The sequence below is a fragment of the Nicotiana tabacum genome, chromosome 1 (assembly GCF_000715075.1).
Source record: "Nicotiana tabacum cultivar K326 chromosome 1, ASM71507v2, whole genome shotgun sequence".
In the NCBI taxonomy this organism is placed as follows: Eukaryota; Viridiplantae; Streptophyta; class Magnoliopsida; order Solanales; family Solanaceae; genus Nicotiana; species Nicotiana tabacum.
The window spans coordinates 82,904,731-82,976,819 of record NC_134080.1 but is presented as its reverse complement, the minus strand read 5'-3'; the positions used below and the strand labels follow the sequence as shown (position 1 = coordinate 82,976,819).

The following is a 72,089-nucleotide window of genomic DNA, read 5'->3' as shown; positions in this document are numbered from 1 at the left end:
AAAAATTCTCAAGTAACATAACAGAGCGGCATTCTGATTATTCTTTATGCAATTTGACAACAGATGATAAGCTTCAAGAAGCCAATTGGAAGCGTCACGATTTCTGGTCACAAGTTCTTGGGATGTCCAATGCCTTGTGGTGTCCAAATAACAAGAAAGAGCTACATCAATAACCTCTCAAGAAATGTGGAGTACATCGCTTCTGTAGATGCCACTATTTCTGGAAGTCGTAATGGTTTAACTCCAATTTTTCTATGGTATAGTCTGAGTGCCAAAGGACAAATTGGGCTACAAAACGATGTTAAAAGATGCCTCGACAATGCCAAATATTTGAAAGATCGTCTCCAGCAAGCAGGGATAAGTGTCATGCTAAATGAGCTTAGCATCATAGTTGTAATTGAGAGGCCTCGTGACCACCAATTTGTCCGTCGTTGGCAACTTTCATGCATGAAAGATATGGCACATGTTATTGTAATGCCAGGTATCACCAGGGAAACGCTGGACAATTTCGTCAATGATCTAGTGCAACAAAGAAAATTGTGGTACCAAGATGGAAGAGTTACGCCCCCTGTATCGCAGATGATATTGGTGCTCAAAATTGCTCATGCTCTTATCATAAAATTGACTACATTATTTCTTAGAAGGCCACCAAGACAACATCAACTCTAAATTTGTTGCCATCAAGTATGTCTTTCATAGACATGGCATTTTGTAATAATTCTTTATTTCCAAATTCAAATTGAACTGTAGAGTACTACTGCGCAACATGATTGAAACATTCTTTAATAAATTTTGGGTACATTCTTTTATGATCTTTGTGTAACATCAAGTTACTGTTAATTTTGTGAATGAAATAAGATCATTATTGGAATACTACTGCAACACCATCAATATCTTTTCCTTATAGCAATTTTACAATCTCTACACAAAATATATAAAGGTGAGGCTGCATGTTTCAGTATTTTATTTGTTTATTTGTAAAAGCTATTTTCACCACCGGTTATACCCTATATATGAGGCCTTTGGAATAGAACCATTTAGATTGGCTATAATCGGAAAATGTTCCAATGCATGAAAAGTAAAAGAGCTTAATTAGACGTAAATTACTGAAGAAAACATTAAAAAACTATTTGGTTAGCAGACTGAATTCCATGAACATGCATCTTAGGTTCCAACAAGGGAGATTCTAGCTTTTTTTAATTGATTCTGCCGTATAAGTGTACAACCTTATTAAAGAAAAAGGGGGGGGGGGGGGATCACATACCTCCGGTTTAATGAATTTGACTTGCCCTTTTTTTTGGTAAGTAAAGTAATGACATGCCCATTAATATGATCAAAACGAGTTTTTTTTTCTTAAGTTTTTACCCCACTTTGATTCCTTCGTGACTCAAACAGTCAAAACCTACAACCTAGCTCAGAATGGAGATAGAAGAGGGTGTTTACCTCTTGAACAATCTTCTTTTGTCACAAAATACAATTAAATTCTTCACAATAATATACTCTTTCTCCTATAATTTACAACTTATGTGTACTGATCAATTACGGTAGAATTGCCAAAAATCATATAACGAGATAAAATGCATCCCACCCAACAATGTGGGACTCTAACGACATTATTAATTTTTCTAATATAGTTATATGTTTCTTCTTCTATTTTCAATCTAAATTATTGGACCTTGTTACGAAAAAACAAATGTAATTTATGGATTAAAAGCCAAAAAGATGGTATTATACATATAATTGACCTTGTCTGCATAGAGATCTCTTAATTACCAGCTTTTCTAATAGTGAGGTTAGCATAATTGATCCTTACATGTTTCTAGGGGTGGGCGTTCGGTATTTCGGTTCGGTGTGTAAGAATTTCGGTTCGGTATTCGATTTATCAATTGTGTATACCAAATACCATACCAAAATATTTCGGTACGGTTCGGTATTTCTTATTTTGGTTCGGTACGGTTTCGGCTTAACAATCAATGAATAATCAATGCTAAGTGCTAACGCCTAACAGTGCACATGCACAATTGAAATTTTCACTCTAAAAGAATATGTTTTCCGATATATAACAATGCACAACTGTACAATGTGCACATGGCTGAAACAAGAATAACATATTATATTCTCTTAATTCTGGCTGAAACCTGAAAGTCTGAAACCCCTGTGATGTGAATCTGTGATAACCAATTCACAATTTCACATGGCTTAAGAATAATTGAAAAGCAAAAGCTGAACAAGACAACAACTTCTTTACAATCTGGCAATCTGCAGTTGCACGCCAGTGTACTCAATACTGTATGTCATATTATACAATATTACAATCTGCACAATGCACAATGAATCTGGCCAGTATACTGTAGTTGGCAAAAGCTGGCCAACTGCACAATGCACATTACACAACTACATTAAACAACTTAAACACAGTTAAACACATAACACAGTCCAACAAGTCCAACAACTTAAACACAGTTAAACACAGTCCAAGCTCGAGCCACATTGAAACGATTGAAGGAAGAAGTCCAAGCTCGAGCCACATTGAAAATACGCAGTGAAGTAGTATTTCTGCACTCAAAAACAGCTGTAACATATTGATCCTGCTAAATGGAGAAAGTGTCTTTCGAATTTTACAACAGACATCTGGAAAAATCATTTGGTATTTTGATGAAGACTTTCTACCTAAATTTACATAAGTCAAAAGGTTTGCAAAAATGTGGGGAAAAGAGGGGCTTCCCCAGATTTATTTATTTTTTGAGAATGCTTCCCCAGAATTAATACAAGATCATAAAAATTTTAATACAACCAAAATCAACGGAGCTTGTAGTTTTTCCTTTTCCTCTCCCTGGATAACCCTTTTTCCTGTGAAATCCATTGCTTTTGGCTTTTTCTTTTTAGAACCATTGCATAAGTTTCTTCTTCAGCAGTCATAATATAATTAAGAGAAGCAGAACAAATGTTGGTTGACTATGATGAGCTCTAAGGGAGGTTAATATAAATCGTACAGTACTAAAAATCAACATATCCATTTTAATGGATTGAATGCTTAAAAAGAATATTTACCATGATGAGTGTTAATCAATAATTCAAATAGCTACTGTAGCAACATCGATATCATCAGATTCATCAGCTATCATTTCATCACGAAATAGCAGTTTAAGATATGGAAGAACTCTTGGAAGCATGGGTAGGTCTGCTAAGTTAACACTCATCATATCAAAAGCAATGCAAGTGAAGAAAGGTAGATAAAGACTTCCTCCACCATGCCATCTTCAAAGGTAGCCTGCAGTAAGCACCCGAAATAATAAACTATAAATTTTCTTCAAATTGAAAGTTGCAAGTGAAGAAAAGAAGATGAAGAAACCAGATCCAACTTAAGACGAGGTCAGCCATCAGAAGGTGACTCCATAAATAGAAACAGAAGAAAACATGTAACGAGAAAAAGGCAGATTAAGTTTGTAGAATGCATAACATACAACTCGCACTGACGACATCATGAGCTATGAGGACAATTGCAGTTCAAGAAGGAAGAATATTCAGAGAAACAAGCTATCTTTGGAATGATACTCAGTGATCCAGTAACACTATTCAACATTTAGAGAGTCGCATCCATATTACAGTACAACACAGAAAATCAATATGTTAGTTTGACTTTGCATGATAGTAGGTAAAATGAAAGTTTGAGTTCTTGTATAATGCTAAAATGGGAACATGTGGCAACTAAAATTCTCGTGATAAGCGTTAAGCCCAGAGTACAGTATAGTATGTGGTAAAACCCAAAATGATGCTATAACAACTTGCCTCGTGTATGAGAACCGTTGCACCACGCGAAGCTTCAACTAGTTCTGGACACGGCCTAGTGTCGCCAGAGTATACAATTTTCCATCCTGGTATCTTCTTCCCAGTGCTATTAGTCCTATCAGCAGCCTTCAAGACAGCGCCATATGCTTGTGGACAATGAATAACAGGAAAGCTAATCAATGCCTCCAATCCTGCGTCTCTGAGAATTTCCTTTAATGTCTTCAGCAATGGGAATACAGCCGCTGAATCAACCGGACTGCCTGGCCTCTTCCAATAACTCTCCATACGGCTCCCTTTAGCAAATAAGGTAGAACCATTCTTTTGGTCACTTGGTACACATGCACTCTCACTCACATCCTTATCTTCATTTGACTCGAAAGTCTTTAATGAAGCTTCTGTAGTATGCCTACAATCAAGGAACTGCATATCCAGATCCTCGAGTTTTTGGTATGCATCGAGGAATCTCTTAAGCTGCCTTGGGCCCACAACAATTAAAGGTTCATGAGGAGTTTCATTGAGCAAATCGCGTCGGAGAGCAAGTATTCTTGCAAGACCAGTATGATGATCAGCATGAATATGAGAAATCCAAATACACCTTAAATCTTTTACGGCTTCATCAGCACCTTCAATGCCAAATCTGTTAAACAAAAAGCACGTTATCCCTCTCAATTGAGGTCAGACAAAAACCATATGTAAATAGAAAGTTGATGGTTATGAACGTATGCATTACCTTCTTTTGAGCTGTCCCAATGTTCCTTCACCACAATCTAACAGAATACTTCCCTTTGAGAAAAGATTGACAAAAATAGAACTAACATTCCGATATTTTGAAGGCTGAGATGAACCAGTTCCAAGAAGAACAATCTCCACGTCTTCTCTTGTTACACCTTCCAAACAACTAGGTAATGCAGTTTCATGCAACCAGGGATCTTCGATCATAACTTTGTTCGCCTGCATAGTCGCACTGCCTCCATTTCTGACATTGTTGCCATGCAACTCTTCTAAAAGGAAAAGCTTGGAACAGCAGTTCATTCAATCAGCAGTACAACCAAAAGAAAGCGAAACATACCTTTGAAATTGAAATTGAATCGAGCTCGGAACACTGGAACAGGACAGCAGCGTCTTCGACACTTCGTTTGCCCGGAATTTGTGAGGAGTGAGGAATCGAATCGAGCTGGAAATCGCCGCCTATAACCCTAAATTAGTTTGATGCAGAAAATCGAGCTGGGATGAGAATGAGATGAGATGAGACTTACAAAACTTACAAAAGTAGTGAAGTTAACCGGTGAAGATGAGATGAGACTCGAGCTCGACTGTCGACTGGTCGATTCTCGTCTTCTTCTTCTCGGTGATATCCTTCCTAGACTCGCAGACTGATATCCTAGACTCGCAGTGGATTCTCGTCTTCTTCTTCTCGATGATATCCTTCCTAAGCAGTAAGTCCTAATGGGTAATGGCTAATGCCCTACTTTGATGAGAATGCCTAATTTGATTCTCAACTTGGGTCATGGATATTAACTGACTTGGGTCTTGGGTAATTGATTGGGATTGGGCTTTGGAGTTGGGGGAGTTGGGCCTGGGTGGGTGGGACGCCGGGACGGTATGGGACTATGGGGCATGGGCTATTAAATAGGTAATTGGGCTTAGAACTTAGATATAGTCATATATATTATATAGGTTCACCAAATTTCGGTATTTCGGTGTACCGAAATTTTAAAATTATAATACCGAAAACCGAACCGAAAATTTAGTATCGAATTAGACCGAAATATCGAAAAAATCGAAACCGAAATACCAAATTAATTTGGTTCGGTTCGGAATTCGGTTTTTCGGATTTTATGCCCACCCCTACGTGTTTCTGTTAATAAATAAGTAATGTATTACTATAATATTTAAATCATTATTTGGTATGAACAGCGGTTAAATCATTATCTGCCGTACAAGTATATGTATTTGAAAAGTAATGTTTTTTTCTCCGCTGACCAGTTTTCTCTCTCTCTTTGCTTTTGTTCTTTTGCTAATTTCAGTGGGTTTTCCTATTGACATTTACGTAGAGTGAAATAGATTCCACTAGAGTCGCCTGTGTTATGTTTTGACTCGACAGCTAAGATCTCTTGTCAGCCCCCGCCCCCCCCCCCCCCCCAACCACCACCACACCAGTTTTGACTCGACAGCGACAATATTCTCTCATCCTCGCCCGCCTCCCTACTTCTGAAAGGTTAATGGGGTACGTTTTATGTGCGTGTAACATCTTGTTTGGACGGTTGTTACATATTGTATCGTATTATTATTTTAAATATTGTATACGGTGAAATCGGAGGGTCCAATTCCTCGTCATCGAGGCACCTCAGAAGATCATCTCGAAGCCTCGAGACTACAAGGTTATGATTGAGTTTCCTCCCTCGAGGTTCGTTGACGCCCGACCTCGGGACAATGTTGACCACGGCTATGGTAGTAATGGAGAGTTCCCAAGGTATACGGTTATGACTGACAGAGCCTAGTGGACTGCCCTAACCCTGAATCAGGATGACATCTAGTTGTCCCATCTCCGCTTCTTTGTCATTAATGTAATTTGTACTATGTTGGGATTTCTCTCCTATATAAGGGGGATCCTTGTCATTTTGTAAACTCATGTTGCTTTAGTTGCTCCATACGAAATATACAGGAACGTTTGCTCTGCTCCATAACATATTCTCTTGATATTGTTACTTCCGTTTATTATCTTCATCATTGTTCTTCATTTATTCCTTATCATTGGCCATAAAGAGCCTTTGTTGATTTTATTATAACTGTTAGTCATACCTCGACCACCTTTGATAGCTCACAGCCAAGCTCCGGAATCAACCGCAGGCCCCCGAATCGACAAGCTCGAGGCCCTGATTCTTAACCTATCGGTTTGGTTATCGCCTTATCCTTAACTCCTATTTCGTTTCTAAGTCTCACATACATAGCATCATCTACTTAACAACCAGCATAAAAATAGATCACGTATTTTTAGAGTCACATAATAAAATTTAATTGTTATTACCATTTTTACGGTAAATAGTTTGGTGCCCACCGTAGAGCTAAAAATAATAGTGATTATTTTCTTGTTGATTTTACTACATAACGCAAGTTATCTTTCACGTTTTCTCTTGTCCAAGACCTTCGATTTCAGGTCGAAATGTCTAACTCAGTGAATGGAGGTGAAAACAACAATCTTGAGGACCACGGAGAAAATGATGTGGCTGCTCCAGGTGTTGGTATGCCACCATGAAACCTTGATAACGCACCAGCACCAATTCCGGCGGACGCAGTCTCGCGCGACACCCAACATTTCGATATAAGCTCGCACACCAACAGGAGTGTGCACCAAGGAGATCAACAAGAAGCTCAGAAAACCCCAACTAGAGAAGAATGGTAGGTTAGCCTTCATGTTATTTTTGAAATGTTGCAGGCACAACAGCTGGCTATTGCTCAGCTGCAAAGTCACCAGAAAACTCCTAGCACGGTAGCACTGGGGACAGCTCCCCCAGCCAAACAGGTACCGGAGAGATCGAGCAATAACGGGTCGATGACCGATCCTATCATCGTAAAAATGCTCGAGGACCTCACTAGAAGGATCGAATCGGGCAAGAAAATAATAGAAGCCAATGACAAAAAGGCCGAGACCTACAACTCCAGGGTCGACCAAATTTTGGGCGCACCCCCAATCCGAAAAGGGGTAGATTCGAAGAAGTTCATACAAAGGCCATTCCCAGAGGAGGCAGCTCCAAAACCCATCCCAAAGAAGTTCAGAATGCCAGACCTTCCGAAATACAACGGAACCTCGGATCCCATTGAGCATGTCACCGCCTAAACTTGTGCGGTAAAGGGCAACGACCTAAGGGATGATGAGATAGAGTCTGTACTGCCAAAGAAATTCGGGGAAACACTTTCTAAAGGGGCAATGATGTGGTATCACAACCTGGCCCCAAATTCTGTAGACTCATTTCCCATGTTAGCGGATTCCTTCATAAGGGCACATGCTGGAGCCATCAAGGTGGCCACGAGGAATCCGACGTCTTCAAAATTAAGCAAAGGGAGAACGAGATGTTGCGAGAATTTGTATCTCGTTTTCAAATGGAACGAATGTAACTACCACCGGTCTCCGATGACTGGGCAGTGCAGGCCTTCACTCAAGGTTTAAATGAACGAAGCTCGGTGGCTTCAAGGAAGTTGAAACAGAATTTGGTCGAGTATCCCGTTGGGATCTAGTCGGACGTCCATAATCGATACCAGTCGAAGATCAGGGTCGAAGACGACCAGCTAGGGGGCCCCTCGGGCTCAGTATACCCAAGCAGGCTTCTGGCAGAGGAGCCAAAGCCAAACAAAGAAAGATATCAGTCGTACATCGAAGACAGAAGGAACACCCCGAGGCGTAACCCACCTTGTAACGATCGAAGGATAGATTGAGGACAGAATCCTCGGGGACTCAACAATAGAGCTAGATTAGATAGAAATGTAGGGTCAACGGAGGCACCTCGCTTATCAGAATACAACTTCAATGTCGATGTATCAGACATCATGTTCGCCATCAGTAAAATCAGAGACGCCTAGTGGCCTAGGCCTATACAATCAGATCCTTCACAAAGGAATCATAACTTAGTGTGTGAATTCCATAACACGCATGGCCACAGGACCGAGGATTGCCACTAGCTCCGAGAAGAGGTAGCTCGGCTACTTAACAAAGGTTATCTCCGGGAATTCCTCAGCGACTGAGCCAAAAATTAGTTTTGGGAAAGAGAGACGACCAAGAAGAACAAAACAAATGAGCCACAACATATCATCCACATGATCTTGGGAGGCATCGATGCCCCACAGGAACCCGTGATGAGAAGGACAAAAATATCCATCACCAGAGAAAAGCGAACTAGAGGGTACATACTCGAGGATGCCCTCACATTCAGCAAAGAGGACACTGAGACCTTGTCTCAACCTCACAATGGCGCACTGGTAATCTCTTTCCTCGTAAATATATTTCAAATAAAACGTGTACTCGTGGATCCAGATAGCTTGGCCAACATTATCAGGTCGAGGCTAATAGAGTAGCTCAGACTGCTTGACCAAATCATGCCCGCCACTCAAGTCCTCAGCAGATTTAACGTGGCAAGTGAAACAATGAAAGGAGAAATCACCCTCCCAGTCAATGTGGCCGGCACAACCCAAAACGTCAAATTCCATGTCATCGAAGGAGACATGAGGTACAATGCCTTGTTCGGACGGCCGTGGATACACTGCATGAGAGCAGTACCATCCACCCTCCACCAAATGATGAAATTTCCGACAAAGGATGGGATTAAAACCGTCTACGGGGAACAGCATGCAGCGAGAGAAATGTTCGCGGTGCACGATGTGGCGCCAGCGCCAATACCTCCACCCGCAAAGGGGCCAAAGGGTAATCAAATTACATCTTTGGTTAAGCCCAATTAAACAAAGGAAAGGACCGTACCACGTCCTCATCACATGCGAGTAGAACATATCGGACCTCGAAATATCACTGGCACATCCCACACTAAGGTATAACCCTCTCCTTTTTCATTTTATATTTCACACTAACCCTTACGCAGGCGCCAGACCAAAGCAGTCAAAGCACTAACCTAGCCCAAAGACCTTAAGGTTTCAAAGCATCTGTTGCACTCTTTTCCTTCAACCGAGTTTTTCTCCTGAAAAGATTTTACCGGCAAGGTTTTTAATGAGGCAACATTCACATGCTACCTAAGGATGACTCAACAAGTATTCAAGGATTCTTTTGCAATCAACCTCGAACACTGGGGACATCCCCCGAAAGGCCATACACTCGGAAAAGCTAAGAAACGCCAAATGGGGTCCCAACAGGAAAATGATGTACCGGGCCAAACGGTCAAACGAACTGTGTCCGTATAGCTGGGACCCCGATGGCGAAAACATGTACACTTGTACTAAGTAATCGAAGAATATCTTTTATCAAAGCATATCACACTCCAAAAGAAACTCAGCATTTCTGCAAAAATGACTCCTCCGACAAAACATCCCGAGCAGTCGGGGACTGGCGTCAATAATTCAACACCTGAATGACCTCCGAGCCGGGACTCCAAACTCATAATCCCTCAGTGAGGCAACATGAAAATCACGAAACGTCTCCAAGGCCGAAAGTGCCCCAAACACTCGGGGACTGGCGTCAAAATCTCAAAAATCGCATGATCTCAGGGTCAGAATCGCCAAAATCTTAAGCCCTCAATGAGGCAATACCAAGTTTACAAGTAATGGCTCCCAAGTCAAGAAACCCTCAACGACTCAAGGATTTCCATCAAGCGCCACCTCCATCAACTTATCAAAACCCGAGGTCGTAAGGCCACATGCGAGCAGCCTTGGTCTTGTAAGATCTACATAAGGCAACAATAATATTTGTAAGACCTCAAGCAAGGCATGAACAATACTTGTACCAAGTATCCAAAACTGTAAGACCTCAAAGGCATATAAAACTGTAAGACCTCAAAGGCATGTAAAACTTGTAAGACCTCACTAAAGGCATAAACCCGATCTCAAACTTTCGTCTATATGTCGAACTTGTAAGGCCCCTAAAAAGGCATACCCTCGATATAGATGCCAAAACTACTTCACTCGGGACTTAAAGGCTCCGGCCCAACAAAAATGACTCAGGTCACAAGGCTGTACCAGCCGAACTAACACAGCTCGGGGATGCCCAACTGTCGCTACAAAATCTCAAGCCTTCAATTACTTCGAATATACTTCGAAAAGAACCGGTTAAACATGCTACCCTTGACATAGGCAAAAGAGCTTCGACCATGTCAACTCCAAATCACAGGCTTCGAGATACTCAGCCTCTGAGTCAAACCTCCCGAGATGCTCGATTATCGCCACATAATGACTCATAATCGAGGTTTTTATCTAACCGTCGAAGAGTCAGGCAAAAATATTTCAAAAAGTCCTTAACGAAGGAAAAATAAAGCCAATAAAAGGTCGCTTCAACCCAAGGCGTAAGAGCCATTGTCACCAGCCCACACTAAAAGGTCATTTCGACCCAAGGCGTAAGAGCCATTGTTGCCAGCCCGCACAAATACAAAACTTGAGGTCGAATGAGCTTGAGTCGAAACTTGATTCAGATACTGAACCCAAAATAGTTAATTAAATATGCCTAAGAGCAAGGCGTAAGAGCCATTGTCGCCAGCCCGTATAAAAGGCCACATCGGCCCAAGGTGTAAGAGCCATTATCGCCAGCCCGCACAAATACAAAACTTGAGGGTCGAATGAGCTCGAGTCGAAACCTGATTCAGAGACTGAACCCAAAATAGTTAATTAAATATGCCTAAGAGCAAGGCATAAGAGCCATTATCTCCAGCCCACATAAAAGGTCGCATCGACCAAGCGCGTAAGAGCTTATGGGCCAGACTAATGAGCCCCAGGGCCATATCACGAATCTAAGGATTCCTACCAACTCAAAGACCAGTTCACCTGGCCAAATTCGAGACAGAAAGAGATACAGAATAAATAAAGCCGCAAGGTTTTCTTTTATACACATATACAAAAAATGCAATCTCTATCTACAAACATTCTTTGAAAATGCTATATACAGATGGCGAAATCTATGCCCCCTAGGAGCTATGGCCTGCCGGCCTTGTCTTCGCTTTCTTCGGTGTCAGACAGAAGTAACCGAGCATCACGCTCATCCGCCCTCGCTCACGCCAACTCTTTCGAGAGGGCAAAACCCCTAGCACGGATCTCCTCGAGGGTCTTTCTTCGAGACTTGCAACGAGCATACTCTTCAATCTTCTCTTTGCAGTCGAGGATCCTTCTCAGCTCAACTTGAGCATCAGTAGCATCCTTTAAATAGATATCCATCTCCTGGTCAGCCTTAGTTTGACTCATTATGGCTTCAGCCCGGGCATCAACGATCTTAGCCCTGACCTTCGAAAGCTCGGACTCGAGCTTCGTAATCATATCTATTTCAACCGAAGCATCATCACGAGCTAAGCAAAGTTGAGCCTCAAAAGCAGGAACTTTAGACAGAGCACCCTTCCCCTCTAAAGCCTGAGCCTCCGTCCGAGCTTTTAGCTCATCATGCTCACGCTTGGATCGGCCAGCTTTATCCCAAAGGCGCTCCAGGGCCTTCATCTTTTTCTGAAACTGAAATAATAAAGCGTTAGCCTCAAAAGCTAGAAGGCAGAATGCACGCTCACCCGGGATAGAATATTACCTACTCCTTCAAGTAGTTCTCGTAATTTAAGCTCCGGCTCACCTCATACCGCAAGTGTACCAACTCGATTTCCTTTTCATCGCAAAGGAGCCTAAGGGATCTCTCCTCATCCAGAACTTTCCACAGCCTGGCTTCACGATGAAGTAGACCAGACTTAAGCTTGTCGAAGACCTGCAAAAGAAAACCTAATAAGGAAGGAAAGGCGCGAAGCTCGAAAGGCCTGTGCCGAAACTCACCACGAAGTGAAGCCGCTGGGCTTCCTCGAAGGCCGAGCGCATATCTGCCAACCCCCAGTTCCCTCAGCTTTGAAAGGGCCAACTTCTGTTGAGGCATAGTCGCTCGGTGCATGCGACCCCAGGTTTCTAGTATCTCTCGAAGTATTGTTGACGGAAAAAGAAGGTGACAGCAACAGAGAAACCATCTTTCCAGAACCAGGAACCACGGACGCGGCAGGATCGGACGATGCTTCCACTCCGGAGCCCTGGTCTTGTTTTGCCTTGCTTTGAGCACCATCGCCCTGTAAAAATATTTCTCGCTTATTGTTGTTGTTTTTTATCCCAGAAGATGGAAACCCTTCCACCTCTCCAGAGGAGTGCGGCCTCACCTCGGAAGGCTCTCCGATGCCTACAACAACAAGATTAATATGCATAAAGGGAAAATGCCTCTCCAAATAAAGGAAGGGAAAGGAAAAAATAGCACAACACGCACCATGATGTTTTGCTTCCCATCTGCCCTGGGACAAAGCTCGCCACTTGCGCTCATCACAAGTCGAGTGGGTCGCCAACTTCCGAACCCAATCCGTCAAATTAGGAACGTCGCCCGAAGCCCATGAAACCGCTGCAGAAAAAGAAAAGAAGGCACGGTTACGAAACCAGCTTTCGCCATAGACAAAACTGAGAAGGCGCGGAATGCACCACTTACGTGTATAGTTCCATTCCTCAAGGAATGGCATAAGCTCCACGGGGATAATGTCAGCGGTCCGAACTCGGATGAAGCAATTCATCCACCCCCAATCTCCATCTTCCTCATCATCAACAACGAAGTGCGTGGTCAATCGACATCGCAAGGTTAGCAGACCTCGATGGTAAAAGGGCCGGTATAGCCTAATAAGATAACTGAGCGTAAGTTCAAGCCCTCCCTTCTCCGTGAAAAATCTTATCATCAACACTGTTCGCCAAAATGACGGGTGGATCTATGCCAAGGTAACCCGATACTTTAAACAGAAGTCGAGCACAACCCCATCAAGGGGGCCTAGTGTGAAAGGATACATGTACACATTCAAAAATCCATCGGCGCGATCTGTGATGCCCTCATCTGGGGAAAATGTCTGTAACACTACTTTCTCCCCCCATCCGCAGTCTTTTCTCACTAACTCAAGGTACTCTTCTCCTATCAAAGAAGTAATATTCAAGGTATACTCTCGTTGGTCCTGAATGCCAGAGGCGGAACTCTCCCCTCTCTGCCGAACAGACTCCGATGTAGCAGTCATGGTTATGGCAAAATTAGAGAACTAAAGTAGGAATCTGTGCAAATACGTTAGTACTGAAGTAATGAAAGACTTAATGCAGAAAAAGAAGGGTAACTACTTAGAATGGTGGGATCTCCAAAAAAGCAGAAACAACCATATATATGGAGAAAACAACATCATCGCAAGTCCCGGGGTGGTACCCGACCTCGAGGACCTCCACCAAAGAGAATTTAGGCTCTAAAAGGCCAACGACATCATCGCCAGTCCCGAGGTGGTACCCGACCTCGAGAACCTCCATCAAAAAAAAGTTAGGCTTTAAAAGGCCAATGGCCATCATCGCCAGTCCCGAGGTGGTACCTGACCTTGAGGACCTCCATAAAAAAGAAGTTAGGCTCTAAAAAGACAACAACATCATCGTCTGTCCCGAGGTGGTACCCGACATCGAGGACCTCCATCAAAAAGAAGTTAGGCTCTAAAAGGCCAATGACATCATCACCAGTCCTGAGGTGGTACCCGACCTCGAGGACCTCCATCAAAAAGAAGTTAGGCTCTAAAAAGCCAACGACATCATCGCAAGTTCTGAGGTGGTACCCGACCTCGAGGACCTCCATCAGAAAAAGGTTAGGCTCCAGAAAGCCAATGACATTATTACAAGACTCGAGGTGGTACCCGACCTCGGGGACTTTCATCAAAAAGGAGTTAGGCCCCAAGGAAATAAGCACTTAAACTCCACCCGTATGGGCTTGGCCTCAAGGTACCGTCTGAGTTCGGACAAACCCTCTTTTGGGATCATCTACAGCGCCTTCAGGCTATCTACGCTAAGGTCGGAGCAAGTTTCCAGGTGACCCGAGTTTGAACGAACCTCCACTCGGGGACTGCTCTCAGAAGCTCAAAGGCAATCCCTATCCTCGCACCTCCGAGCAAATTTCTCCTCAAAGACTACCGTAGGGCCTAGGTGATAAATCACGGTCTCAAGGCTCAAATCGTTACTTTCATTCAACTCGAAGTAAGGGTCCTGACGACCCGAGTTTATCGGTTTAATCCGTGCTCGATCCAAGGAACGACGAAGGGTTCCATGAGAGGTCGTATTAGTCAATCAAAGGTCAGCAAAAAAACACTCACATCTGGGTTCGATATTGGCAGTAGCCGATAGAGTCACGCATTCAGAGTCTCCATAAGTGCAAATGAGAGGAAATATAGCAAGCATCGAAGATGAAGTTGGGAAAACATCTTTGTATTCAGAAACAAAGAAGCAAAAGGGTACACATATAGTAAAAATCCTAGAGCTTAGCCTACTTTCAAAGGTGCATCCTCGGCAGCAGCATCTTCGAGCACCATCTCTTCGGGCATGCATCCCCGACAACAATATCTTCGACCGCCACCTCCTCTGGGGTTTTATCTCGGTCCTCCAGAATAATATCTCCGAGTGAGAAGATTAAGAAGAGGAAAGTGGGAAGATGAAGAAGCAGAAAAAAGAGATATAGCCCGTCGGAGCCAGAGGTTGAAGATTCGGCGGGCATCAACCCTATTTGCGTGGCTACTCCGGGTCCGCCTTCCAAGACATTGTGCCGTGTAAGTCTAATGGCCGGTTGTGCCATTTTATCCCTTGGAAAACCAAGGGGATGAAGTTCCATACCAGGCCAGGGTAGGAGAGTGAGCAGTAGTATATAGTCTGAAAGCTCTCCCGAGCAGCGGTGTAGAGTCCAAACGTCCTCCTAAGTCGGAAAAAGTCGGCCCCCTATCTCATCACCTCGAACAAACGACGACAGCAGCAACAACTATAACAACAACAACAACATCAATAAGACATTATAATCTCGCTCGGTAAAGAAAAGCTCAGGCAAAAAGCCATGGCGTGGCTGATGAGAACGTCGCCATAAGACCTTAAGGCCATAGACCCTAAACATGGTGGGTAGCAATGGAGGAGGATATGGGAAGAAAGGGATGGAAAGGTGTTAAAAGGCACTTGAATAAAAAGATAGTACCGGAAGGCCCCCATTTATAAGGGGTGATAGTATGGCCAACAACGCCATCAATTCTTTTGAAAGACAGATCGGCAGGCGCAATCAATGCATCATTGGAAACTGGATCGACGGCGATACGGTCGCTTTGAAGAATGGGAATCGGCAGCGCATTGAATGATGCTAAAAAGACAAGTACATGGGATGTCCCGGTTATCATGAAGGCTTACGTCATAAGTATGATATCATCAACGTGACATCATCGCGGGAAGTCCGAAGAGTTGGATGTCAAAATCGTTTCTTGTTGCTCCTCTCTAAGAAACGCGGGGACTATCTGTATACAATGAAATCGGAGGGTCCAATTCCTCGTCATCAAGGCACCTCAGAAGATCATCTCAAAGCCTCGAGACTAGAAGGTTATGGTCTAGTTTCCTCCCTCGAGGTTCGTTGACGCCCGACCTCGGGTCAATGGTTACCATGGTTATGGTAGTAATGGGGAGTTCCCAAGGTACACTGCTAGGACTGACAAAGCCTAGTGGACTGCCCTAACCTTGAATCAGGGTGTCATCTAGTTGCCCCATCTCCGCTTCTTTGTCATTAATGTATTTTGTACTATGTTGAGATTCCCCTCCTATATAAGGGGGATCCTTGTCATTTTGTAAACCCATGTTGCTTCAGTTGCTCCATACAAAATATACATGAATGTTTGCTCTGCTCCATAACATATTCTCTTGATATTGTTACTTCCGTTTATTATCTTCATTATTGTTCTTCATTTATTGTTTATCATTGGCCATAAAGAGCCTTCGTTGATTTTATTATAACTGTTAGTCATACCTCAACCACCTTCGATAGCTCACAGCCGAGCTCCAGAATCGACCTCGAGGCCCCCGAATCGACAAGCTTGAGGCCTCGATTGTTAACCTATCGGTTTGATTATCGCCTTATCCTTAACTCATATTTCGTTTCTAAATCTCACACACATAGCATCATCTGCTTAACAACCAACATAAGAATAGATCACGTATTTTTAGAGTCCCATAATCAAATTTAATTATTATTACCATTTTCACGGTAAACAAATATAATATTTATTTTAATTGTTATTTAAATTTTATTGTATCGTATCGTTAAATTTATTATAACGTAATGATGAAAAGTGTCACTTTATGTAACGAGCAATTCGGTGTGGTCGTGTCGTTGCCTTTTTCTTTTCTAATCTCGCCTTTCTATATTATTAAATAATTCTATTTAGTCTTTATCATACTTTTTATATAATAATTATACTCCGTACCTCTTTTTTCCGTTATAATATTATAATATTGTTCATATTGTTGGTCCATGACATTATTACGGCAAATACAATTTATCCAAATATTGTATATATCAAACGATACGATACGATACATTATTTTTGAAAGGTAAAGAATCGATTTGACAATTCACTTTTGAATATTTCTATTTGCGAAATCATTATTGTTATTGTTATTTTAGGATATACCTAGAAATAAGAAGGCGAGTTGAATTGTGTCTAACTGATTTTCGCATTTTCAAAACAGCAGGTTTTTTGAACTATCCAAACAGATACAAACAGAAAAAATTACAAAAAATTAATCAACACAGAGATTTATGTGAAAAAACTTCTTGTTTAAGGAAGTAAAAACTATGGCCTACCCAGTAGAATTTTCCTCAAATCTCGACCAAACTTCAAAGAGTAGTTTTTAGGTTATAACTCTATTACCAAAGGGAGTAATCCTAGTACGTTAGCCCCTACAATCAACTTAATTTGTAGCAACCTCTTCCCAAACTAAACTTTAGTCTAGGAAGCTTACAAAAATAAAGTTTCAGCAAAAATCCACCATTACACTTCTCAAAAAGCAAATAGGTTACAATTCAAAACACTTGACTTAACCTAACAACTAAAGAACTTGAGCAGCTTTATCTTTAGGAACTGGTTCTTCAGTTGATTAGCTTGAATCTTCAAAAATAACTTTTTGTTGTGATTGTTTGCAACGACCCGATAGATCGTTTTGAGCTTTAATATTAGGTTCAGTGATTTAAGACTTTGAGTAGCTTCATATGATGTATAATGACTTGCGTGTATGGTCGTCTTTAATTTTCGAGTGATTCAGGATTGATTTAGAAGAATGACTCTCGATTTGGAAGCTTTAAGTTGGAAGAGTTGACCAATGTTTGACTTTTGGTTAAATGGACTCGGGATCGAGTTTATATGATTCCGATAGGTTCGTCTGATAATTTTGGACTTGTGCGCATGTTCGGATTCGGTTTTGGAGGTTCCTAGAAGGATTCGACACTATTTGTCGAACGATGGTAATTTGAAGAACTAAGAGTTTATAAGTTTGACCAAGAGTCGACTTTAATGTTATTAGAATCCAATCGGTATTCCGAGACTTTGGATAGGTCTATATAGTTGAATTGAACTTGTATTCATAATTTGAAACTAATTCGAAGTGTTTAAGTGCGATTCGGACACTCTTTTGAAAGAATGAAGATTTAATAACTTAAGAGAAATTATATTCCGTTGATTCTTTGTTGTGATGTTCCCGTGTATGTTTTGAGGCTTTGGATAAGTTTGGATAATGTATTTGTATTTGTTGGTATGATTGGACGGGGTTCCGAAGGGCTCGGGTGTATTCTGCATCATTGGTTGAGAAACTAGTTAAGGATTTGGAGTTTGACCATGGTCAATCGGGTCAAGATGACCTCTTTTTGGTATTTTGAGTGCGTGAACAGGTTCGTAGCGTACTTTATGATTGAAATTCATATATGGTTTGTGTCCAGGAGGTTTCGAATGAGTTTTTCGTGCTAAAACGAAGATTCTTTTGCTGCTGATTTTCTAGTGTAAAATAATTACGAAAATGCTATTTTTATCCCTTAAATTTTTAAACTTCTCTTAAAAATTTAAAACATCATATTTCCCTTATTTTAAAGTCAAATTGGATGATTCAAAAGGCTATCTTAGGTGTAATCTTGTAAGGATTATATTGAGCTTATCACATATGAGTTTCGGGGTCATCTAGGATTTGATTCCAGCTATAGCAACTGCTGCGTTATTTACTTATTCCGGAATTTATCACTTTTTCTCACATGTTTTGGAGCTCGAATTGGGCGATTTTGGAAGGAATTTTCCCAATTTAGATTGGACTAAGTATTTTTTACTCGGATACGATTATATTACATGATTATATCTTCTATTTTGGTATTTAATTTGATGAATCTAAAAGAGAAATTGGGGGGTTTTGTCTAAACTTTCCTAAAGTAAATAATTGAGTTTTGAACATTGATTCAGAGTCGTATTTGTCGGGTTTCGATGTGCTGGCTCAGGTTGACTTTTTGGTTGACTTTGAGTGATTCGACCTTTATCGTTTGAGTTTGCTTCCTATAGTATTATTTGATGATTTTCAGTTGCTTTTGGCTAGTTTTGAGCTGTTTGGAGGTCGATTTGTGCAAGATGGTGCTTCTAACGTACTGATTTGGCTTGTTCGAGGTAAGTGTCTTTCCTAACTTTGTTGGAGAAATTTTTCCTATTAATTGATATTGTTTGCTACATGCGGGGTGATGCATATATGAGGTGACGAGCGTATATGCATGTGACAGGGTTAATCATGCTTGGGGGTAGATTATACGATTATTTGTGCCTTGTAGGATAAAGTGACCTTCTTGTTTTGCGTTTTACTTGACTTCTAGATTAATATGAATATGAAGTTAAATGCTCGAAATCATGATTTAAATTATTATAACTTGATTAAACTTTGACGGACTTTTTGTAAAATTATTGATGTGCTAAATTTGGTCGTCATTATACTTAATCACAAATACATCGCTACGACCATTATTCTTGAGAAATTGAATTCTATTCTTGAGTTGAAGATCATGTTTTTGAGATTGGTTGAGATTCTTGAGGTTTGTTGAATTTGTTATTGGCTTGAAAGCTGTGATTTATATTCATTTGGAATATTAGCTTAATCACTCTCCTTGATGTTATTCATGACTCTTACCTTGCTTGTTATTGATATACATGTGCTTGGTGAGGAAGAGTGTAAAGCACGAAGGGTGATGTCGTGCCATTTCATGTACATTACCATGAGAGGAAGAGTGTAAAGCACGATGGGTGATGCCGTGCCATGTAAGTTAAGTGCGAAGGGTGATGTCGTGCCATTTTATTTATATTACCATGTGAGGATGAGAGAAAAGTACGAAGGGTGATGTTGTGCCATTGTTTTTGTATTATCATGTGTTCATGGCACGAAGGATGTTTTCGTGCAGGCAAGGAAGAGAGACATGTATTATATTGTGATATTGTAAAGCCTCAAAAACGTTTTGCTAAGTATTATGTTCTCGCTCAAGATCTAAGTTGGACAGATGTGTGAAAAGTTATGAAAGTACGAAATACATAAATCTTATGTTTAGAAGGTTGAATGGATGGTTATAAGAGGAGAGGAGTAAATTGGAATCCATTGGAGTTGTTTAAGAGATGAAAATCACCTTAGTTGCACATGACCTAAATTTCAATGAGCATATATATCAATATATAATGAACTAAGATTTGAGCTATATATCAAAAGAAAGACCTTGAAGTCTAGTTTGTAGCACTTCAAACCGTTTGTCATTTCGATACTTTGATAAAACGTTATAGGCGTTTTACTAAAAACTATCCTGTCAGAAAAATGGGCTGTGTTTTTGGGTGTCCAGGGGTGCGTTGAGCGCGAGTCAGAACTCCAAAGTCAGAAATAATTTATTTGAGCATCATGGGTAGCGTTGGGCGTGGATGGTGGTGCCAAAGGCGTGAAATTGAAATAAAAGGGATGGGGAGAGAGAAAATAGCCTCATTCTTTAAAGATTAAACCTCCCCTCTCATCCTCAAGTCATCCACGAGTTCTCATACTACCTAAGATGAGTTTTTAATGCAATTAAAGTTTGAATACTACTTCCAAACATCAATTCTAATAATATTCCATCTCAAAAATACTAGATTCTCAACAAGAACAAGGTATCTCCACTAACCTAGGGTTTCGCGATTCAAGGTAAGTTTCGTTACCTCTTTCAACTACAATTGTTAGAGAGGTTTATGGTTGATATTTGTTGTTAGAAACTACTTCAGAAACTTAGAGTAACGATAAACCCTCGAAGGAGAGAAAAATCAAAACTAGAGTTTCTATATTTTGGAAATCTTGGAACTTCTAGTATAGATTCTTAAATTAACTATGTATAGATTTGTTTGGTGAGTTGAACCCATTAGATTGGATCAAATGAAGGTATTCAACAGTAAAAAATCAAGGTGAGTAGAGACAATATTTTTACTAAAGTTGTCTTCTCACAAAGATCATACCATAAGTATTTATTGGAATGTAATGGAGAAATGGAGGAGAAATGTAAAAAATGGAGAAAAAAGTTGAAATATAAAGAAAATAAGGAAAAAATATAATTTTTTTTTAAAAAATAAGCGCTAATTAGCAGTTAGACTTTGCCATGCGAGTTATTTTGATGGTTTTCCAGCCTTCACGCGCTCTTTCATGAGTTATTACACATAATACGCCACATAAACAGCGGATGAGTTTTAATACGAAGGTGGATATAGTTCAGGGGGGTTTTTGGGGACAGACAATAGTTTAGGTAGGGAAATGGCAATAAGGTGATAGTTTAGGTAGGTTTTACGGTATTAGTATTTTTTTTCCGAGGGGAAAATGACTCCCACTTGGATTTGGCCAAAGTACGACCAAATATAAAAGAGTTAATGCCCTAAAACCCCTTTAAACTATCACATTTTTATTAGTTTCCTACTTAAACTAGTCGGTGTCCCTAAAATCTCCCTGAACTATGCCCTTCATATTTAAACCCCCTCATTACTTACCTGACATAACGTGTGTAATAACTCGCTTGGAGCGCGTGACAACTGAAAAAAACCATTAAAATGACCCACCTGACAGTACGTAATGGCTAATTAGCCTAACCCCCTTTCAACTTTATCTTTTTATAAATATTTTCTTTATTTTTTTATATCCACCTTTCTTCCTCATTTTTAACCATTTTTCCTTATTTTTTCACCTTTATTTTTATTTTTTCACCTTCGTCTTCATCTTTTTTTTACCTTTAAATTTTTTCTCCCTATCTTGTTTTCTCTAAAATAATTTATTATCTTTCTTGTTTTAGTCTTCTTTCATGTGTTGTACATATTGTTGAAAGAACACCCATATAAATATTCTTATTAAATTCATCACCTTGTAGATAATAAAGTTGAATCTCTTGAACCTTGTTTGTGTAATCCAAAATTAGAGAATGTAGTTCCTGGCCGATTAGTTTATTATTTGCGAAATTTTATTTTATGTAATCTTGTTTATGTAATATAAGATGATTTTTAATAAATGCAATACTATATGCCTCCATTTTTTTTATTGTGCTACAAAGTGAATATAAATAAGGACTTATTTAACTAGAGTCTAGCATAAAGCACAATCACAATTAAACTTAAAATTAACACATTACATTAGATACTATTTTGGCTAAAACTCCTAGAATTAATCAGTCATCCGAGAGTAATACATGATGAATAAACTAAAAAAAATTAGTACAAACCATAAGTTAATATAGTTAGACATACCGCTAAGAATTAAATATGGGGTTTTAATATATAGGACAATATACTTCGGGGGGTTTTGGGGATACCAGATAGTTTAAGTAGGTAACTAACAAAAAAGTTATAATTTAGGAGGATTTTAGGCTGAGTTAAATAGCCATGTGTAGTGCCACATGACACGTTTTTTTTAGATGATTAGGAGCGTGTACTAGATGGACCTCTAAGAATATAACGAGGAGGTTTTAATATGAAGGGCAATATAGTTAAGGGGAATTTTGAGGAAATCGAATAGTTTAAGTAGTAAACTAAAGAAAACGTAATAGTTTAGGGGGCTTAGGGTATTAACTCAATATAAAAAGACAATTGATAACTATGAAGTGGCATAAATGTGATTTCACATTTTGGATGAGACCACCATCAACCAGGCACTTTTGCTGCAGAAAACTTCCACTATTCTTTGGCTCTACATATTGAATATTTACTTCTAACTTAAGCATTCTGAGAATCTCAACTTTCTGGGTAATCCTTCATGCCTCATTTGATATTTTAATCGCTACCAAATGATTTCAGGTAATTTCAAATTTTCTTTTTATAATTCCATATACTTTATTACAAACTTGCTATTTGCTCTCTTCCATTTCGAAGATTTAAGTAACGTATCGAGATTTTTCTGCTGCAACTTCTAGTGATGGTAGCTGTGACAACATTTCAGTGTGGAAATGTGTCAAGTGCGTAGAATGATACAGAAAACTCGTAAGAAATTTATCGTTTGGTTGATGTAGTGGAATTATTAATCCCAGTGTAAATTTTTATATAAGATGATATAGTGTTTTGTTGGTCCCATAAGGAAAAATAATTGCCGCATAACTCTAATGCAGCATTTGGTTTGCGGTATTAAATAAAAACCGCATTAAGTTTCGCTAGAATCTATTAGAATGTGGAATTAGAATACATGTATTAGCAATGGGGGACTCTTTAAAGACAAAAATGCCCTTTTAAGGAAAGTAATCACAGTATAACAATCTTTTCATTATTAATCACCGCACAACAATCTCTTCATTGTCAGAGGCAGAGCTAGTATTTCAAGCTTATGGGTTCGGAATACTAAGCATTTTAAGTTACTGAGTTCTAAATTATTAAAATTGTAAATAATCAATGAATTGTTCAAGACAAATACAGGGTTTGGACCAAAGCTACTCGGTTCTCCGAACCCGTAGCCAGAACGCTGGCTCCGCCCTGTTCATTGTTAATCACTGCATAAACACTACCTGCATAATGTACTTGTATCTGGTCCATGTCATATAGGACCATAATGTTAGTAATGCCTTTGTATATTAACACTACAACAACAACAACAACAACGACCCAGTATAATCCCACAAGTGGGGTCTGGGGAGGGTAATATGTACGCAGACCTTACCCCTACCCCGAAGGGTAGAGATGCTGTTTCCAGGAGACCCTCGGCTCAAAAAAAGCAACAGGAGCCGATATATTAGTACCATAAAAATGCATAATAAAATAACAACATAATAAGAGATATGAAATACAGAATACGAAATACGAAATAGATGACTGGTATAGTAAAACTAGCAGGTAAAGCCCTGCATCAATAGACGACCAATGACATTCTCAGTCTAACTCCTAACTGGCTAGTCTCACTCTATTGTGCTGTAGAAATATTCATAATTCTCCCCTAACCCACAACCTTAATGCTCGACCTCCATAATTCCCTGTCAAGGGTCATGTCCTCAGTAATCCTAAGTCGCGCCATGTCATGTCTGATCACCTCTCCCCAATACTTCTTAGGTCGTCCTCTACCTCTCCGCATGCCCACTACAGTCAGTCGCTCACATCTCCTCACCGGTGCATCAGTGCTCCTCCTTTGAATGTGCCCGAACCATCTGAGTCTTACTTCTCGCATTTTGTCCTCCATGGGGGCCACGCCCACCTTCTCTCGAATATCTTCATTCCTAATCTTATCCATCCTTGTATGCCTGCACATCCACCTCAACATCCTCATCTCTGCTACTTTCATCTTCTGGATGTGTGAGTTCTTTACCGACCAACATTCAGTTCCATATAACATGGCAGGCCTAACCACTGCTCTATAAAACTTACCTTTTAGTAACGGTGGCACTTTCTTGTCACACAAGACTCCCGACGCTAACCGCCACTTCATCCACCCCACCCCTATACGGTGTGTGACATCCTCGTCAATCTCCCCGATCCCCTGAATAACCGATCCAAGGTACTTGAAACTACACCTCTTGGGAATGACTTGAGAGTCAAGCCTCACTTCAACTCCCGCTTCCGTCGGCTCAACTCCAAATTTGCACTCGAGGTATTCCGTCTTCGTCCTGCTCAACTTGAAACCTTTAGACTCAAGAGCATGTCTCCAAATCTCTAGCCTCTCGTTGACGCCGCCTCGTGTCTCGTCAATTAGAATAATGTCATCAGCAAATAGCATGCACCATGACACCTCCCTTGAATATGATGAGTCAGTGCATCCATCACCAGGGCAAATAGGAATGGGCTGAGCGCAGACCCTTGGTGCAACCCCGTAATAACTGGAAAGTGTTCAGAGTCGCCTCCTACTGTCCTAACCCGAGTCTTAGATCCCTCATACATGTCTTTAATCACCCTAATATAGTCAATCGGGACCCCTTTATCCTCTAAGCAGCTCCATAAGACCTCCCTAGGAACCCTATCGTACGCTTTTTCCAGATCAATAAACACCATGTGGAGATCCTTCTTCCTATCCCTGTACTGTTCCACCATCCTCCTAATAAGGTGGATAGCTTCTGTGGTAGATCGCCCCGGCATGAACCCGAACTGGTTGTCTGAAATAGACACCGTCCTTTGCACTCTCATTTCTACCACTCTCTCCCAAACTTTCATGGTATGACTTAGTAATTTGATGCCCCTATAGTTGTTACAGCTCTGGACATCACCTTTGTTCTTATACAACGGGACCATTGTACTCCACCTCCACTCTTCAGGCATCCTATTAGTCTTGAATATAACACTAAACAATGCAGTAAGCCATTCCAAGTCTGCTCTACCCACACACCTCCACAGTTCAACCGGAATTTCGTCTGGCCCGGTAGCTCTGCCCCTTCTCATCTTACGCATTGCCTCCATGACTTCATCGATCTCAATGTCCCTACAATTACTTAATTCATGGTGACTGTCGGCATTCCTCGATTCCCCAAGTATAATATCTTGATCCCCTTCTTCACTTAGAAGTTTATGAAAGTAGGTCTGCCACCTCCTCTTAATCTGGTCATCTCCCATCAGAACTTTGCCGTTATCATCTTTTATGCACCTCACTTGGTCCAGATCCCGAGTTGTCCTCTCTCTCGCCTTAGCGAGTCGGAATAACTTCTTCTCCCCACCTTTGTTCCTTAGTTCCTCATACAGACGAGCAAAAGCTGTCGTCTTAGCCTCCGTCACTGCCATCTTCGCCTCCTTCCTAGCTACCTTATACCTTTGACCGTTCTCTCTCTTCTCCTCCTCGTTATTGCTCCCTACTAACCGCAGGTAAGCCGCCTTCTTTGCTTCCACTTTACCTTGGACAACTGCATTCCACCACCAATCTCCTTTGTGGCCACCATTGTGGCCCGTAGATATCCCTAACACCTCTCTCGCCGCCTTTCTTATACAGTCCGTCGTCGTCGACCACATTGTGTTTGCGTCCCCACTACTTCTCCAAGCTCCCATTGCCGATAACCTTCCTTCCAACTCTTTAGCTTTATCCTTAGTTAAGGCGCCCCACCTAATCCTGGGGCGTCCTTGTACTGACCTCTTCTTCCTCCTTATCCTAATACAAATGTCCATCACCAAAAGCCTATGCTGCGTTGAGAGGGTCTCGCCTGGGATAACCTTGCAGTCCTCGCACAACCTTCTGTCGCATCTCCTGAGGAGGAGATAGTCAATCTGAGTCTTCGCCACCGAACTTTGGTAAGTAACCAAATGTTCATCCCGCTTCGTAAAACTCGAGTTCGCAATGACTAGATCGAAAGCCTTGGCAAAGTCCAACAGCGCAATGCCCCCTCCGTTCCGCTCTCCGAAACCAAAGCCGCCATGCACCTCAGTGTACCCACCTGCAGATGACCCAATATGACCATTGAAATCTCCTCCTATGAATAACCTCTCAGAAGGCGGTATACTACGAACAATCTCATCCAACCCCTCCCAAAAGCGCCTCTTAATATCCTCATCCAAGCCTGCTTGCGGTGCGTACGCGCTAACGACATTTAAAGTACCCTCGCCCACCACCAACTTAATAGTCATTAGTCTATCATTCACTCGCCTGACCTCTACCACGGACTCTCTAAGATGGCTATCTACCAGGATACCCACTCCATTCTTACCCCTCAGGACACCAGAGTACCACAACTTATACCCATCCACGTTTTTCGCCCTCGATCCGACCCACATAGTCTCCTAGACACACGCTATATTAATCTTCCTCTTCTGCATGATTTTCGCCAACTCTATGGATTTACTCGTTAGTGAACCTATGTTCCATGACCCGATTCTCAACCTATAGGCTCCCTTGCCCCCTCTACCTCCCCTGCTACCCGACCCACCCCCTGACCCCAGCCCCACACTCTGCCCCACCCGAGGACATGCCCTTATTCTATCATCCCAGACTGCAGCCACTACACCTACAACAATCTAGAGAAGACTCGCTAGTGCACAACGTACACAAATCAAACTAGAAGGAAACAAGTGGTAACTAGTATCCTAGTTGAAAGGTTTAACTATTGCGAAGTAAAGTAACCGTAATTTAGCTAACACCAAAAGGGAAACAGTAAAACAGGAGGTACCAACTCCCGATAACAAAACCTGTGGCTGATTTGTTGTGCTCGATGTAGTTGTACGCTCACGCACCACTTCCTACCGCCCTTTGCTGACACTCGCCCAGGTTGCTCTCCTTTGCCTGTGCTCGTGCGCCCAACTTGTCTCCAATACTCCGAGAATTCCTGAAAATACAGAAAATACCAAGACCCAAAAACCAGAAGGAGCTATCACCGCTACCACTTATACTAGGATGAACAAATTAGGGATTTCTAGCTTCTCTACTTCTCGGTGTTCTTGCTGAGACGGAGTTGTCCAGATCTTGGAGGTGCGACCTACAAGCTTAGACCAATTTCTTGACGAGAATGCACAGCAAGAAGACCAAATCGTATAAGCTAGAAATAAAGCTCCGCAAATCAATAGTACAGCAGCAAAAATCAGCAGAAATCGAACAACAATTTAAATATGGATTCTTTTAAAACCAGAAATAAATAGAGAGCCTCTTATTTCAAATCTCAGTTCCTTTTTTAAGTGAGAGTTCCGTGTGTGTCGAGTGAAGAAGAAGAAAGCACAGCAGCTGATTCTAATTTGCTATAAAGAATCGTGATAACCACTGTGAGGAGCTTCTAGTTTTCATGTAAAAAATCAAAAATCAAATCTTGTTAGGAGCTTCTAGTTTTCACATCTAGCTGAAACAAAATGACTTAACACTAAATGACTTAAAGCATAAAAATTGGATTTATGTTCTTGTTGTATGCACTGATATCAATAGTTTGTCATGAGTGTCTTTATCTTTACAAAGCTCAGTGTATATAACTGTGATGCATTCACTATTTTTCCTGCAACCTATGTTGCGCGGAGTCTCCAAAACAATTGCCGCACCGGTGTCGGATTCTTCAAAAATACACTATTTTTGGAGGATCCGACACAACACCCATCGATATTTTCGGAGAGTCCTAGCAGCATAGCCTACTACTGTAAGCTGGTAATAAATTCCGGTAAACTCAAAGAAGTTCAGCACAAACAATTTTAAGGTGACCGTGAAATGCAGGTAGAATAAGTTCTTTGGAATGAGCTTTCCACACAAGTTTGATTCTTGGGAGCACACAATCATATTTGCAAATCATTCAAAGTGCAATTAGAGCTGACTATGTTAATTCATTTAACAATGTTTGTGGGACTAAACAATAGGCATAACAGTCTATACTCCTTTTATAAACTGATTCTTGGAAGAAACATATTGATATTATTGGGATGTGAAGCAAAACTGTGAACTCACTAGTTGGTGTATTGCACAGTAGCATGATCTCCATTACTTTGAAGATGGACAATAATTGATTACAGAAAAGAATCTCCCCAAACAAATTGCAATTGTAGTCTGAAGTGTGGACTGCGGATGAGCTCTTAAATCCTATAAATGGCTCTTTTGTTGATTTAGGCATCATTCCTTTGCCCATATAATCCCTTTCCTTGTAATATTGCAGGTTTATTCAGCACAATAAGTGATATGGATCTAAATGCTACTATTCCTACTTGCCAGCAGGTTTCAGTTCTGCCATATGCACGAGACCTATTGTCTCCTTTTCAAACACCATAAGAGGAGTGCACAACCATGGAAGAGTTGCATGTTTGGCCACCTCCATGTCATCTACCTCCATGACTGCCGCAAGAGTATGTCCAATATTTCACTGTTTTCGTATCCCATGTTCTCAATTTCCTCTCTGTTTGTGTTGAACATCTCCTGTTCTAGGTTCTTTGTTTTTAACACGAGAACAATTTTAAGATATTGCCTTGCGTTGTTCACAGCACTTCTTACATCCAATTTGGATTTGCTCAGGATGTTGGGAATGAACTGGAAAGCCAAAAATACGAATTGCTTAAAATCATCCAAGATACCCAACGAGGCCTGGTGACAACTGCTGATCAACGATCCATCATTGAGGAGGCTATGGTCTGCTGCTTGTGCTTAAAATAAAGTTCCACTTTATCCTAGTGTATTGACTAGATTTGAGATATCATCAGGTAGTGGTTGAAAGTTTTGATGCTGGCAAAGAAATTGACTTGAATAAGTTGGACGGAACATGGCGGTTGCAGTATACATCTGCATCGGACGTGGTCATTCTTTTTGAATCTGCTGCTAGGCTTCCATTCTTTCAGGTTCAATTTGGTGTATACTAGATTAATAATCAACTTCTAATGCAGTAGTAGGTTAACTGAACAATATAGTATGCAAATTGACCACATATTTTAGTAGTTCAAATAAACTTCTAATCAGTAATAAGGTCTAACTTTTCAATTCACAGATCTTATGAGCTTCGAAAAGAAAAACAGCTTTATTTCCTCAAACCTTTCTTGACTATTTTCATTCATGTGTTACTGAAATCAAATATTTGTAGTATATTTTATCATATGTCTGTACCACTACCATCTAATAATATTACAACGTGAACAAGAAACAAAGAGAACAAAATACTCTATTTTCTTTTCAATGAAAAGTCTAAAGTTCCTCAACCTGCAGTGCATGCCAGATTTGTCAACTCCTATCATTTCATTTACTAGTTACATGCATACTCTGCTGAACCGATCTTTCTGGGTTATGTAATAGGTGGGTCAAATTTTCCAGAAATTTGAGTGCAAGAGTGGATCCCGTGGAGGACTAGTACGCAATGTCATCAAATGGAGTGTTCCACGCTTATTAGAGGTGCAATACTGCCTTCTTACCCATTACTTGCTTGCTGGTGTAAAGTTCTTTTTTTAATTGCCTTCTCTGAAAATATTTTAACTTTAGGATTATAAACAGAAATAATCCTACTTGGTGTGAGATTCCAGCATCGTTAATTGATATATATTATAAACAGATATAGACATTTGGACACAGCTTTTCAGATTGGCAACTTCAGTATAGTAGAACTGATGTTAACTCAACATTTTCTCAGCTCCTATGCTAATTTTTCCAGCTCTTCTTTACTGCCCACCTCTCTTTTCATGATACCCTATCCTACAGTAATTCTTCAGGTGCTTCAGAATAGTTATACCTGTAAAAAAGCCTTATGCTCGAGTTCAGAGTTATGCATTGTGCTTCTCCTTGTAGAATTTTGACAGCATCATTTACTTTTTATAAACATCAACTCTATGAGCATAAAACAACTAGCAATGATGTCCTTGCTGAAGCATGAAAGATTGGAAGGGAATTTGACAAAATAGTATGAAGGGATGCCTCTTGCTGAAGCATGGAAGATTGGAAGGGAATTTGACAAAATAGTATGAAGGGACGCCTCTTGCAGAAATGCAGGGTAAGGCTGCACCGGGCTGCCCTTTTAGTAAGAAGGGATGAAGTGAAGTGCCAGAAGGCTCATCTACGTAGTTGCTTCCATTTAAAAAATTGAGAAGGGAAGTAGTTAAATGCTCATGGATTCTGGAAATAAAAGCACTTCAAAAAGGAACCAAAAAATTATTCTTTTGTTAACGATGGTGTCTGGTTCAGTTTGAGCACTTCGACTAATCCACCTGATATCTACTACCTCTCACCACTACATGTATGGGATAATTCTTCCTGGGAAGGAGTAGACAAAAGATTCATCTAATGTTCCTTCCCTCTGCTCGAATTTCAACTTTGGTTTCAAGGGCTTTACTTCATCTCTTCAACCACTATTTTGTCTGACACGTAGTGGGTAATGTCTAAATTTAAACCTTTTGGGACTACTCTTTTGATTTCCTCATGGCAGCTGTAGTTGTACCAAGTTAAACTTCCCTCAATCTGCAGATATATTTTGCATACGTTATAAAACATTTCTAATGGCTGATAAATCCAGAATCACTCCACACCTTTAGTAAAGTGAAAAGAAAGCATGTGCCTGATGTTCTTAGAATCCAATAAGATTTGGATTCCAAGCATCTTTCTGTTTGTACTCTCGTATATTATCAGTCTACTTTGCTTAGAAATGACTGCCGCTGCTTGTTAACTGTGGTCTGTCCTCCTCTGAATGCATCCCATAAAAAAAGGGTAGGTGTAAATCAGAAATGGAGCGGGATGGATGAAATGGAGGCTCGCATCCGGTGTTCTATGTGATAGGAATGTGCCGCCAAGACTTAAGAGTAAATTTTACAGAGTGGTGGTTCGACTAGCCACCAGCTATGTTGTATGGGGCTGGGTGTTGGCCAGTCAAGAACTCCCATATGCAGAAAATGAAAGTAACAGAAATGAGGATATTGAGATGGCGGAGTGGGTATACCAGGAGAGATAAGATAAGTAATGAAGTTATTCGAAACAAAGCGGGAGTGGCCTCCGTGGAGGACAAGATGCGGGAGTTGAGGCTGAGATAGTTCGGGTACGTCAAGAGGAGAAGCATTGATGCTCCTGTTAGGAGGTGGGAGAGGTTGGTGATGGCGGGTTTGAGAAGAGGTCGAGGTAGGCCAAAGAAGTACTGGGGAGAGGTGATTAGGCAAGATATGTTACTGCTTCAGCTTAATGGGGACATGACGTTTGATAGGAAAGTGTCGAGGATTAGGGTAGAAGGTTAGTAGGTAGTTGAAAGTTTCTTCATATTCTTTGATCTATATTACATCATGTTGTGTAGTTCGCTTCAATTATCGTATTTCCCTGCTGTTACTATTTGATTTACTACTTATTCGTTTGTCCCTCTTTTTCTTCTCTCCCTTTTTTTTCTTTTCTCCCTCTTTTTCTTCTCTCTCCCTTTTCTTTCTTTTTCTCCCTCTTGTTCTTCTCTGAGCAGAGGGTCTATTAGAAATAAGCTCTCTACCTTCACTAGGTAGGGATAAAGTCTGTGCACACACTATCCTTCCAGACCCACCTGTGGGAATATACTGGGTTTGTTATTGTTGTTGTTGTTGTTGTCACCCCCTCTATTACCCTTCCGTTCTGATTATTCTCTACTTTTTCTTATAAGGATTCTGCTTATTCCCTATCTAGTTATCTTATTTTACGAGTGTAACTTCAGTGTTTCATGAAATCCTATCTGCATGGACTATTGTATCCCATAAAAAAGAGCAGAGTGCCTTTGATTTCCTATCAGTGCTTTCACTTCTAAGTGTTGAAATCAGAACTACCTGAATTAAGCTTCAAAGTGTCGCATTTCTAACCTTTAAAACTTTCAAAGTTCTGGTTGATACCAAAGTTCGTAAGAAATTCTCCAAAAGAATACGTGCCATAGTCTATGTCTCTCTCCTGGAATGTACAGGTAGCTTAATGAATACTGAGTGTCTCACAATCCATTTTGGAATGGAGTGATATATTTACTCTTCTTCTTGTTTGTCATTTTATCCTTGTGATAGTTTGTAAAACTGTTCAACTTATGACCTTTAATATACACTAGAAGAATGAGAGGTTGACAGGAGTAATAGAGAGAGAGGAAAGGGTAGATTACATACTAAGAAGGAAAAGGATAAAGCATGTTTAATTCAAATGATTTGATAATGATCTTCTTATACCTACAGGAGAATGAAGGTGCTACTCTGATAGTTTCTGCCAGATTTTCTTGCGTTTCAGCTCGTAACATTTACCTCAAGTTTGAGGAGGTAATTTTTCTGATTACTACTCAAGTATACTATTTATCTGGGCTTTTTATGGCTGTGTCCTCATCCTTCTCCTTAAAATATTCTACCTAATCATTGGTTCCGGTGCTTGAGCAGAAGTCCATATCGTGTCCTTCTGAAGTAGTGTTTTGGGACTCCATATGTTGCAGGCCATGTCTAGGTAATAGACATCAACGGCTTCACTGCAAATTTGTCGGGCTTTTATTTCCTGTCTTGTGCTTCGGTCTCCTTAGTAGTTAAATTAACTATTTTGTGCTGCTTTACTTAGTTTCTGATGCTTTCTGATTGGAAAGATGAATTTTGTTTTTGAAATTCTACATGGATAGTGATTATCAAATTCTGTCCTGTGTCTATGCGAGTGTTCTTTGCCTCTTCTGCTTTTTTCCCCTTTAAACTGTGTTTCTCAGAAAACTTTTCATCCTCCTCAAGTTGACATGATCAGTAACATATGAAGTTGAGAAGTCTTCCAGTTGTACTCTAAGAGAAGCTAATGTTAGAAATACTGTCCTTTAGTGATGAGAAAGTAGATACATAATCAAATATTGAGAATCTAGAGTCAACACCGTCCAGTACTGGTTTTGAAAGTAAAACACACTCATGATCCACAACTCATAATTCTGTTCAACCTGTTGCACTAAAGTTATCTGGGTTAGATTTAGTCATACATCTTCATCTGAGCTGAGATAGAAATTCTATAACAGGGTGGTTATGTCTTCTACATCTTTTACTAGTTCCTGATAGTCAAATTGAACTTCCACAGGCCAAAGTGAACTAGTCTATTTACCTTACTGTTCAAATAGTCGAATGGTGTCTGCATCATTATGATAATGTGCCAAAGACGCACTTCATCTTCATGTGTTATCTTCTTTTTTAGGTTCTGCATTCAGTGTTCACTGATTCCTCAAAAGTTGCGTTTTGGTACATACAGATGACCTGAAGCTTGATGAGATGGCAAATAAACACGGAAAACATACTTTGTTATAGATATCACCTACTTGATAACTAGATGTTCTCGGCGGCGTCGGCGTTGGAAGCCCGACGCCTACTTTAAGTATCTTCTTTAGTATCATGCATGTATTTTTCTTCTTCTTCTTTTGCAGATAGGTCTTCAAAATATTAACATCAGTGAAGATCTGCAAGCGGTAATAGCTCCAGCAATTCTGCCAAGGTCTTTTTTAAGTTTACAGGTACTTGTGCTGTGGTGTTGAGATTTTCTTTAATTTTCTGTATGTTTACGCAATAGCTGTGCAGAATCATTTTGAGCCCCTCCTCCCTCATGGAGGGTCCAGGTACAATTAAAGGGATAAAACAAAAGAGACTTAGTTCGTGATCCAGTAGATTAAAACAAGTGCAGCAAGCTTTTGTGACTGGAAAAATACATATCTCTAGTTCATATAAGTATATGTCCAAAATGAATTTTCCTGGTTTGCAGATACTGCAGTTTATTCGGAGTTTCAAAGCTCAAGTTGCAGTTACCAGCCCAGAGAGGTATTAACTTGATGTAACCATAATCACAGTTGAGTTTTTACTGGTGTGTCTATTGTATTCACGTGAACATGGACCATGTGCAGGCGATCCGTAGGGGGCCTATATTACCTTTCTTATCTTGATAACAATATGCTCTTAGGTCGCGCTGTTGGAGGTGGAGTATTTGTATTCACTAGAGCACAGGCTCTTACCTTCTAACCAGCCTGCTCAGATGCAAATAGTTCCATTTGTGAGAATGTGGTCAATCCCGTTTGCGTTTGTGAAATGGAAATTTGTCTAAGCAAGGAAAGAGTACATATTCCAGTTTCTGTGCAGCCATAGGAGCAAATCCTATTGTTTTAAGGACTATATGTAAATTTTAAGGCTTCGAAAGCTAAGTGACACGGAATTGCAGATTTATGCGAATGTATACATGTAAATTGCTTGTGGATGAGCTTTGAAAGAATATGTGCAGTGATGTCAGTGACCTAAATCTAGGTCACGGCTGACTCTAATGGGTTCATTCTGCTAAATAAACCATCTCAATTTATTCTTAAATGAACTGTTTCATCATATTCCCTTAATTAACTATTTGAATCATAAACCAGAAAGAAAGTGTACAACACGCTATATGTTTGGATCTTTTGAAATACTTATCTAATACGAAACTTTACACAATATTTACGAAGACTAAACTTTAACTTCAATTTATGTTCAATATAGAATTGCATAAAGTCTTTTAGATATAAAAATATGTCCATAATGTGCAATTATTTCTGGTATCAAATAATTTAGAAAATTTGAATAAAACTGAGTACATCTACCATATCAATTTGTTAGTCCACTTTAGCTTATTGAGGAATACCAATCTTGAATTTAAGATTAGACAAACATATGAAGTGTTTTATAAGTCCGTTTAAATAAAAAATTTAATTCATCAATACATTTAGAGAAGAGATCCCAAGTGTGGGCGAACATAGACTAATGTAATCAACTAGTTGCGTTTGGAGAGATGTAGTAGAGGCCTAAACAAAACCTTACGTCTAACATAAATTTAGCATTACCGAATTGAGCGGCTCGGACTGTAATTAAAGCGCCAAGGAGTAGAGGGTAAACATGGAAAAAGTCAACAGAGAGATAAAACGTTGGGATTTGAAAATTCCAGCTTATATACATTAATACTGCTTCAAATCCAGAAAAAAATTAAGTGCCGAAGATGAGAGCCATTATCGCATTTCTCCTCTTCCTTTTCCTTACAACAACTACTAGTATTACAGCAACAGCTCATGAGTCTTCCAAATGCAAAGCGTGGCTGGTTCAATCCATTCCCACTGATATGCCCCAACTTCCTCCTGTTCCCGGCCTTCTTTCAACCGGTAATTTTACTGACACAATAGAATTGATGTGAAAATCGTGTTGTCAGAATTACTTTAATGGCTTCCTTTTCTATGTTTCTTAGTGCCTTAATCCTTTGATAGTGAGTACTGACTACTTCCTATTAATGTTCAGATTCCTAAAATTGGCAACTTATTATGTCCACTCTTCTTCTACTTCTTATCTTATACATTTCTTATCTGATATCACTTGTTTAAGATTAAAACATAGTATTGGACTGGTACGTTTTGATTAGAAAACAGAATTTAAGTGACACCAATTTTTTTTTTATTTTTTTTTTTAAAAGCTGCTTGCATTAGGCCTTGACTAGTCAGCTTAGAATCAAAGTGCTCAAGTCATAATATCTGTTGGATGTATACACGGTGATATTTTTTGTGAATGACTTCATATACTCCCTCCCGTTTTATGTGATCCACTTTGATTGGGCACATAGTTTAGAAAGAAAGTCTTTTGAAACTTGGGGTTTAAAACAAACCATACATATTTTTCTGTAGCTATAAATCATCTCATTATGGCTAAAATGAAAAGTTTAAAGCTAAATTATTTCTAAATATAGAAAGGTATCATTCTTTTGGGGACAGATTATAAAGGAAAAAGCATCACCTAAATTGGGATAGAGGGAGTATTTCTTTTTTGTTTGAGTGTAACAAAGTGTGCACCTATCTTTTGTTGGAATCTGTTAGCAAGGTTATAGTTAACTCCCATTTCAGTGTGCTGCAAAATCTCTATTCCATGTTTCATGAATTTGTTGGCCTCAGGCTCGGAAACCTCATTGTTTGTCTATATATTGTACACTGAGTGCATAGTTCATTAGCTCAAAGTCTCAAGCTGGAGCTCACAAAGTCAGATGGAAGCTAGTTAAGTGTGTTTCTTTCTCTTTGTAACTTCGTGTTGATGATTATTTCAGCGGATGTCCTTCAATGGCTGGCTGGAAACTCTTCAAAGAGTTTGGACATAATTGCACAATATTGGCAATTAGTACCAAGTCTCTCTGATCCTCGTTCAGGGGATTATGGATACTCAGATGAGAAGTTGCAGCAATTTGGGGCTAACGAAGGATTGAAAGTCTACAAAGCATTAGAAAGTGCTGCAAATCGCAAACTTCCAATTAGGTAAATCTGTAGGTATAGCTAAAGCCTAAAAAACATGAGTTAATTTTATGAAATATCTGCTTGTTGCTGCTATTTGTTAAACATATATCATTAGCATAGGAGGATCGGTGTGAAACAATTCCTGTGGTCAAGGGGTGTTGGGGATTTTGGTACAACCACAGGGGGTAAACTATGTATTAAGCCTTTTACTTGAAATAGCAATATTTATGTTCTTTACCAATGTAAATGCTCCAACTTCTTTTGTGCATGCTTCAGCGTCCGAAGGAAAACATGAGGTGTTAGTTTGGCCTGTATGTGCATATGCTGATTTATCCTATTCCCTTGGAACTAATCACAATTCAGACTTTTACAGCATTCTGGAGTTTATCCCGATTACACGGAAGAACCATCCAACTTAGCATCAGGGAGGCCAAATGTGAAGAATGTTACCTTGCTGCTTAGCGACTGGTGGGGATCAGGTGTAGTTCATGCTAAAGTTTGGATCTCAGACAGTAGAGATGTTTATATTGGATCTGCAAACAATGACTGGAAATCTCTTACTCAGGTAAAACTGATCCAAATTAACAAGAATAACTTTCTCCAAATGTTCCTGATCTAGCAAAAGCAGCTGAAGAACTCTGATAATTTCTAAACTTCAAGAAGAATCGTCATCATAAGTCTAGTGAAGTATGAGTGTTTTGAATGTCTGGTTAATTAGCCTATTTGGGCCCAGCATATAAGATCATGTTGCTGAATAAAACATTGTTAGACATCAAATTCCATCAGAATAAAATGAACTGCTACTTTCAAACATAGAACAAGAAAAACTAGGATTATGGTAGTCTAAGTAGGCTCTCGAGGAAGAGACCATATGCCATGTAGGAAGATTTTCTTTCTGATATTTGAAATACTTTACAAAGTTGGAAATAAGTCGGATATCTTCTCATTGTTGTCCATCAACCACTGCTGTCCATCTCTCTTACACCTGATTCTTAAGTAATCATCTCTCTGTCAATTATTGACTTTTTGCTTCAAACTCCTTTGGAGTATCCGATTTTCGTTAACAGTGAAGAGTAGTTTCATAATCACATTCGTACCACAAAAATGGGTACATTGTATCTTTATAATTTTAATTAAAAGTCTACCTTGCGATGGTAGCAGGTTAGGGAAATCCCTATCTGTACAGTAAGAACTAAAAGCTAAATGAATGGGGGAGGGGGCAATTTCCTTTCCAGCTATGTTTGATGAACATTTTTACCCTTCGTCAATACTTTTAATGCACAAGAAAAGATCCGTTATTTGTTCCTAAGTTGGATGGTTAGATACAAAGATCACGACAACCGGACGAGATCAGTTTGAAATATCTCACTTGTACTCTACTGTGTTCAGGTAAAGGAGGTAGGAATATATCTCGCTGGTTGCTCAGATATAGCAAAAAAGGTTGAAATCTACTATGACAACCTTTGGAAACTTGCCCACCTTGATGTTTCAGCTTACACAAGATCAGTTTGGGATTCACAGTGGCAGATTAATCGCAAGGTTCCATGTTGGTCCCATTATGTAAATCCTAAAGACAGGTGCAGGTAAGCATAAAATAAATATGCAAATACTCTTTTTAAGTTGCTGGCTTCTCCCCTTGTTCTCCGCATCTTGCAGCAGCCTTATAAGAGTGTGGGGAATTCTTTTATTTTTCTTGCACATAATAATTGCACAAAAAAATAGCAAAAGGGAAATGGAAAAATAGAAGTCATATGCAAGTGCAAAGGTCACTGCTTTTGGCTGTTACCACTTATATACAGGGGCGGATGTAGAGAATGGAATACGGGTTCCTGGGAACCCAGTAACTCTTGCGTAAACCCTGTATTTATATTAAAAATTTACTAAATATTTGTAAATATCTAAATGTGAACCCAGTTATTATTGCATATTAATTTAAAATTATGGTAGGAACCCATAAGCCTCAAATCCTGGATCCGCCTCTGCTTATATAGGTTGAAATTTTTTGCCTTTATGCAATTCAAGTTCATATAACCAAAACAGACTTCTGAAATTAGAACCCAAACACAAACTAAGACCTGTCTGCGAAAAATTCATTTGGGAAACTGCTAAATGCTTTGCTATAATTTCTCCCTTACTCTGCTGAAAGCCCTCCTTCCCAATGTTTAATGGAACAGAACTAGGACTGCACTTCAAACATTGGGTGTTCAAGTTTGGGAAATAAACTCGAGATTAAAAATTTTAACATGATAAAATTTCCTTGAAGTTATCGAGAAAACCTCTTGATGCGGGCCTTACTATTATTAATAGGGTATTATATTGTGTCTTGACAGATCACCACTTCCCAAATGTATGGAGGTTGCTCACATCTCTGGCTACCCTGTATTATCAGACCCTTTCATGTTTCACATTCCCATAGAGACACCTGGAGTCAATGATTTGTTTTTCCATCCTCAACCCAGCTACCTTTCGTTTGCTCCTCCAGAGGTATATGGTTACTGGAATAAGTGTATTAGCAACTAATCTGCATTTTCATCTACTGTGGTGATATGACATTTATCTCCTAGAGGGTGCTTTTTCTTTTTCTCTTCACATTTTTGTTTCCTTATGTGCACTGTGGTAAGTCAATGAGTATGTACATCCCGTCATGTTTATATAACCCTTTATTCATGTAATGAACTCTGCTGAAATGAATGATAAAAATTTCTGAGCAGATTACATTTTCTTGGAATGCCTGAAAATGTGGATCTGGTAGCTAATTTCATTGGTCTGAAGCAGAAGTCAAATACCATGCTTGTTCCTCTAGATATCATATAAATAGTGTTCTTTTTCACGCTTTCATAGGAGGACACTATTTAAACAAAATCTTACATTTCCCACTTAGTCCAAATATATCCTAAACTGCTAATGTGCCTTGCTTGGTAGAAGAATTAATTGTCTAGTTGCAGCTTTATGATTAAAATCAAGTCCCTTTCTTTGTATACATCATACTTATGCTGTCCATAAACTGCAGCTCTTGTTTGGTAAGTACTATACAGATGAACAGGCTTGGGTGGACACCATTAAATCAGTAGGAAATGGAGGAACAGTCAGAATCAACACCATGGACTGGCTTGGTCAGTCAGGATACACAAAAGAAACAGTTTATTGGCCATCACTTTCTTCAGCTATTTCAGAGGTAACTTGTGCTTCTTCTATCTTTTGCATGTTAATCTTTGATGTGCAGCATATAAACATATATCTCTTTTGACTTCTGATTGAAGGTCTCATACTATTTGCATGATTTATTCGACTGCTTGTTCTCTCTGTAATTTTAAATGGCTTTAAGTTAAACTTTACAATTAGGTATTTCCTGATGCTTGATTAAAAGTACTGCTTGTAAAGCTCAAATGCATGATGCATTTTTCTCCTTGAAATGCATGATGCAGTAAAGCACTATCTACTGAGAAGTAAATGCAGTCTACTGATTAAATTTTTTCTTTTCACACTGCACAAATTTGCTAGTTAGTTCATAAGGTCTCCTTTTTTGTATCGTTTGACAAATATCTATGTTGCAATATCAGGTTAAGTATGCTGGTAATGTATTGCCAGGTTTGGAATCAAATATTGTGATAGACCATGTGAAAGTTCATCTATGGAAGCTGATCACGTTTTGCTCGTTTTTCTTAGTGAATGTTGCTTCCTAGTTTGGTCTTCAGTTTTATATGCTTTTGACATCTGAGAACTCTTGTGGATGCTTAAGCGTGTATAACAAATAAAAGGAGAGGGCCTGTGCAAAAGACAAACTGCTTGAAAATGAAGTCACTTAAAAGAATAGTTTAATAGGGGACATGCAGAAGACCAAAGGATATGTAGGGAATTGTTAAAATTGCAGTCTACTCATCCAGGTCTATTAATGCTTGTCATCTTTAAGTGAGTGATTGTTTTCCTTGGCGGCTACATAGTGGCAGCACATGGGAGAAACTGGGAGCTATGAGCTGGAGATTAGCTAGGTTTCTTGCTTCCTACATTACTGTCCATTTAGATGGTTTCAATAGGAAAAAGCATCTGGTGGCCCCAGTTCACTCTACAACAACAGTAAAGGTCCATATAGAGCCTTATCGAATGCTGAAAGCCAATATGTTGTTAAGCATAAGCAGTACCGATTCCCGGGTTTATAATATCACTAGTTTTTCAGGACAGGATGCGTATGTCCTTGTTTGGAGATTCAAGCTTTACCTTCATCCCGCGTGTAAAATTGGTTATAACCTAATCTTGCTGTAATTTTCTAAATGCAGGTTGTCTTCTCCAAGAGCGCGAAGATTCAAATACTGGTCGCAAAGTGGGCTCACTTTATAAACAACACAGATCAGTATCTAAAGTCATTGCTTTACTCCAACACCCTGTGCTCTTCTTCAAAGTACAACCATTGTTCTGGTAAAGTTGAGATCAAGTATTACATTGTTCCAGGATACAATTCAACTGGACCTGCAGCACTTAATGGTACTGCCACCGGGAATATGTATCCTGGCTATACACGGGTTAATCATGGTAAATATGCAGTTAGTGATACGCGTGCACACATAAGCACCAGCAACCTGGTGTGGGACTACTTTTACACGACAGCAGGCGTTAGCTTTGGGACATATCAACCTGCTATTGTTTCGCAACTTCAAGAAATCTTCAATGCTGACTGGAATTCGCCATATGCAGTGCCAGTTGAACCGATGGAGGAAGGTCATGCATGTTCAAGCTGATGAAAAAAGAAAAAGAAAAAAAAAGAAAGATTGGCTCAGAGTTCTTCTCTGACACAGTTTGACACAAGTGGAAGTTAAAGGCATAGGAGAATGATTAAAGTTATTGAATCCAGATACTGCAGGAGTTTAGGTTCTTACTCCATACCATTCATTTCTGTGGACATTATCGCTTGTAGAAAACCTTTTACAATTTATTCATCAAATAAATCTGGTTATGATTATGCAGCACAACTTATCAATTTTAAAACCTTAAACTACATAATAAATGAGATGTAAATGACAGAGACGCTCTTCAAATCTATATATATATTAAAGGAATAAAGTTACCATATATAGTTGGCATTATAGCTAAGCCAAGTGGCAAGCTAATAAATGTCAATAATATATGGTAACTTTATTCTATATTTGACTATGTTAGTTAAATACAAATATATATATATATATATATATATATATATATATATATATATATAGAGAGAGAGAGAGAGAGAGAGAGAGAGAGAGAGAGTTTGAATTAAAAAATAATTTTGAATTTATAGATAAAGTTTTAAAATTTGAATTTAAATTCAAAATAAAAATTTATCTTTTTTAAATTATTTTATCATATTTAATTCGGTTAATGATCATATGCAATCATGTTAGGAACTTTTGTTATATTTTCTAATTATTTAAATACTACTTCGCCTCTGGCAAAAAAAAAAAAAATTACTTCATATAACTATAAAACTCTTTCACATTTAAAACCCTGGAATTATAGTTGTTTAAAACACTGTAGCTAGATTTGAATAAAGTAAATTTATTTTAAAATAAATGTAATATATAGGGTACACGTCTATGTTTATCCAAATAACAAAAAAGAGTTTAAAAAATCGAATAAAAGTTTACTTACATAATGAAGTAAACATACATGCCAGAGAAAATACATCACAAAAATTAGTTAATATTTAAAAGAAGTTGTTTTTTTTCTTTTTCTTTATGAAGAATATTTGTTTGAAGAGTCAATTTGTATAAATGAACATCAAACAATTAACAAAACTTTGGTTATACAATTGCTATTATTAATTCAATTTAGAACATTTTAGGAATTGAAGAGTATAAGTTGGAACCCCTTCATTTAGCTGTAGTCAAGCCAATATTGCAAGGGTATAATATTTTTTTCGTTGAAGAATATTAGTTTTGAATCATTAGATTATGTGATTTTTTTTTTCAAAAACTCAACAAGAAAGATATTGGTTTCTAATTGATACTTTCTATAGCGATTTTCAAGTGTAACAAAAAATATATTTTATAAAAAAAAATTGGTATGATGTGAAAGATTTTTTTTAAAATGTAAACAAAATTATTTCGAAAAAACTCTTTACTTTTTTCTACTTTAAAGATAATAAGAATATAGATATTTTCAACATTAGTAGAGATATTTTAAAATTATTATAATAGAATTTGTATCATGGATAAACTCAAAAAACCAAAATATTATGGAATATTTACATAAATATCCAGCCAGATTTATTGTTTACTTTTTATAGCTAATATAAGTAGATGATATGCCGACAACACACGATTGTACACATTATATATGGATTGTATAAAAATTACACATCCTTCAATTGTTTAATTTAAGTGGTTGGGTGAACACCTATTTAGGCTGATTAAACAAAGCCAGAAGAAAAATATGGAAGAATTTCAATCAAAGACTAGAAATATAAATAAAATTCTTATGTAGACAATTTCATTAAATCTCGTCATTTTATAGTGAAATAAATTAATTTTTTGTAACAAAAGAAAGAATGATATAAAAGAAAAAAAATATTAAAAAAATATATGAAAGATCTAAAAACCAGAAATAAGAGATGTCAACGAATTTCTTCTGATGGTTCATCTTTGTTGAGTATAAAAAATTTGAAAGCTAATCTCATCGATTTCAAATATTTTTTTTAACTCAAGTACACAAACTTTAAGGTTATTTACATATAAATCAAATAACTTAGTTATTTAATATGGTTAACGTCAAATATCAAAATGGGGTCATACTGAAAAATAAATTCACTGGCTAAAGAATTTTTTAAAATTTTTAGATAGCCAACTAAAATGAACTTTGAATAAGGATAATATTTTAACTAACATTATTATAAAAATAATTATTATTGAAAAATAAAATTTTAGAAACTAAAATCATAAAAAAGAAATATTTTTTAAGAGATATCGACACACCAAATAAGAGTTCAAGTAGTAGTAAAAGAGTCAAGTCGTATCCAAAGAATCATTCATAGTCTCAACATTTGATTGTTTTGCCATAATCATGAGTTATTATTTCGCTTCATGATTATTTTTAGGATCCAATGACATCAGCGAGAATTGTATCGAAAAAGAAAAATAGAGGAAATGGTTATTTTTTTTCATGTAATGTTTTTTATTAATATCTAATGATTATTTATATTTACCGAAAAAGTTTAAATTGTAAGATTATTTACATATAATCCAAATAACTTAAATAATTAACATGATTAGTGTCCCGCGGGTGCTAATACTAGTTGTCAATTACAGACATACGTATCTGGTTTGAAATAACCTCCACACTGCTATAAACTTTTCCAATAAGATTTTGACAGATGAAATATGCAATCACTTTTAGAGAAAAAGACCTAAACAGTCCCTTATGTATGAGGTAGGTATATTTGATCCCTTAGACATATACCAGTGAACATAAATAGTCCTTTAACTTTGTCAAAAGGGTCACTTTTGGTCCTCATCAAGTGACACTCTTCCTGTTAAGTGTTAACTTTGTAAAAAGAGGGTCACGTTTTGGTGGTCCTGAAGCGACACGCTTCAACTAACAGAACTATAGAACATGTAACGGACGCAGATGACAATTGCTGAACTCAGTTTCATAGTATAATTAATGTTTCAGTTTATCCATTGACATAAATTAAACAAAATTAAAAAACCGGAACAAGATCAAATTAATTAAATCTCAACAAAAGGCATTTGAGAGTTTTGCATGTTAAGTATCTGCGTGAAAAGTTCACAATCTAGGTACTTAGACTTTCACTCTTATGTATGTTTGCTATTTACTTTTAACGAGCTTTCTCAAGAACACAATCCAAAAGTAAAAACGCTTTATTAAGAGTATGAAAATTAAAAACAACAAGAATCCTAGAGTAGAATGTATATGAGGTAATATTTTGGTAAATTTATATGAGGTTCCACCAAAGGATATGGTGCAGTGGATGTGACTGCTCCTCTCTTAACCATAGGTTTCGATTCGAGCCCTAGATATGGAAAAATCCTTGGTAGAGAGCGCTTCCCCCCGAATGGGGCCCTACGCGGTGCGAATTCAAATATAGTCGGGCTCCAATGCGGATACCGGACACCGAGTGGAAAACAAAAAAAAGTTTATATGAGGTAAATTAGTAAATAACTTTGTTGAATCACACAAGTACAGCTGGCCGCTATCAAAGAAACAAGAAATGATGAAAGAAGCATAAAAATTATACGGAAAGACAAATACGGAACAATGTTTTGTAGCAGAATTCACAGTAATTGGACATTGATGTACCATTTGCACATGGTCAAAAGGTACACCTACTACCAGGGAAGCCTGTATAGGGTGCGATAAGGCATCTACAATAGACCCAACAATCACTCCAATTACTATCGGAGATGCAACTGCTTTCACATGTTATAAAATCATTAAGTTGAGGGAGTAGTTTTCTCTCGAGCGGTAAGAAATCATAATGATTAACTTCTCGTGTTGCCAATATTTATGTCTTTGGGAACCATGGCGCGTTAACTGAAATATTTCACAATTATAATTATCAAAAACAAAAATCAAATAATTGATGGTTTAACATGAGAAGACATACATTCAAACGATAGACATACAAACACACTAACACCTGTTAATGCATATGAAATATTCATGCAATAACATTTGTAGCTACATACGTATTGACAAGCAGAGAATAATGTAAAATTAATGTAATTTAAAAGTTAAGAGAGACGTCTACTGACTAGTTGTTGCCAGGAGAAGAATACAGAACACAAAACTAAAGTTGAGCAATACCATGTTAGGAACAATATAAGATGTATTATGAGATTTTGTGTGAGCATTGCATCCTAAAGTGAACAATTTATAGATCCCTCGTGAATGAATTGGAACTCTCGCATGGACTACAGTTATTTTTTTATATTATTTTTTAGTCAAGTCTTTTTTTGTTCAGCTAGCTTGCACTTTTAAATAATCTACCGAGTATAATTTAGTGTTACTTAGAGTTGTTTGGAAAGTCACCTTAGAAATGAATTTGGGTGTAATTATACAGTTTGGCATGTTTGTTCGGCCAGGTAATTACTTGGTCAACATAAAATTGGGTGTAATTGGAGGGGTGTAATTACACTCTCCAATTCTCAAAGAGGAGGTGAGAATTGGTGGTAATTACACTGTGTAATTACAAGGTTGCCTTTTAGTTTCTTTCCTTTTTGTTTTTATTTTAATTTATTTTTTATAACTTTTTATTTCTATTTTTTTTATTTTGTAATTTCATTTTTACTTTTTAATTTCTTTTGAAATTTTAAAATATTTTTTTTTGTACATTATTTATCTTTTATTTCTCTACCTTTACTTCTTGTGATTCCATGTAATTGCTTGTATTTTATTTTTTATTTATTTTATTATTCTATTTTTTGAAACTATACCTCCTAATATTAGAAATAATGAGTCATTAACAAACTTGGCATATAATGAATGATACAATTAAAGTGAAAATTCGTTGTTGAATGTGGTTATAAACTTATTATGTTTCCTAATCTTAAGTTGTAGTGGAGCTTACTACAACTTAAATTGCGTTATATTCATGGTTTCAATTTACTTGTTTTAGTAGTATTGGCTCACATTGCATGTTGTTCATTTTTTAGTTAGGATTGATAGTTTAGTTTTGTCAAAACATTTGAATAATGTTATGACATTATATTTATAAATATTAATTTATTTTATCAAACATGGATTCCATGATGTTCTTACAAAATGTATATTTTTAGTTTTTGTAAGTATCTAAACTAAATATTATTAATATATATATATATATATATATATATATATATATATATATATATATATATATATATATATATATATATATATGTATGTTATTTTTACAATATTAGTTATAAATATATGATTACTAATTAATGTATATTCACGAAAAAATATACATCTTAAATATAGGCCTATATTTATTATACTAACTTTTAAGTTTTGATAATTACTTCATTTAAAATTTAATTTAACTGTGTAATTACACTTGTGCAACCAAACAGTAAACGTGTAATTGGATTGTAATTACACTATGACAAATAAACAAGTCATCGTAATTAAACAACTGTGTAATTACTAGATTGTGTAATTAGTGCCCTAGTAATTACACCAATTCCAATTATATGGTGGCTTTTCAAACAGGCTCTTACTCTCTCACATATTCCTGAGGAAAAAAATGCATTAGGTATATAGTTGGAATAGGCCATTTTGACTAATTAAGAAGTAATCCATATTAAATTGTGACTCTCCGTTGCCCTAATAAAAAGTATCACTTGGCCCGATATTGATTCAGAATTTTTGGAAAACGCATATTGGGAATTAAGTGAAGATACATCCATTCCATAGTATAAGATCTAAGTATATATTTATTTGCACCGGATGTTTATACCAAACTAAATAATGAATAATCAGAATCAACAAACTAAATTAAAATAAATATACATATCATTTAACAATGGTTAAGTGTTAAAAATGTATATACAAGACATATGTCTTCATTTGTTGGTTTGGTGCAAACATACTGCCTAATGACTATGAATCAAACATATTAACTTTATTAAAGGACATTGTACACACCCTCATTTAGGATTTTAGCCGATTTTCTGATTTTATAGTTAACTAGTAAATTTATTCGCGCTTCGCGCGATTATGAATACCATCACTGAATTCCTACTTCATTTCTTGTAAAAATTCTATCTTATCTATATTGCTAAAAGTATTAAATCCCAAAAAAGTAGTTATATTTAAAAAGTAAAACGTTTAGCAGCATGTATATTTTTTATTACCCTTGATCAGAATCACAGAGAGTATTTTTTGTTCATTTCTATGAACTAAAGCCCCAATTCGAATTCTTTTACGTACAGAAATATTGATATTTTAGAAAAGAGACAAATATATCTTTTGATCTAAGAGATAAATGAATATTAAAATATGTAAAATAATAATAATAATAATAAAGATCTATAGGGAAAGGATAAAAGTTTGATGATGCAAAAAGCACATAAATGAATGTTGTCTAATCAATAAATAATTATAGAGGAAATGGAAAATTTAAGTAGTCTAATAGATTCTTGAACTTTTAAAATATGATGAATGAAAAGTTGAGGCAAAAAAAAAAAAACGAAAAATTAGATTTGTTGGTTTACCCAAGAAATCTTGTGAACCGTATTGTGCAGCATTCTCTCTCCTTTCTTATCCAATGAAAAACCTCTTTCCTCATACTGTTATCACCAAATAATAAGAGTCAAATGTTAGATTAGATATTTCAAATCCAGGAAAAAAAAATGTTAGATATTTCAAATATTCATATGTAACTATGCTATAACTTCAGAGTTCAAAGAATTCTTCAAGATCTAAAAGACTCACTTTTGTAGGTCATTTTCCAAGCTAAAATACTTCTACCACACGGAATCAACAAAAAAAGCATATATGAAAAATTTTATGCAGCTGAATTGTGGGGTAATCTGCTAACTTAGCAAGGGATAAGAAGACCAGTATATGGATGGACTGAGGAACTAGCATGGGCTGAAAAATGGCTGAAGAGGCAAAATGCAAGAACTGAACTCTACAAGATGACATTGGCAGCATGTGTATACTATGTGTGACAATGACAAAATCTCGGTAGAGATTCACACTAAATCAACATTGCATGTGATTGAGAAGAAGAAGAAGACGAGTAAAAGGAGAGAATAGCTAAGAAGAAAAAGAAGTCGGTTATTTTCTCTGTAGAGGTCGGTGCAGTGTAACTGCCTTTAATACAAGACCTCTCACACGAGTCACATGTGTGATGAGGGTAAAAAGACTAAAATACCCTAACTATCTAGTAATACTACTGATTATTCAATATTCCCTCTCAAGCTGGAGGTTGGAATACATCCAACACAAGCTTGAAAACTAAGGAATGATGTTGAGCTGCAGACAATCCTTTAATGAGCAAATCTGCAAGTTGCATTGTTGAACTAACATGGTGTGGTGTGAGGAGCCCAGACTTGATCTTCTGTCTTACAAAGTGACAATCTATTTCAATGTGCTTGGTCCGTTAATGGAAAATTAGATTTTCTGCAATTTGAATGGCTGCCTTGTTGTCACAAAACAACTGGACTGGTTTAGAAATTGTCATCTTCAATTCTTCTAGGAGCCTTGATAGCCAGGCAACTTCTGTTGTCACTGCTGCCATGCTTCTATATTCTGCTTCTGCTGAACTTCTACTGACTGTTTATTGCTTTTTTTTATTTCCACGAGATTAAAGAGCTCCCTAACTTGACAATATAACCTGTCACTGATCTCCTAGTATTGGGGCAGGCTGCCCAATCTGCATCACAGTAGGCAGTCAATGTGTCAACTGGCTTTGCCTGCAAAAGAACTCCTAAACCTGGTGCTCCTTTTATGTATTTAACTACCCTCAAAGCTGCATCCATATGAGCCTGTTTTGGATTTTGCATGAATTGACTCAATGTTTGTACTGAAAAACTAATGTCAGGTCGTGTAATTGTCACATACAAGAGCTTCCCAATCAACCTCTGGTATGCAGTAATGTCCTTTAAGTCTGGATCTCCTAACCTTCCCACATGAGCATCAAATTCTACTGTGGTGAGTTTTTGATTTATCTCTAGAGGTGTTGAAACAGGTTTAGAACCACTCATGCCAACACTTGAGATCAACTCAAGTACATACTTTCTCTGATTCTGTAGAATTCCCCCTTTTGATATGAGCACCTCAATACCAAGAAAGTATCTTAGCTCACCCAAATCTTTCACCTTGAATTGACATTGCAGTGTCCTTTTAGCATCATTAACTAGCTTGGAACTGCTCCCAGTGATCAGCAGGTCATCTACATAAACAAGTATAATGGCCAAATCTGAACCCTGCCTTTTACTGAACAATGAATGGTCATAATTTCTCTGTAGATAGCCATGTGTTACTAATGCCTCTGTTAACTTAATGTTCCATTGTTTTGATGCCTGTTTCAGCCCATAAAGTGACTTCAGCAATCTACACACTTTCTTCTCCCCCTGTTTATGGAAACCTTGTGGTAGTCCCATATATACTTCTTCATATAAGTCCCCTTGTAAAAAAACATTATTCACATCCATTTGATGCAAATCCCATCATTTGGCTGCAGCAATACTAATGATGGTTATAATAGTTACCATCTTTGCTACTGGAGAAAATGTCTCATGGTAGTCCAATCCCTCTTTCTGATTGTAGCCCTTTGCTACTAACCTGGACTTGAACCTTTCTACATTTCCATTTGCTTTATGCTTTATCTTATAAACCCATTTTGACCCAATAGCCTGCTTTCCTAGAGGTAGGTCTACCAGTTCCCATATGTTATTCTCTTCTAGTGCAGCTATCTCCTGTTGCATTGCCTCAATCCACCTGTTATCCTGTGCAGCTTCCTTAAAGGAACTAGGCAGCCTTTAAGTATGACTGATATCCTGTAGTGAGGTTAGCATATGAGAGTCCTTGAGAAATAGGATATAAGCTGTTTCCTGTGAATTTCCCTGGTGCCACATAGTCCTTCATCCATATAAGTGGTCTAGAAGTTCTTGCTGATTTTCTAACATTAATTATTTCTTCTGCTGGTGAGGTTTCTTTATTTTCCTCAACTATATCTGCAGCTAAGGAATCTGAACTCATGCTAATATCTGCTTCTTCCTGATTCAGTGGTTGTAACTGATCTATACTGTCCTCATTCAATTCCTCATGCAAATGTTCTTGTGGTTCTGTGTGTGTGATATTTGGAGGTATGTTTTAAGTTTGTGTAGGAGTATTAGGAGAATGAGGTTGTGAAGAAGATTGTATAGGTATATCTATAGGTGTTAATTCAAGAGGATCTTGTGGGAATATATCTTCCAAATCTGAAGCCATTCCCTTGAAAGAAAATACTTGTTCTCTAAACACAACATCTCTGCTTACTAAAAATATTCTATTCTCCAAATCATATAGTCTATAACCCTTCTGAGTCTCTGAATAACCTATCAGAACAACTCTCCTTGCTCTTGGTGCAAACTTGTCTTCTCTAGGTAGAGTGCTTGCAAAACAAATATCCAAAAACCTTAAGATGGCCAATTCTTGCTATCTTCTTATAGAGCATCTCATAAGGTGACTTTCCTGATAAAACAGAAGTTGGCCATTTGTTTATCAAATAAACTGTTGTCTTAACACAGTCACCCTAGAATCTATTTGGCAATGAGCTTTGAAAAATGCTCTGGCTACCTCCATTATATGCTTGTGTTTACTCTCTGCCACCCCATTTTGTTAGGGTGTGTATGGACAACTGCTTTGATGTACTATCCCCAATGAACTCATTAATTCATTACATTTAGAATTAAAGAATTCAGTCCCATTGTCTAACCTTAATCTTTTTACATTCAGATTGAACTGGATGTGTACCATAGCAAAAAAATCCTTTAGCATAACAAACACCTCACATTTTGACTGCAACAAACATATCCAAGTATATCTGCTAAAATCATCAACTAGTGTTACAAAGTAATATTTCTTATCATATGTTGGTATCCTTTGAGGACCCCAAACATCTACATGCACTAATTGGAAAATTTGTTCTGTTTTATTGCTACTAGGCTGGAAAGAAAGTCTATTCTGCTTGGCCAAAGGACACACTACACAGTTGTGTTGTGTCCTGACATCTATCTTATTCTTTAGCAGAGGAATATGTTGCATTGCAACAGCTGAAGGATGACCCAGTCTGAGATGCCATAGTGCTGAATCTTCCTGCACTTGCACAATACTTCCTACTATAGCTGAAAATTTCTTACTGATCTCCTTTTTCAACAAGTATAAGCCATTGTGTCTTTACCAATCCCCAGAACCTTCCCACTGTAAAGACCCTGAAACACACAGAAATGTGAGAAAAATGCAGCACAACATGATAGCTCCTTAGTCAGTTTAGACACTGACATTAGATTGAATTTAAAATCAGGCACATGTAGAACATCTTTCAGTATCAATTCATCTAACATCTTCACATTCCCTGTATGTTCTACATGACATTTCCCCATGTAGGTACTTGTACATCACTATTATTCTGATTTTCAACCTTTTTTATATTATCTAGTACTTCCTTATGAGGTGTAACATGATGTGAAGCACCAATGTCAATTATCCAATCATAGTCAAATGCCTTGGACAAAAAAGAAGTTATACCTGTCATTAAGGTATGACATTCACCTGGTTCAGGATCTGGCTTGTTTATAAGGCTCAGCAGTTGTTTATACTAGTTTTCTGTGAAAAACTGCCCTTGCATATGAGAATTAGTGTCAGAACTTCCTCCTTCTCCTATTGATACATTAGCATATCCCTTTACTCCAGTGGTCTGAGGCTTCTTCTTACTTTTAAAATCTGGTGGATATCCTATGATCTTATAGCAATTTTCCTTCAAGTGACCTTTATACCCACAGTAATCACATATGAGACCTGGTTTCTTTGCAGCCTTGAACCCTTGTCCTCTTCCAGCTAGCATAGTTAAAGGTTCCTTATCTGAAACAGCTATACTAAGTGTACGTTGACTTTCTTCTTGAAATTCTAGTGTATAAGCTTAATTTACAGTCAATACAGGTGTTTTCAGAAGAATTTGACTTCTCACATGGCTGTAACTCTCATTCAAACCAACAAGGAATTGTAACAAATGCAGGTTTTTGAACTGATCCAAAAAAGGTCCAGTTTCCTCACAGTCACACCTTGCTCCTGGTACCATCAGATCCATTTCATCCCACAAATCTTTCATTTTAGTATAATAAGTCGTTATAGAATTTGTTCCCTGCCTTAGGGTTCCTATTGTTGTACACAAATGATAAAATCTAGTAAAGTTCGATTTGTTAAATCGTTCCTTAAAACTCATTCCATACCTTTCTCGCATCAGATGCGTAGATGATACTAGGCTGTAATTTAGCAGAAACAGTGTGACCGATCCACGAAAACACCACAGCATTGCATCGTTCCCATTGATGCCCTAATACACCGCTGTAAGAGCTTTTCAAACATGTTCCATCGATGAACCCTAGCTTATTTTTCACCAACAATGTTATCCTCATCAATCTGCTCCATAATGCATAATTCTCAGCTCCTGTGAGCTTGATGTCGATCAGTGCTATCCCGGGTGTGTCGGTTTGTTGTAAAACAACGGGTGATTGTGATCAATTTGTAAATTTTCAGTTTCCGCCATGACAGACCAGCTCAAGCTTCAACAATGGCTGCCAATTTGGAATTTTGAAATCCTTGATCTAACTTCAAATTTCCCGCTCTGGTACCATGACAAAATCTCAGTAGAGATTCACACTAAATCGACATTGCATGTGATTGATAAGAAGAAGAAGTCAAGTAGAATGAGAGAATAGCTAAGAAGAGAAAGAAGTATGTTATTTTCTCTATAGAGGTCGGTGCTGTGTAACTGCCTTTAATACAAGACCTCTCACACGAGTCACATGTGTGATGAGGGTAAAAAGACTAAAATACCCTAACTATGTAGTAATACTATTGATTATTCAACAAAAAAAAATACCAGAATCTTTCAAGATAAAGTGAGACGATGGGAGATACTTGGCAAGATGATCATATATGAAAATTATCTTGCCATATACTTGATAAACTCTTGAAATCTATATAATTATTAAAGAGCTCTTAAATGGTTAAACTTGAACTATCTTCTTCTTTCTTCTTTTTCCCCGATATAATCATGCCGAAAGCCAATATACGAAATTTAAGTTTACAAAAGAAGAACCAAAAAATTGAAGAACATATACTGCTCTTCCCCAAAAAAATACTTATTTTTGAGGATATACCAAATGATCTTCTTTTCATGATTTTTTTTTCAAATTGTTATTAAAACATTTTTACCTATAACTAAAAAGTTAGTATTTAACTTTTGCTAATAGTTTGGAAATTAAATTTGTTGGTTGAACTCATATATAACATGCTTCTTATTGGAATGAAGAATGTAAAATATAAAGCAATCTTGTTACAAAGAAGCACCTCTTACCTTGAAAATATTGAGAGACAGAGAACCTGGATGTAAAGCGCAATACTTATCACATGCGAAACTTCATTTGCCATTGGCAATGGACATTTAAACCATGAATCTCTCTTCCACTTTGATAAAAAACAAAAGTATATTTCTGAGCAGAAGAAACTTCAATTAGCAACATTATTTTTGCAGTTTTGTGGAAAACGTCTGATTAGCAACATTTAAGGAGGAGTAGTAAATGCTAATTTGTAACAATTATTTTCTAGAGTTCTTGAAACCGTCTGCAACGTTTCGGGAAAAGTTGTAAATACAAATAGTCCCTTCGCTTAACCATTATTAGTAAATGGTAATTAGTTGGGACTGTTCCTTTCGTTAATGAGGGGAGTAATGCTGTATTCTGGCCCGGGTCCGGGCCTTAGTGGGCCTAACGGGCCGGGCCTCGCGGTCCCGGGCTTCGTGGTCCTGGGCTCTGGCGGTCCCGGTCTTCGTGGGCTCAATGGGTGGAACCGGCCCGTGACGGGTCTAAGCCCACATGGTCCTATGTTTAACGGGCCGGGCTCGTGGGCTTCGCGGGCCTAGCGGGCTTTTTTTTAATATTTTTTTTAAGGCAATTTCTTGTAGTATCATGACTATATTAAAAATATATATGTAGTATATATGTATATCTAATTATTAAAGTGCTTGACGAAAAAGAAAATAACAAAACAATAGTAAAACACTAAATTGTCATGCATAATATATTTTCCTGTAGTATATTATATTGTATCTTATGTATATATATTCTCTTATATATTTTCTTGTAGTATATATATTGTATCTTATGTATATATATTCGCATAATATATTGTATCTTATGTATATATATTGTATCTTATGTATATATGTTCGCATAATATATTTTCTTGTAGTATATATATTGTATATTATGTATATATTTTCGCATAATATATTTTCTTGTAGTATATTATATTGTATCTTATGTATATATATTCTCTTATATATTTTCTTGTAGTATATATATTGTATCTTATGTATATATATTCGCATAATATATTGTATCTTATGTATATATATTGTATCTTATGTATATATATTCGCATAATATATTGTCTTGTAGTATATATATTGTATATTATGTATATATATTCGCATAATATATTGTCTTGTAGTATATTATATTGTATCTTATGTATATATATTCTCTTTTATATTTTCTTGTAGTATATATATTGTATATTATGTATATATTTTCGCATAATATATTTTCTTGTAGTATATTATATTGTATCTTATGTATATATATTCTCTTATATATTTTCTTGTAGTATATATATTGTATATTATGTATATATTGTAGCTTATAAATAATTCTAAGTATAGACAAAGAAATATTGCGAAAAGAAGCTCATGGGTAGAAGCAATAAATTTTATTACCAAAAATGGCATATCTTTCTTAGTCATCCTTCCCCCAATAGAATGAGCACAACAAGGTACTAATACCACCATTAGAAGGAAAAAAAACTAAGGAAGATGTGCCAAAATACAAGTTACATATTATTCTAAGTATTATCTCTAACAAATCTCATAAATCCTTCAAGGTTCGGAGGAGGTTGCGTTGGTGGCGGTGAAAAAGAAGCTTGTTCATCACCACTTCCGGGCGAAGCCGAATCCTCCGCAAGTTCCGCTATCATTTCTTCATAAGCTTCATCTATCGCCGGTTGTGCTTCTGCAATTCCAAAGTTTCTTCTTTCCGAGTGGATCCAATCTCTAAACAATACTGATTTTTCCAAGCTATCCCTCATAGACGCTCTATGATCACCTATTTGCAGTCTTGCTTGACTGAAAGCGCTCTCTGATGCAACAGTTGAAGCTTGAATTGATAAAATATCCCGAGCCATCCTTGCAAGAACAGGAAAATGTTTTTCCCTTGCCTTCCACCATTCCAAAAGATCAAAAGAGCCGTCTGGATTCTCTTTTTCAAGTCCCTGAGACAAATAAACTTGAAGCTCATTTAGATGTGAAGTTTCATCATAATTTTCACCTTGAGACCCCCTGAACTCCGTCCAAGATTTAAGAGCTTTTAAGCCCGCAACTCTTTTAGACGATTGTGAGCTAGACGAAGTAGGGGTTGGAATAGTTGGCCTAGCATGCTCTAAGGCAAGTTGATAAGCATTATAAACTGTTTGAGCATTAATCTTAATTGAAGCTTTTGCATCTGCAAGTGTCGCAATTTCCTCATTTGAAAGATCTAAAGCCTTATAAATATTTGAATACCAAAAATGAGGACCTCCCAATTTCATTGTAGGATTTAGCATTGCAGCAAGACCATAAATAGGAGGGATAGGAAAAAAATATTTTTTAAACTTTTGTTTCATTTTATTTATAGCAAGTTCATAAATATCCCCACCCTCACTAAATTCAACAAACAAATCAGATAGTGCTGCAATATAAACTAAACAGTTTGAAATAGTAGGATAATATTGCCCAGAAAATGCATTTGTAGCAATTTGAAAATGTTCTAAAAAATCTAAAAGAATTTTAACATTAGTCCAATCTTGAGTGGTAAGCATTTCATCATCATCCTCACCACCTACCCGAGAATTAAACGTTGCATTAATTGAGTTTCTATATTCATATGCTACTACTAAACTTTCGTACATACAATTCCATCTAGTCGGGCAAGGTTTAAGAACCTTTCTTTCTCTAAGGCCATATACATCACATTTTTTAAAATACTCTCTAAGTCTACTTCTACGGTTTGAATAAAAAAGCCAATTAAGAGCCATTCTAACCTTTTCAATTTCTATGTTTAATATTCGCATACCATCACTGTCAATTAAATGATAAATATGACAAATACATCTAACATGGAAAATATTAGTAAATGCAGGATTTAGTGTTGTTGTAAGCATGCCTATAACACTGGTGTTACTAGAAGCATTATCCATTGAAATTGCCATTATTTTATCGCTAAAGCAAAAATATCTACAAATATCTGCAACAGTGGTAGCTATAAACTTACCTGTGTGACGCGAATTAATTATTCTATATGCAATTATGCGTTTTTGCATTATCCATTCCTCATCTATCCAATGACTTGTAACAGTTAGATAATCACAATCATTACCACTTCTACCAATATCAGTAGTAATAGAAATCCGATTAGGTATATGAGTAAATAAATACCGCAAATATTGTTCATATTCATGTTTGAATTTATAAATATCCCTCTTAACTGTTGCGCGAGGCCAACCTTTATAAGTAGGATTAAAAACTTTTCTAATATAATGAACCCAATTAGGATTAGATGCAAAAGTATAAGGTAAGCACATAACAGTAATCATCTTTGCTAATTCTTCACGATCTCTATTTGGATCGTAATATAAAATACCTCTGGTGACAGTGTTAATTCCTGGTTGAACTAGATTTGAACCTGTACTAGGGTTAACCGCAGAATCTACACTTGTCCCCTCTAGTTGCGCTTTCATTTGAAAAAATCTAGTCTTATCTCTAGGGTGTGTTTTTATGTGCCTAGTCAAACTACCTGTGCCGCTACGGTCTCCAGTATATTTATGCACCATTAATTTCCCACAAGTTTTACACTTAGCCTTATTTTGTTCTCTTACTTGAGTAAAAAAATTCCAAACTAATGATGTTTCTAGGCGTTTAGCAGGTTCTCTATTAAAAGTAGGAGTTTCTACAGGTGGGTCGACCGGTGCATCAGTTGGGTTATTAAGAGGACTAGTAGGTGTATCATCTAAATCCGGTGCTTGGGTTTCATCATCATCCTCATTTTCCTCATTATTTTCTAAGATGGTTTCATTAGGATAAAGAGCATTCATAATTTCATCATCTAATCTTTCACCTGGTGCAACATTATGATAAAATTCACTATCGGTAAATTGAAAACAAGGGTGATCACTATCAAGAATTACGGAAGGAGGAAGACGTCTAGGTTGGCGACTACTTTCAACTTGCTTATCTTTTCTAGGTCGGGGAGTCGGGGGAAGGGTAGTTGGTTGGCCACTACTTTCACCGGTTTTATCTTTTCCTTTACCAAACATTTTTTTCAAAGTAAATGCCATATTAATTATAATTATGCAAACTAAACCACACAAAAATATATTCTAAAAACATAAGAGTTGAAACGAGTTTACCGGGTTGCCGAACAACTTCTTGAAAATTGAAAATCGTTGAACACTTGAAAACTTCAATTCAACAACTTCACAATTTTTCACGAAATTTCAACAATAAATTAAGTAATTGTAGTAGAGAGATTGAGAGATATTGATGAATTGGTGAATAAAAATGAAAGAATGAGGGGGTATTTATAGTTGAGAAATGAGAAAAAGTGTAATTATATAAAGTTTGGGGTTAAAATAAACTTTGGGGGCCAAATGGCCTTTTTTAAACTTAAAAACGGTCATATTTTCAGCCCAAACGGCTAGATTTTAAATATGGCCGTTGGAGAATTTTAAATTTTCTTTTTTAAAAATAGCCGTTGGGCCCGCCAGGCCCGCCTGACGGTCCCGGGCTAAACGGTCCCGGGCTCGTGGGCTCAACCATGAAGATCGGCCCGTGACGGGCTTAGGAGGACCACCAGGACCGGCCCACCCAGGACCGACCCACCAGGCCCGTTAGGACCGCGGGCCCGGTCCGGTCCGGTTCAGGCCCGACCCACCGAGCAGCCCTAGAGGGGAGATTATATTTAAGTTTTTTATGCCAGGAAAAAAAAAGGTAAAAAGCCAAAAAATTGACAAAAAAGATAAATACTAATGCTAGCCAAAGAGAGGTGTCAACTCATCTTCTATTGTCCCTACTTTATATATATATAAATTTTTATTTCATATTTTAATAACATGTCTTATTAATATTCTAAACGTTCAACCATATGAATGTACATTAATAGACATCAATGCAACATGCAACATTAATAGACAAATGCCTTAGGATATCGAGTCCATAGTTTTATATTAATGCATAACCTGAGTTTCCTGCTACTATTATATACAGGGAAAACTAAGGATCTGACGTAGCATACTTTTCATACGATCAAATGTGATGAATATTAATGAGAAATATTATTAGAAATTCAATAAAAGATTTAAACTACAAAATTTATATTCCGCCTAATTTGAACCAAACATGAAAATGTATACCATAAAAATGAAAGTCTGTACAGTTTTTTAATAAAGTAAACTATATATGTCAATTTTTTAATAAACTAAACTATGACCATCAAAATAATTTAATGGTCATGTTCAAATAACACAGAATATATGGGTCAATTATAACATGCATCAATATGAGAGAAAAGGGGATCTGAAATTACGACAAACTCATTATTTTTAATTGGGCAACCTATGCATGTGAATCATTTATTACATGACGTCTTCCATCTTTTATATCACATGCAGTACTTGAGTAAATTTGAATAAATAAAATAAAAGGTTTCCATTATGTGCCGCCATGCATCAATTTAAGAGGAAGGGAAAATCTAGAATAAGAACTTTTTTATTCTGGTTCATCATATTGTTTTCATTATCTTGTATGGTTTCATCTCATTTCTCTTTGGAAAGAGGTACTATTTCTTATAAAAACTAAAAAGAACAACTTCTTTTCTCATAACAGAGATGTTTTTCAGTTTTCGTAGAAAGTGAATTGTTTTCTAACGGCGTTAGGTTGAAATACCTCTTTCCGGAAAACTTTTCGCCATGTTTTGAAACAAACGCCTTGGTCATCTTTTTCCATATCTTTTATAATGATGATAATGCTATGTTTTAAAGGACATATGCAAGTTTGTTGCATCCACATGATTTGAAAGCTTATGGTTACAAATGGAATGTTATATGTTTCGTACATATAGGGTGTGTTTGATACGAATGAAAAGATTTTTTTGAAAAATAAATAGTTCTTTTACTCATTTTCTGGTGAGGGCGTACAAAGAAAACCGACGAACCGTACCAAACTCATAATCCGAGTCAAATCGGAAAAGAAATCCGACTGTGGTTTGATTTCATTTAGTTTGGTGTTGGAAAAAAAATCCCGATCATAATTGATTTGGTTTGCCTTTAATTAAAAAAAGTTTCAAGCCGAAACCAAACCAACCCGACATTATATGTATACAAGTTCTAAAAATATTTATACTTAAAAATATTCATTCTAATGTAATCTATAAAGATATTTTAAACTTTTTAATATTTCTCTCTTTTAACATATTCTTTCGAGCTTGGACTTAAAATTTTTGAATGGTCCAATATGTTTTATAGCCCATAAATTGTTACATCCCGTACTTTTCTACGTTGAATTTTTCATAAGATAATTGACATAAGTTCAATGGCAAGATTATTTTTTAGGTTGTAAGTGTTATAAAGTCGTGAAGGTTAGAGGGTAAGTAAGTTGAAGAAATGAGGTTGGTCGAAGTTTGACATTTGAAGATAAAATATGATTCTAGCTATAACACCCCTTATTTATGGACTAGTAATATACCACACCATGATAGTAAGGTGTATAAAGCATGTTAAAAGTACGTAGTATTTTAAGTAATTTGAGATAATTCTTAATTATGTGGATAATTGGGTAATTATTGATTTTAGTGGGAGATTAACTAATTAATTAAGATCTTTAAATCAGAACATCAACGTGGCAGCTTTTGCCTTAGGTAATTGTGACTCTTAAATTCATGAAAAAGGTGACACATTTAGAAGGTTTTTGTGGCTAAGTCATCTCCTAAGTGCGCCCCACACCCACTAATGTATAAGACCTCTCTAATTCACAAAGAGAGGTGCTTATATCTAGATATAAAGTAATGGATGGAGCTCACCATTTTAAGAAATCTCTTTACTTCATTAAGGTGTGATGCTAAGATTGCTAAGTAACAAATCTTCTACAAAAGAATTCATACGAGATTATATTACGTAATAGCAATGAGATTTGCTATTCTAAGGGAGTACAGTACAATCTTTCTCAAGAATATCATTTGAATTTTTTCCTACTTCGATCTGCCGTTATGTGTTTTTAGCAAAGATGTGTGTTCGAGGGATTGTCAAGAGAATCAGCTCAGGTATGTTAAGGCTAATCATTCCTCCTTTTGGGATGATCCAAGTAACGAAACGTAAACGTAATGTTGTTCAATAAGTGGCTCTACTCTTAGTAATTAAGGATGTCTACGTTATCCATTCATATGAAATGTAATTCAAAGCATGTCTAAGTATGTTGCTAAATCTCTATTGAGGTATATGATAAAGATATTAATGTTAATAATATAGTGATACATTCATCTTCATGCATTTAGTACCTTGCTACGCCCGGTTGGGAAGTCATGCATCTTTATTTACCACCGTACTACGGCCGGTCGGGCAGACATGCATTTACCACCGGGCTATGGCCGGTCGGGCAGTTACCACCGGTTGAGCAATTATGTATCATTATTTACCACCGGTTGGGTAGTCATATATTTACCACCGTGCGACGGCCGGTCGGGCAGTTACTACTGATCAGTTAGGCAGTCATGCATCATAAGATATGGATAATAGTCTCAAATAGAAGCATTATAAATATAAGTATAATAAGTATGCATATACGGTGGCACTTTAGAGATTCAGGTTGATTCTTATATGACGTTAATTAATGTTTACTTATTGTTATGTTTCAGTTTCGCTTTACATACTCGGTACACTATTCGTACTAATATCCTTTTGTTGGGGACATTGAATTTATGCCTACAAGTATAGATAATCAGTTTGACGAGCCCTCATAGTAGACGAGGTTAGCATTCAGCGAAGGATCGGTAAGAGGTGGAGCCGAATATATAAATTATCGTGTTAGAGTTTTTCTACAGACTTATGGGTAGGGCGGTACCCTATCCCATTTGATGTCAAGTAATCTTAGAGGCTTTGTAGACAGAAGTTCATTTTGTACAGTATGTCAGAGGCCTTGACGGCCCATATGTATTCATGTTTTAAGAACGATGGTTCATTGATACAGCGTTTGACCACTTATAGTTATACATTACAAGTTATGGCTATGTTGGCCCATGATAGTTAGAAGAAAAAAATGAGTTACAGAGTGGTTCGCTCGGGCCAGTAAGGCATCGGGTGCCAACCACGCCTCCCTAGGTTTGGGGCATGATAAAATGGTATTAGAGCAGGTTGTATTCTAGGTAGTCTACAAAGTTTTGCCTAGTAGAGTCTCACTTATGGGTGTGTTACGCACGACATTTATAATTGAAAGACTATAGGGTATTTAGGAAATGATACCCTTCTTTTGTTTCCAAATCTTGCCATAGAGCTAAGTCGTAATAATTCAGTATAAAGCTTCCACCGAATTTTGTATGCACCAGAGGTGCTATCACAATAGAGCTTTAAGGCATAGATGTAATTTTTATCTATGTGAAAGGGAGGTTATGAAAGCAACAAAAGATACAATGCGATACTGAAAGGTAAGTAAGTTAAAGGTGAAGAAAATACGAGATACTTAAGTTCAGAAGGTTGTGAATAGTCCAAACTTCAAACAGAGATTGGGTTTTAGTTTAGTTTAAAGAGAGGGCCCTAGCGAAAGTTTGGAAAAACTCTAAGAGTTAAAATTCAAGGACGGTTGTTTCTAAATGGGGGAAGGATGTTACATCCCGTACTTTTCTACGCTGGATTTGTCATAAGATTATTGATATAAGTTCAATGAAAAGACTATTTTTGAGGTTATAAGTGCTTATATATTTATAACAAGTGATAAGTAAAGTTGAGAAGGTGAGAGGGTAAACGAGTTGAAGAAAATGAGGTTGGTCGAAGTTTGACATTTGGAGATAAAATACGGTTCAAACTATAATACCCCGTATTTATGGACTAGTAATATACCACATGACAATGACAATAAGGTGTATAAAGTATATTAAAAGTAAGTAGTATATTAAGTAATTTGAGATAATTCTTAATTATTTGGATAATAGGATAATTTTAATTTTAGTGGGAGATTAACTAATTAATTAAGATCTTTGGATAAGAACATCAACGTGGCAACTTTTGCCTTAGGTAATTGTGACTCTTAAATTCATGAAAAAGGTGGAACATTTAGAAGATTTTTGTGGCTAAGTCATCTCCTAAGTGGGACCCACACCAACTAAGGTATAAGACTTCTCTAATTCACAAAGAGAGGAGCTTATATCAAGATACAAAGTAACGGATGGAGCTCACCATTTTAAGAGATCTCTTCGTTAAGGTGTGATGCTAAGGTTGCTAAGTAACAAATCTTCTACAACAAAATTCATATGAAATTATATTACGTAATAGCAACGAGATTTGCAATTCTAAGGGAGTACAGTACGACCTTTCTCAAGAATATCATACAGATATTTTCCTACTTAGATCCGCTATTACGTGTTTTTCGCAAAGACGTGTGTTAAAGGGATTGTCAAGAGAATCGAATCAGGTACGTTAAAGCTAATCCTTCCTTCTTTTGGCATGATCCAAGTAACGAAACATAAACGTCATGTTGTTCTATAAGTGGCTTTACTCTTAGTAGTTAAGGATGTCTACATTATCCATTTATATGAAATGTAATTCAAGCATGTCTAAGTATGTTCCTAAGTCTCTATTGAGGTATATGATAAAGATGTTAATGTTTATAATATAGTAATACATACATCTTCATGCATTTACCACCGTGATGCATATTCATTTACCACCGTGCTACGACCGGTCGGGCAGACATGCATTTACCACGGGCTACAGCCGGTCGGGCAGCATGCATTTACCACCAGGCTACGGCTGGTCAGACAGTTACCACCGGTTTGGCAATGTATCATTATTTACCACCGGTTGAGTAGTCATACATTTATCATCGTGCAACGGCCGGTCGAGCAGTTACCATTGATCAGTTGGGCAGTCATGCATCATAAGATATGGATAATAGTCTCAAAGAGAAGCATTATATATATATGGATAATAGTCTCAAAGTGAAGAATTATATATATAAGTATAATGAGTATGCATAAACGGTGGCACTTCAGAGATTCAGGTTGATTCTTATATGTCTTTAATTAATGTTAACTTATTGTTATGTTTCAATTTCGCCTTACATACTAGGGACATTATTCGTACTAATGTCCTTTTGTTGGGGACGCTGAATTCATGACTGCAGGTATAGATAATCAGTTTGACGAGCCCTTATAGTAGACGAGGTTAGCATTCAGCGAAGGATCGGTAAGACTCCACCTCATTCGGAGTGCAGCCGAGTCTGTAAGTCATCGTGTCAAAGTTTTGCTACAGACATATGGGTAGGCTAGTACCCTATCCCATTTGATGTCAAATAATCTTAGAAGCTTTATAGACAGAGGTTCATTTTGTACAGTATGTCAGATGCCTTAATGGTCCATATGTACTTATGTTTTAAGAACGATGGTTCATTGATACAACACTTGCCCACTTATAGTTATACATTACAAGTTGTGACCATGTTGGCCCATGATAGTTAGAAGAAAAAAATGTGTTACAGAGTTGTTCGCTCTGGCCAGTACGGCACCGGATGGCAGCCCCGCCTCCCAGGTTTGGGACGTGACATAAATATTAGTAACTCAAATAAAACTCAAACTAAAACCAAATCAATATTAATGCTAACAAAAAAAATATTCAATTTAACAATAATGTTGGATATCTATTTTTTAGTTTTGCATAATAATGAAAATGCATAAATATTATTTGTACTTATTTTAGCATGACTTGGTACTTTTTGAATATGTTAATTTTTATTATGGTTTTATGTGATTCATTATATTTATTATTGAATATTTTAGTACCACGTCACAACTCATCTTATATTATTCTGTGTTATTTGTTTGGGTAGCACCTTATATAGTTGTATCATGCTTAGTAATTTTAGATTAAATTTATTTTTATTATGGCTTTTTAATTAACAATATTTATTTCTATGCGATTTTATTATCTTTAATGTTGAATATTTTTTAGTACAATATCATGACTCATATCACATTATTTTGTATTTTTTTGGCTAATACCTTATATAATTATATCCTACTAAAACCCAAAAAATATTTTGGGCATAAGTTATATGTTTTGTGCTATGAAGATTTAACCGGGAAAAACCCCGAGAAAATTGGAAAACCCGAAATTGAAAATTTTGACTTTTGTTGGTTTGATTTGGTTTATAGATTTGAAAACCTAACACAATTGATTTGGTTCGGTAATTGAAACATCTAGACCAACCCGACCTATGCCCCTATTTTCTGGTGTTTGGTTAGGTAGTAAAAAATATTTTTGAAAAATATATAATTTAGGTAAACACTATAGGAGACAATATCGGTAAGGACGTGGGAGGGTAGTAGGTCGGGGTCAAGGTATGGGATGATAGGGATAGGGGCGGGGGTGGGGCAGAGGCGGAGCTAGAATTTCGACCTTATGGGTTCTGAATTTTGGGACCACCACTTCAATTGTTAATGACTGATTCTAGATTTAATGCTAATACATATTTCATGAATTCAAAATACCAAATGTACTGTTTGAGCAAAAGCTACTAGGTTCGGCCGAACCCGTAGGTCGGCTTGTGCCTCCACCCCTGGTGGCGGGGATAGGAGGTTTGGGGGTGGCAGGAGTGTTTTGGGGAGGGGGAGGGGGTGGGATTAGGGGTGGTGGGGTTGGGATAGAGGGGTGGGGTAGGAAATGTTGAAAAAGAGCTTTAGAAAATATTTTTTTTCCTTTTGGTAGGAAAGTCATGTTCCTCCAATTGAAAGAAAATAAATTCATGAGAAAAATATTTTTTAAAATATTGAAGCCCATCAACCATGGAAAATTTCTAATTATCAAACACACCACAGTTTTGCTCCATATGATGAAATATCAAATGATGAATTTTTCAGATACGTATACAATTTAATTCTAATTGATGATTTCATATGATTATTGTAAGCACGTGATTTTTTGCTTCACGGGAATTACTCCAAAAGTAAAAGAAAATCAAAAATATATGCATAAGTGTTTTTTGTCATTGAGTGATTTTTATTTAATGTTAAAACTGTGTGTTAATTATTGTAAGGTGTTAACCAATATGTGTGTAATTGTATTTTTAATTTTTACAATTTATTTAGGAGTTTAGTTTAATTTTGGTAATTGAAGAAAAGAAAATGGTTGTGGAAAATCGTATTGGGCCCCAAAATGAGGCCCAAAACCAAAGCAAAGACCCAGTCCAAACCAGGCCTGCCCAAGCACGGACCCAAACGACGCCGTATCGGCGCCTTGGTTTTGATCCGTTGATATGATTCAGATGAACGGTCCCGATCAGACCGCTCATTTAACCATAACGACGCCGTTCAGGGCGTTTGATCTGAGCCGTCCAATCCCATTGATCCAACGGATCCAGGCCCTCCCTTAAGACCCGTTAATCTGATCCGACCCATTTCCCTACCCGGTCTCACCCACCTTCCCACCTAAACGACGACGTCCTGCCTAAATGAATAGATCCTGGCCATAGATCTCCCTTGATCCAACGGCCAGGATCTAAAACTCTAAAGCATATATAAGGCCCAACCTTGCTACCCCGCCCCCTATCCAAACACCCCCCGGCTTCATCGTCTCCAGAGCCCAACCTTAATATCCCAAACCCTAGCCGCCTCCCTTCACCTTCACCGTGAAGCCGGCGGCAAGGACGCCGGTGACCACCCCCTTTACACCCTAGAACCACCTCAACCCCCTGAATCCAAATCCACCAACAGCTTGGCTCGAATCCTCCCCCACCTTCTCGAATCTTCATTTGAAGATTCGAGACAAAACTCGATCTACACCAAACCACCCCAAATGCATGCCAGGCACTCCCCCGACCTCCCTCGTGACCAAACCATGCTTGGTTTGGTCCGATTCTACCCACAAATCCAAAAAAATCAAATCTGGAAGAAATCGAACCCTAGAACACAAAGATTTTGTGGGGTCTGTTTAAATTTAAACAAGTTTGGGGTCTAGTAGACCCTAATCGAAGTGTTCTTGGTCGAGAACACCTCGGTTAGGATTTGTTCGACTTCAAACGGGCATATCAAGCCCGGGCCTAGGGTCAGCTATGTTTAAAGCTTTTCAGGTTTGTTCATTTGTCCCTTTTATCGTCCATTTTGTTATTTAGATTAATTTATTAGCATGTTTAGTTGTTTGTCTAGTTCTGGGATTTCTGTTATCAGTTTGTTTTCCCTGTCTCCATAAGACATTTTGCTTGGTTGTTTGTTTATTCTGTTATGTGGTAGTCTGTTTATTTCAATTCAGGATAACATCGTCAAATCAATAATGTCTGGTTTTTCTAATATTGTGCAAAAGTGTCAAAGAACAGTGTTATGCTTTGTTTTGTGTTGTTTGTTTGGTCGACTGCTTGTCCCATGTTATAATTAGTATAGTCGATTCGATAAACGTCGTCGATTAGTTTTCTATGCCTGAATGTTCAAATGTCCTGATTCCTGATAGCTTCATAGGATTTGATCAAACCAGTGTTGATTAGTTGGTTGCTTGAAAACTATCTGTGAATGGCTTGTTAGCTATAATACAATAGTTGGAATTCAGATAGGATAGTTGTTGAATTTGAACTCCCATAGGTTCAGAATTTCATTTTTGTTGAAGTTGGGATAAAACAGTAATGGTCAGAGGTGTTAAAAGGTTTGGTTTGGGGTTATAAAATCCTGAAATGCTTAAAGGCAAGATGAGCTGACAATGAGGTACTAAAACATTGATTCAACTAATGGAATTAATTAACCAATAGTGGAATTAATGACATATTAAGTGCCTTTAATGGCTGGAAATCAGAAAGGCATGGCAATTTGTATTTCTTTAATGAATTAGGGTCAATTGGACAGCATGTACTGTCAGGAATACATTCCTGCTGCCCATGCTTGGTTTTAGTTTAATAAGTGATAAGGCATTTTAATAGTTTTGTCAGGGGAATCTCATGGGAGGTTTGGTTATTTTAAATAGTTGAGTGAAAAAACAGTAGGGATGGAGGGAATCTGAATGGTTTAACAGGTTTTAAATGATCTGAGGAAAACTATAAAAGGGGGAGAGCTTCCATTAGTTAAGAGAGAGAAAAAAAAGAAGAAAAGAGGGGCTAAAAAAAGAGGCAAGTTCTGAATTAGAAAAGGGTTCTGAAAAGCAGAGAGGTCAGGGAGTATTTGAAAGATAGACTGAAAAAATTATAGAGTGCTCAGAGAAGAATAAAGCTGTTTAGTTCTAAAGGGTTGGTCTGTTACTATCTCTTTAGGGTATTCTGATTTCCTTGTGAGAGTACTACGGTAATTTGGGCCTCTGTTTGCTGTTGATCGAATTGGTCTCATTGTTATTGAGTTTGTTGTTGGTTATTGGTCAAGTTGTTGTGATTAGTGAACTGTTTGCACTATTGCATCAAACATCCTGGGTTTTCTGTTGGTCTACCACTCTGTTCTGGGTTTGTTGATTGATTCCCGACCATTTGTGGGTTTATCATTGCGGGAACTGCTGTTGGTTGTTCGTGAACTAGTGGTTGTATTGTTGCTGTTTGTTGCTGTTGTGATACTGCTGTGTTACTGCTGTCTATTCGATTGTTGCTAATATCGTTCTTCTTCTTCTCATTCTTATTGTCCAGCATCCAGGTACACATTCTAATTGCACTGGTGTAATGATGAACTTGGAGCATGATTAAGAGTCTAAAGAGAATGGTTGTTTGAACTTAGTGTAGTGATTTTCATCTTCTACTGTTACAGTTTAAAGCATTCTGTATACATGTAAAGTTTGACCCCATACCGTGTAATGGATTAGTTTTTATTCTATAAGAGTTTGGTCCAGTAATTTGACGGTGTATCATAATCAAAATTAATGGTGTATCAGTGATGTTCAATCAACAAATGGTTTCGTATAGGGTCGATTAAGAAGGGTAATGTAGTAATCACGTTTGGTTTTACCTTGGCTCACCAGTATATAACGCATATTTCAAAAGCATGCTATGCAATATGGGAAAATATATGTATAAACAACAAAATCGTGCAGGTTATATTATTGGATAAAGTTTGCCTAAAACAGGTAGTAATACCACCTAAGTTAGATAAGGTCGTTTTGGTCTTTTCGCCTTTGCGTGTAGGAATAATTAACTGAACCTCATATGTGTGTCCGTCAATGAATAAGGTTGCATACGTTTAATTTCTTCATCTAAAAATAGATAATCTGTTTCGATATTATTGTGCGTCAATCTCATGTTCTAGCATTATTGAATAATAGAATATAGAATAAAAACAGTTTTTCTTTGTACAAACTCGATCGCAATTTTCCATTCGCATTAGCCGTGAACTAATAAATAAGTTACGTCTTTCAACATGTAAATAATTAGGAAATTTTCTTTTATTCTAGAGACGAACTTAATAGAGAAATTTAGTCACTGTAGGTTTATCCTTAAAATAAAAATGAGACGAGCCTCGCCAAACAAAAATGCACAAGCTGCGGGGCCCTCTAAATGTATATATGAAAATACTTGGAGTTCGGGACAGGCCGTTTAGTGAATTTTACGGCCTTCCCCAAAAAATAAAAATACGTTAGTTGCTTTAGGAGCGTATTTAATATTGTTATCTTCCTAAACTCGGGTGCACATTTATGTGACCCAAATCCCAATCTCAACAGAGTTGAAATGTAGCTCTAACCACGGGTACATTGATTGTGACGTGGTTCGAGATGTGTTTCCACGATGTTGCAATTCTTGACAAAATAACAGTAAATGATACAAGCGGTTAAAAGATAAAATTTGCACATAAGTTCATATTTGTATAAAAAATCAGATAATCAAGCCGAATATAACAGTTGAGCGACCGTGCTAGAACCACGGAACTCGGGAATGCCTAACACCTTCTCCCGGGTTAACAGAAATCCTTATCCGGATTTCTGGTACGCAGACTATAATATGGAGTCATTCTTTTCCTCGATTCGGGATTAAAATTGGTGACTTGGGACACCCTAAATCTCCCAAGTGGCGACTCTGAAATAAATAAATAAACCCCATTTCGATTGTCCTTTAATTGGAAAAAACTCCTACGCCCCTGCGGGTGCGGAAAAAGGAGGTGTGGTAGTTCTGGCAACTCCGCTGGGGACTCCGTGACCCAGAACCACTGGTTCAGGGTTAGAAATTCGAGCTTAGAATAATTGTTCTATTTGTCTCTATTTATTATCTGATATCTTTATGTGATATGTGCTTCATGTGCAAAATGGTGTGTTACTGCTTTGATATTATTTGACTGTATATATAAACTGTGCCGAAACCTTTCTCTTCTTACCTCCGGGGAGAAGCTCACTGGTCAAGACTCCCTATTCTGTTAGTGTCATACCCAAGTAGAAAGAGGCTCGGATAAGTTACAAAGTCGGACGACCCCGCCGGTCCCCGGTACGTAGCCCCCTCCTCAACTCGAGTTGTCCACTCGTGTAAGCCAGGTCTAGAACAAAGCCCAGTTTGAAGCTTAGTAAAACATAACTTCATGCCGGATCCCTAGTAGGAAAGCGCTTATTTGCATCACGTTGCATTTGACTTAGGGGGCTCAACACAGGGGTTGGGCCCGTCTAGGAATAGCAACCTGGAACAAAAAAGACCATCATGTGGCATTTTTTCTGTTATCGCATTCAATTTGTTTCGAATTTGCATGCTGACCGGCAGGTGATAACAGAAATTTCAAATAAATAAATAAATAAATAAATAAAAAATATATAATAATTTTTCAAAAGTTTCTCACTTAAAAGCAATGTCCAAATATGCTTCATTTTTGAGAAAACCCATGATTTAGATAAATTTCTTACCCGAACTACGTCGGTTTGATTCCCACCGGATGTGGGATACGTAGGCAACCCTTATCGGGTCCAACTCCCCGATTTTGTTTTACCAATAATTATATATATATATACCCATGTATGTATATACATATATTATTTCTTTCAAATTTTTTTTTGTTTGGAGTCAAAATAAAAATCTTTTCTTTCTTGTCTAAAATCACCTTAATAAATATGCAGAATGAGCACAAGTAGGAGTTCATCTGAGGCCATTATAAACAAAGTTCCTCTGGGCTTACGCATGTGGTGGAACGACTTGGGAGGATCAGGGCAAGATACGGTCAAAATATACTTGGGAAATTTGGTTGGATTGCTAGACATCGATCCACGAGGGGATATTATCAGGGCTTTAATTTCATTTTGGGACTCTGCACACAATGTATTTCACTTCTCGGACTTCGAACTCACCCCGACGTTGGAGGAATTGGCAGGGTACACTGAATGTCCTAAAATCCCTATGAAAGAACAGTATCTCATTGCACCAAGGACCGTGACCATACACAAATTCCTGGACATCGTAAAGATCCGCAGAACGGTACATAACCCAGAGTTATCAAAAGGGTTTTGTAGTTTGGCATTTCTGTACGACAGGTACGGTCATCTAGGAGGGTTCAACAATCCCGAGAGTAAGATTTGCAATGGGGAAAGCCGTTTGAAATGGGAGTGGCATAGATGTATTGCTTTCATGATAGCCTTTCTAGGTTTTCTGGTGTTCCCTAGAAAGGATGGGAAAATTAACATACAAATCGCTGGGGTCGTCAGCACTTTGCTCAAGCAAGAAAACAACACTCTGGCACCAAAGATAATAGCAGATATTTTCCGCGTACTCACTATTTGCAAAACCGGAGGAGGTTTCTTCGAAGGATGTAACATACTACTGCAAATGTGGATGATAGAGCATCTATGTCATCGCCCTCAATTGCTGAAATATGGGTCATCACAAAGGACTTGTATAGAAGAGTTTCCCACCAGGATCGACGGGTTCGGATTGCCGGAAGGGGTCGCCGAATGGGTCACACTACTGCGCTCTGTTTCAGCAAACCAGATAGAGTGGGCATTCGAGTGGCTACCCCTAGATGAGGTCATACACATGTCGGCCACCGAATCTTATTTGCTGTTGATGGGTCTCCAAAGTATCCAGCCCTACGCACCATGCAGAGTGTTGAGACAGTTGGGACGATACCAAATAATCCCGAAGGAAGAAGATATCAGTAGCCAGGTGATCGAAATCGTACCTGGTGGGCAGTTCCCTGAAGCGTTCGTTCGGAGGATCTGGAATGAATGTCAAACCCTGAAGTTAGATACTTGTGTACGAGATCGGGCCAAGGGCGAAGCGTCGCCGAAATACCTCCCATGGTACAGAAGAGAGCTTGAACATCAGAGACCAACTAAGAGAGCTCACATCCAAGGCTTTGAGGAATCTTCACAGGCAGAGTGGGGCTGGTTAAAAGGGAAAGAAGGCTACCGGGCTGAAATCGGGAAGCTAAAGCAACAAGTTGAGAGGCTTATATTTGTGAACAACGTGCAAGTCACCTCGGAGCAGGGCGAAAAGAACAAGCTAGCCCAAGAGAACCAGACACTAAAAGCCCGCCTACGCCAAGCCAGCAAAAGTAACATTGACCGACAGAAACGTCGCTCCGACGAAAGATTGATAGAAAGTTTGAGAAATCAGGTCATCCAAGGACAAGAAGAATTAGAACAATCAGAAGCTTGCGTAGCAAGGATGAAGGTCAGATGGGAAAAATGCACAATGGCCCGGAGGCAGCGTCTGCAACAGGTCATAAGGGATTATGAAATGAGCATCGGGATATTAAGGAAAATGAACTCCACTCTTCATGATCGGATCATCAAACAAGTACGAGATGCCCAGGCCGACAAAAGACATTGTTACGATGCAATGGCCTGCATGGAA

At 37.6% G+C, this 72,089-nt stretch overlaps 3 protein-coding genes and 1 pseudogene across 6 annotated transcripts; 3 read left to right on the top strand and 1 right to left on the bottom strand.

The window, feature by feature from the left end:
* LOC107831607 (histidine decarboxylase-like) overlaps positions 1–810 on the top strand; it is a 2,363-nt pseudogene extending 1,553 nt beyond the window's left edge.
* Positions 811–2,900: 2,090 nt separating this feature from the next.
* Positions 2,901–5,835, bottom strand: LOC107832311 (tRNAse Z TRZ4, mitochondrial). Its single transcript, XM_075220144.1, is given in 7 exon segments — positions 2,901–3,235; positions 3,238–3,271; positions 3,790–4,426; positions 4,520–4,790; positions 4,859–4,977; positions 5,055–5,149; positions 5,773–5,835. Coding segments are annotated over 7 exon segments (1,380 nt in total). The 3' UTR covers positions 2,901–3,074.
* Positions 5,836–22,424: 16,589 nt separating this feature from the next.
* On the top strand, positions 22,425–34,404 carry LOC107775106 (putative plastid-lipid-associated protein 10, chloroplastic). 4 transcript variants are annotated; one of them, XM_075252003.1, is made up of 9 exons: positions 22,425–22,598; positions 28,375–28,502; positions 28,669–28,782; positions 28,854–28,988; positions 29,437–29,532; positions 32,286–32,366; positions 33,485–33,571; positions 33,817–33,872; positions 33,956–34,404. In XM_075252003.1, exons 1-9 carry the CDS (start codon positions 22,589–22,591, stop codon positions 34,068–34,070), a joined length of 822 nt encoding a protein of 273 aa, XP_075108104.1. In that variant the 5' UTR covers positions 22,425–22,588; the 3' UTR covers positions 34,071–34,404. The 4 variants fall into 4 exon arrangements, with proteins under 4 accessions (XP_075108104.1, XP_075108107.1, XP_075108102.1 ...); XM_075252006.1 differs by having other exon boundaries at positions 22,438–22,598; positions 28,316–28,502; XM_075252001.1 differs by having other exon boundaries at positions 22,456–22,598; positions 28,372–28,502.
* A 414-nt stretch (positions 34,405–34,818) lies between these two features.
* On the top strand, positions 34,819–41,301 carry LOC107775107 (uncharacterized). The gene is made up of 7 exons (XM_016594788.2): positions 34,819–35,227; positions 36,154–36,358; positions 36,701–36,902; positions 37,727–37,920; positions 38,668–38,821; positions 39,348–39,512; positions 40,612–41,301. Exons 1-7 carry the CDS (start codon positions 35,068–35,070, stop codon positions 41,068–41,070), a joined length of 1,539 nt encoding a protein of 512 aa, XP_016450274.2. The 5' UTR covers positions 34,819–35,067; the 3' UTR covers positions 41,071–41,301.
* The last annotated feature ends 30,788 nt before the right edge of the window (positions 41,302–72,089 follow it).

What these genes read in the sequence shown, in the direction of transcription:
- LOC107775106 (XM_075252001.1), top strand. An exon ending in GGTCTTTTTTAAGTTTACAG is followed by an intron (nt 33,572 to 33,816) that starts GTACTTGTGCTG and finishes CCTGGTTTGCAG; the next exon opens with ATACTGCAGTTTATTCGGAG. An exon ending in GCAGTTACCAGCCCAGAGAG is followed by an intron (nt 33,873 to 33,955) that starts GTATTAACTTGA and finishes GACCATGTGCAG; the next exon opens with GCGATCCGTAGGGGGCCTAT.
- LOC107775107 (XM_016594788.2), top strand. Translation starts at nt 35,068, where the DNA reads ATGAGAGCCATTATCGCATTTCTCCTCTTCCTTTTCCTTACAACAACT. An exon ending in AATCCTAAAGACAGGTGCAG is followed by an intron (nt 37,921 to 38,667) that starts GTAAGCATAAAA and finishes GTGTCTTGACAG; the next exon opens with ATCACCACTTCCCAAATGTA. An exon ending in TTTCGTTTGCTCCTCCAGAG is followed by an intron (nt 38,822 to 39,347) that starts GTATATGGTTAC and finishes CATAAACTGCAG; the next exon opens with CTCTTGTTTGGTAAGTACTA.